At 33.0% G+C, this 72,089-nt stretch overlaps 6 protein-coding genes across 6 annotated transcripts; 2 read left to right on the forward strand and 4 right to left on the reverse strand.

The window, feature by feature from the left end:
• Positions 1–10,667: 10,667 nt before the first annotated feature.
• On the reverse strand, positions 10,668–11,903 carry LOC115885493. Its single transcript, XM_030904436.1, has one exon. It carries the CDS (start codon positions 11,901–11,903, stop codon positions 10,668–10,670), a length of 1,236 nt encoding a protein of 411 aa, XP_030760296.1.
• Positions 11,903–26,900, reverse strand: LOC115885494. Its single transcript, XM_030904437.1, is given in 8 exon segments — positions 11,903–12,534; positions 12,615–13,067; positions 18,230–19,177; positions 19,180–19,572; positions 19,575–20,627; positions 23,107–23,416; positions 23,464–23,627; positions 26,843–26,900. Coding segments are annotated over 8 exon segments (4,011 nt in total).
• Positions 26,901–34,775: 7,875 nt separating this feature from the next.
• LOC115885495 lies at positions 34,776–35,711 on the reverse strand. The gene has a single exon (XM_030904438.1). The coding sequence runs from the start codon at positions 35,709–35,711 to the stop codon at positions 34,776–34,778; it is 936 nt and encodes a 311-aa protein (XP_030760298.1).
• Positions 35,712–43,864: 8,153 nt separating this feature from the next.
• LOC115885523 (protein FAM200A-like) lies at positions 43,865–46,830 on the forward strand. The gene is made up of 2 exons (XM_030904474.1): positions 43,865–44,302; positions 44,409–46,830. Exon 2 carries the CDS (start codon positions 44,418–44,420, stop codon positions 46,518–46,520), a length of 2,103 nt encoding a protein of 700 aa, XP_030760334.1. The 5' UTR covers positions 43,865–44,302; positions 44,409–44,417; the 3' UTR covers positions 46,521–46,830.
• Positions 46,742–50,829, reverse strand: LOC115885496 (zinc finger BED domain-containing protein 4-like). The gene is made up of 2 exons (XM_030904439.1): positions 50,541–50,829; positions 46,742–48,216 (listed from the first exon to the last, which is right to left on the reverse strand). Exons 1-2 carry the CDS (start codon positions 50,827–50,829, stop codon positions 46,742–46,744), a joined length of 1,764 nt encoding a protein of 587 aa, XP_030760299.1.
• A 17,701-nt stretch (positions 50,830–68,530) lies between these two features.
• On the forward strand, positions 68,531–68,989 carry LOC115885497. The gene has a single exon (XM_030904440.1). It carries the CDS (start codon positions 68,531–68,533, stop codon positions 68,987–68,989), a length of 459 nt encoding a protein of 152 aa, XP_030760300.1.
• The last annotated feature ends 3,100 nt before the right edge of the window (positions 68,990–72,089 follow it).

The raw sequence follows: 72,089 nt of genomic DNA on the forward strand, positions 1-72,089 counted from the left end.
CGGCTTCGACCTTGAACGATAGTAAATTGATCGGAAAAGTATGGATTTTCTTTGAACCTTTGAAATAATTGAAAACTTCACCAGCTATCCGGCTCGAAGGACCAATATGTTGAAGATTGAACTTTTCTTTGTTGATAGTATTACAGTTGAGGGTTGGAACCTTTGGTGTTAAACAGCAAAATAAAAACACTAAATCACCACAATACACCAAAACACTTTTACTTTTACACTGGACGCGCGTTTCGCTAACCATGTTAGCATCATCAGCAGATGATTATAAACTAAAGTACAATCTACAAGTTGAGCGTTTATATCCAATTTCTGTTGAAGATAGCACAGAAAGATGAGACAGAGATCAATTTTAGCCAGGTTCAAACAGAAGATCACAGAATTGAAGCAGAAAAATTATCACACTTGGAGCTGTTATCTGATGAATCTTCACACCCACCATCAATTTCGCAGATGCAGTCTACCCCATCAACCTCCCGATTAATTTCAAGTGAACGTCAGTCAAAATTCAAATCAAAGAGGCAATTGGATGATATAGAGCGTGAAATTCTCTCAGAGCTAAAAAAGGAAAACAAGCAGTTGAAACCTGTTCAGGAAATATTAGTTATGTCCTTTATTCCATATATACGCGATATGACTGAAACAGAAATAATGGAGATTCAAATGAAAGTTTTAGATGCTATTAAATGTATCAAACGACAACGAAATGTTAGTAAATCACAGTCTTTTCAACAGCAGCGTATTAATTCGTCACAACAGCAGCACAAATTAACTACAACAGATGCGAAAGAAAGCGACTGCATCGGAAACCACTCGGCAAACTCGACACGCCTATTGAGTGGTGTAAATACACCAGTCATTTAGTCCGGAAACCTATGCTGTGTCGTATTCGCTTGCTGGAATGACATAGTGCGTGGTTATATGTTTCTTTTTAAAAACGCGTGTAGGATTTTTGTTGAACTTTTGAACTGTTATTTCTAAGTTTTGGTAATTTGTATATCTTATTTAAAATGGGATGCAAATATGTTTATTTATAAGGAAAAAAAAATATTTATAGTATAAAAAAATAATTTATTTAACAAAATTTAATTAAAAATGTGACAAAATAGTTACCCTTTCTATTGGTTCTATCGGACTTTTTTGGACTATATAAATCTTTATTTGTAAACTTTAATACATCAAATATTTTCAATCTAATAAATCATTTAATGATGTAAATAAGAGGAAATTTCTCACATGGGTGATCAAATTTTATAGTTTTCATTATATCAAACAGCCTCTGAGAAATGTTTTCAACTCAAAATGCCTTTAATTATGTTTGACTATATCATTAAAAAGGGTCTTCAAATACATCAATGTGATATTTGTCTAAAATTTGCAAAAGAATCCGAATCTCTGGATAACTCGAAATTATTTACCCATTTAAAAGCCTTTGATCATGAAAGTGGAAAAATTTGTTCAATTTATTTACAGGCTGGAAAAATTATTTATAATAAATTTTGATGAGTTTTGCACTGAAGAAAACATTCAGAGGCTGTTTGATATAATGAAAACTATAGAATTTGACCACCCATGTGAGAAATTTCCTCTTATTTACATCATTAAATTATTTATTAGATTGAAAATATTTTATGCATTAAAGTTTACAAAAAATAAAGATTTATATAGTCGAAAAAAGTCCGATAGAACCAATAGAAATGTAACTATTTTGTCACATCTTTAATTAAATTTTGTTAAATAAATTAATTTTTTTGTACTATAAATATCTTTTTTTTCCTAATCTCCTACGAGCTGATATAACATGACGAGCAATCTATTAAATTACTGTGAGATTATACAGAAAAGTCCATAGACTTCGAGACATAGGAAAATCAAGTCTATTTAGCGTGTGTCCAAATTTTGACAAGTTTTCAAAAATGACAGTTTTGTTTAGACTGACGTTTAATTTCACCTGACTTCTCGGTGAATGATTTCTTTTTATGAGGGTACATAAAATCTAAAATTTACGGCCATGAAGAAATTCAAAACTTGGAGCAGTTAAGGCAGAAAATATTTAATGCCTTTGACACTGTCACCCCTGATATGTTATCCAATGTGAGGAGGGGATTTTATGATCGTTTCGTTTAATGCAAGAGGGAGGCACTTTTGAACAATTTTTGTAATTGTTTTAATTTCATTATCCTGTGTTTTACCGTTTACCCATTACCTACCTTGACGAACATGGGAAAACGAAGGACCTTTTCAGGACCACAAATATTTTGATTGAGAAAATTGGTAACTTTTTTTTGGATTAAAAAACAAAAGTTGTTAATATAATACCAATTTAAAAGTGTTTTAGTAGTTTTAATACACACTATGATATAAAATTTATTAATATTATATATGTACATTATTAATACTATTGTTCATTCGAAATGGCATTAAGGCCCAATTGCAACAATGATTTAAATTTTTCTTAAAGATAAGTAGAGCTTAGAATGAGCTGTATTTATATTTACTTTAATATTCACCTTAAATGAGGGAATTTGACTGTTACAATTTTTGAATTTGAATTGTTTTTAATGATACTAACAATTTTAGTTCAATTTTTAATAAAATTTATTTAATATTAATAGAAATCCAAGAGATTTGAAACCTCTTTTAGCGATTTATAACATTCTCAAATAAATTACAGGTACCCTTATTTTCTATGAAAATCACACAGCTTTTTTCATAGTCGCTGCAGTTGCTATAGCTATAAAAACTAATTTTTTAAGGTGTGAAAATTGCGACACACGCTAAATGGACTTGATTTTTCGTATGTCTCGAAGTCTGTGGACCTTTTTGTATGCCCCGATAACATATTGGTGCAGATTATTTTCACCCAAACAAATAATAACCCAAACTATACATTGATGCGGATTGTCTATGAACTCTTTCTGAAGGTCACAGAAACCTGAACGCGTAATTCGGTGTTCTTTCGCATCTGTTATAGGTAATTTGTGACAGCAGCATATTGATCTTCCAGAGACCTCGCCTGCTATGAGCCACTCAGATTCCTACCAAAGTTCCCTTCACCACTTTTAATTACCATTCGCCTCCTTCTTCGAATGTGGAACAGCAACAAAAAGTACAAGAACAACCCTCTGAAATATTTATTAGGAGAAACTACGAGTCAAACAAGTTTCAGCAACTATTTGATAATACTGCTTATGACACTACGAAATAGTTTTTATCTTTTTGTTTGTATAGAGTTAGTTTGTTAATTTCTTATCAGAAAGTGTTCCTTTTGTATAAATACTTACATTGAGTTACAAATAAAAATTAAAACACATTAATATAAATCTCACCTTATTGTCACTGCCAGCATTTCTTCGGGTGGTATGCTCAGTCTAAGTTTAGTATCTTGCTTTTTAATCGAACTAATTATGTTTCAAATATGTAGTCAAATGTACTATATATATGTAGTCAAATGTACTTTTGGCGATTCGAAAACAATTGAAAAATTTATTGGGGTCACAAACCAACCTCTCAAACAAATTATAGTATGTACCCTCTAAATATCTAACTTTAATAATTGGGTGTATCCATAAATACCTTTGCTTTGATCGTTTTTTGCGCCTTAAATATAATAAATATAGTAAATACAACTTGTTAAGCGCTATGATGAACGATACACAACTGCATGTGCCGTGTCGTTGAAATGTAAAACACCTAGCCGTTATCGTGTCGGCATCGTTGTCGTGTCGTTATCGTGTAGCGTTTTTATTTCTCATCTAATAAAATTAAATTTAAATATTTAGATTTTCAATATTTATTCTAACGCCATCTATTCGCTACATGTCGAACTTGCCAAACTTCATATTATATTACAGTTCACTTTTCTCGATCTTTTGACATGGTGATGTCGCTTGTCATTCTATCTTCCATTTCCGTTTTTACAAGATGAAAAACAAGAAGTAGGCTTTTCTTTCCTTTTGCTGAGAGATCGGATCTGTTAGAGACGCGTTGTTCGGCGTCCATACGATTCTTTCAGTAAAAAGCACTCTGAATCCGCTTTTTAACTGTAATTGCATGGGTATCCGTTCTGGAGATTAGAAGACCTTTTAAAGTACGCAGTTCAGAGTATAGTTCGTATTTGTTTGGGTTTTTCTTGAAATATATCATAGTAAGTGTATCCGCCATTTTGCATAGCCATAACTAACTAAATTTTATTTCAGTTATTCCCGTTTTTTATTTGTTCTGAAGGTTTTGATTAATATTTAATTACTGGTTTGGATCAGCATATAGTTTGAATATATTTTGGTTTATGTAAAGCTGTATTTCAGACCGTAAGTTGTTTTTTTTTGGTTAAGTATCTGTTCTGAGAGTAATGTTTTATTTATAGAGTAATTATGTAACAGTCAAATTTTCTCGTAACGACCTCTGTGTGCTAGCTCATAAATTATCGCAAATAACTATTATTTTTGCATCATGTTTACTATAATTTTATTGTTAAATATTATTTTATTTAAATTTTACAATTATGCAACCCGATATACACCGCGCTATAGATACACAATATTGTCACTGGACCAGGCACACCAGCAGTAGTAGGCTTTTGTCCATCTCTATATCTTTGATCATCACCTCCGTCACTTGTCACTGTCAGATCAAATCAGATGTTTTTGGATTTATTTATCCTTTGTTTTGGTTATTGAAATTTTATAATTATCAGATAGAATTTCGTAGTTAAATTGGTTAGTTTTGATGTGGATCGCAGTGTGGAATTCGTTCTTTTAATTGTGGAATTTCTGAGTTTAGTTCGTTCATTGACCGGATATGGAATATGGCTGAGGAGAAAACATCATTTTTTTATTTATGCCTTTTTGTGAGTTGGACTAGTCAAGATATATAGTTCTCTATCTATATCCTGGAGGGAGATTTCCGGTTGAAATCTGATTTTGTGAAGGAAATCGAATCCTTGCATCACTTCTTGTGTACTCCCCGGCTGCAGAGTGTCGTCGTGAAGAACTGGCTGCCGTTCCGTGAAGCATTCCCTGTTGGTGATTAGCAGGTCTTCCTAGTGAAGGATTAAGTCTTCCGGAACACATTTGGTCAGAGACGTGGTTGTATTTTGTGGGATTTACATGGACCACCGACCAGTTTCCATAATGGGATTAAAATAGCCTTTTTCCGACCGATATTCCGATTCCACGTGCCCAAGAAGTCCTCGAACAGTTCCAAGCTTTGCTATAATTCTTCTGCCTATTCTAAGTCAATGCTCAACTGATTTTTGTTCATATTGTTGTCTGGTTTTCGACTTTTCCACGCCCACGTGGTGTAGAAAGATTAGTTGAGTGTTATCTTTCTTAAGTCTTATTTGGTTGTTCGTAATTGTAGAGCAAGAAGACCGATCCAGACCGTACAGCACAGAACAGTCCAAAATTCCATCCATTCCTGTTGCCCGTGTGTAGAGTTACCCGTTGGACATCATAAACCCTCGTTGAGGTAAAGTTCAGATTTGATTAGTCCTTCTTTATTACCTTTATTAACTCCTACACGTTGTGCTAGTCCTTGTTCTATAATTGAGGCTCTTTTCTAAGACAACCAATATTATTTAGGGTTTTTTATGTTCACCATTTGAAACTCAACAACTTGCCTTTCATCTGTACGTCTGCTAACATCCGTGGGCTCCAGTGACAGTACACCGAGCTGTACCCAGCTGTAGCCACCCCATAGCTATACACCGTAGCTCACCCGGAGGAAGTTTCAAGTAATTTCAAGACTGTAGAGTAAGATCGTTAAGATATTAGTATAATTTTAGATTTGATTTATGGGTATAAACCGCCCTGATTGTATCTAGTATTAAGTTAGATAAGGGGGTTTGACGTCATAGGTTTAGTTATTTCATTTAATTTAAAATTCTATTTTCTCTTCCAACCTTTCGTTTTAAACTTCTTAACATATTACATTTTACATTTCGTTATTTTTTTTATATATATATATAGTATATATATATATATATATATATATATATATATATATATATATATATATATATATATATATATATATATATATTTAACTTTTAATATTTTAATAAATTGCTTAAATATTTTTAGTAGTATTATTTTACAGTTTAGTCTCATAGTTAAGTTAGAGTCACTCAAGTTCAAATAATTATAGTAATATTTGAAGTTCATGGTAGTTGCACTCAACAGTTCGAGGTTAGTGTTGAAGTCTACTTAATAGTTACATCTTTATTGCCGAGTTCATAGAGTATAATCTCGTGGCGTCCTTTTATTAATATCATTGAACCCCGACCACCCGGCTGTTAAAATTAAAAAGCTAGTGGCCTCTATGCAACTCATTCAGATTAAGTAAACTTTGTGTTTTATTGAACTTCAAATTAGAAAGGGCGTGGCAATTATACGGACATAAGTAATTATTAGGACCTTAGTAATTGCATGGATATAAGTAATTACACGATCACAATAATCCTATGGTCACAGTAATTGTATGCCGCTTAAATTTCACCCACTTTCATTTTGTATGGACCTACGTAGACCTTAAGACAGCATTCATGACCTTACGTTTGTTCTTCTACTGATATCGAAGATTTCTGCTGCCATAGTCATCTGCTTCCACTTCTGTTAGCCTGGAAACTACCTATCTACCTGTTTACAACATCATAAGAAACTAAACAGATAAGTCCTAAGTTCGATACACAAAGTACTCTTTTATTTTACAATTTTTTGAGACAACAGTTTAAGCTCTGTAAGTTATTACTATTTATCCCAGATATTATAGTCAAAATTACCTTTCAGTTAACGTTATAAGTTATAACTTGATTCAAACAGTATACTCTCTTTTACTTTGTTATGATATTTTATATGAAAATTATTAACACATATTCATTCTTGAAGGCTTTTGTACATGACATGTTTCGAAACATCATCGTATTGATATATACATAAATTTCACTTGTTTTTTTATATTAAATAGCATAGTTCGAAGAATACTGTTACTAAAGTCGAATTTATTTAAAATAACTTTACATTTTTACTGGGATCATTGAAACTAACTGGTACTTGTGTTCGTTTTTAAATAAAATGTAGTATAGTTATTTCTGACTTTTATTCTTGATAAAGACCCTTATTGCTGTTGATTACTTTAGTCTAGCTATTTTGTGATAAAATATTCTTCATTTTGGTTTCTTACTTTACCTCTTTCATAAACAAAGTAAGTGACGCCCTTTTTACTGTCTTTGGACATATCTATATAAATACTTAACATCAATATTAAAATCTTTGCAGCCTAAATATTATCATTTTTAATTTTAATATTTAACAACATTAGAAAGTCACCGCAGGCCAGAAGCCTTACCTACGAACCCAGCTCTCTTCTAACCCTGAGCAACGGATACTTTTTCTTTCTGTTTGGGTAATGACAGAAAAGTCGGCACAATCGTGTCGGTGTAGTGTCGGCTGGTGTGAAAACGCCCAATATTTCAAGGAGACAGTGCACCGTAAAATATTATGTTGAAAACGTCAAAGTTTGTCAAAAAAGTGTTTGTGAAATTTTTGGAGTGACCCCCAGGAGAATACAGTACCTTGTGGAAAAAAATAAAGAATGGCACGGAAATAAGGGATCTTCGAGGTAGGCATGAAAATCGTCCGAAAAAGTTGCAACAAACAGAAAAAAACATAATTTCTGAACATATATCTTCTTTTCCTTTACAAGAAAATCATTATAGCAGGAACGAGTCCTCAAAAAGTGTCTTTTACCTGACTTAAATTTGGTTAAAATGCATAAGCTGTTCCTGGAAAAGTTCCACAATTCAAAAATATCATTAAGGGCATACACAGATGTTTTTAAGACCAAATTTAACGTAAGATTTGGAGCTCTCCGTACAGACACCTGTTCATATTGTGACAAACTGTATATTAAACTATGCGCCGCTGATACTGAGGATGAAAAGAAATCGATTATGAAGGAAAGTAAAATACATCACATGAGGGCAGACGCAGGTTATAAGACACTGAAAGCTGACACAGAAATGACCATTAATAACCCTAACTTGATAGTGTTGTGTACAGATTTACAACAGGTTTTATACTGTCCAACATTAATCCATTCATCAATATTTTACCAGCGGCAGCTCGCTACTTATAACTACGCAGTACACGATGCTGCAGAAAACAATGCTACCATGATGCTCTGGCATGAAGCCCTGGCACACAGAGGACCTACCGAAATCGCATCCGCATTGTTGTTTTATACCTGGCAAAGATTTGAGTCCTTGCAATTAGGGGAAGAAAGGAAACTTATTGTCTGGTCTGACCGCTGTGTTGGCGAGTCAACAATAACTGGAAAATGATTGCAATATACCACTTCCTAATAATATCAAAATATTTTACAAAAGTAGACCAAACATTTTTGACCACACACCACAGCTTTCTTCCCTATGACAGAGACTTTTCGTATATCTAAAAAGCAAAAAAAAACATCCATGGTTTATGAACAATTTCAGTAGACTAATGTTATTGCTAAAGCCAAAGTTAAGAAACCTTTTAAAGTAGTTTGGATGCATCAGAGCTTTTTTAAGGATTTCACCAGTTTGGAAAGAGGTATATGGAAAGACCCGAAATATAAAATAATTAAAGGACTATGGATTCAACTGTGATTTGTGTGCTGATACTCCTACTACTTTAAGAATAAGAAAAACTCATGACATCCTCCAGCCCTGGAATAGTTTTCCTGTAAGCAATCGCAAAAGAAAAGAAACAATAACTGCTGCCACACAGAATATATCTTACACTGACTTGCAATCGATTTATCAAAATCTGCTTTAATATTTTGGGCACCATGCCAAATACTTCGTCAGAAACAGCCGAACCTCTCCATCATGAATTAGCAACCAGATGGACAGCGTATTTACAGAATGGAATACTTAGAGATCAGAAGGAAAAAATAGTGGAAACATATCCGATTCCTAGAAATTGTCTTTTACTTAATCCTCCTATCTTAGGACAAGAAGTAACTTCGTGTCTGGATTCGAAAACTTTGAGACAAGACAAATTTATGGCCCTACTACAGAAAGAAACGGGGCATGCGCTAGTGTCCTCGGGGAAGCAAATAAATAAGTTACTCCAAGCCAACCGAGATAACGAAAGCCGTGAAGCCTTAAAAAATCTAGCAGTTTCTTCACAGCTCATGTGTAACGTACATCATGCCTTAACAACACATAGGAAATACTGAATAGGTCCTTTTCTCAAACCGTCGTCGTCTCGCAAACTAATAACAACACGCAAGACAGATGAGTTTTTATAGGGGAAACCATTTTTCCAAAACATCAAAGATAATGAAACCGCCAGAAGAACGGGCTGGGCTATCAAATCAACCCACAGGCCATCTACATCTATAGAAATGCCCCACCTAACTACCAACATACTAAAACCAGTTTTCCAGCTACCCAAACCAAACATTTAAACTACAAACGTCAATGCTACCACAACAGGAAAAAATCAATACCAACGCAATCGAAGCGTTTTCCGAGAGAAGAACAAACGAAGACATTTCACCGCCTGAAATCACGCAATTTTTAAGTAACACACAGGTAATTAAAAGTATTGCTGGCTTACACACAGGTAATTAAAAGTATAACTGAAAATACCACAATTTTGCAATAGGTTAAAAAATATCACATTTAAGGTTAGACCATTTGAAAAGAAAATTAGGGATATTTATATTACTGATTTCGAGAAAGGCATTTATGAAGAACAAATAAATGGATGAAGGGTAAATTCATATCTCCTTATTTTTTAAGAGAAAAGGCCAATGGAAAACACCGTTTCATTTTAAATCTTAAAGAACTAAATACATTTATCGATGCTCCACGTTTCAAAAATTGAAGATTACAGGGGCGCTGATTTGTTTGAATATGATTGTGTAGTGGACTGTTGATTTTTGTGTGTATGTTGTGGATTGAAAGAAGTTGTAACTTCTATGAAACTTTATTTTTTATGTGTGATTTACAAGAATGTGTGTACAGTTGTTTTCTTGAACATGACTGCTATCATTCTCTACGTCACCAATATGGCGCGCTTTAGGCGCTAAATTCAAATTCTCTATTAAGTAACAAACATGGCGCCGGCCTTGAAATACTTAACTATTTCAATAAAATAAAATATCAACTTGAATTAAAAACATTAACTTATACAATATCAAATGGTAAATATTACTAACATATCATAACTTATATTAGCATATCTTAGCTTAATAATACATAACATATCTAGTCTGCCTGAGGCAGCGGACAAATTTTATGTATAGCTCTTCTAACAATACCGCCACGGACACGCACCAGCACTACCCGAACCTTATTGTCTTTGCCGGGAATCACCTCCATGATTCTACCTAGTTGCCAACTCATGGGGGGAAGATTTTCGTCCTTGAGGAGAACCAGCGAGCCGATGATAATGTTGCCGTTGTCCTCCTTCCATTTGAAACGTTGTTGTAGGGTATGTAGTATACTCATTTGACCAGCGGTTCCAAAAACTCTGCACCATTTGTTGAAGTTTCTTGTAGTGGGACAATCGGTTCAATGGTATATCAACTACTGGTTGTTGAGGAACTGAGACCAGTGCATCGCCAATTAAGAAATGTCCTGGGATTAATGGGTAAAGGTCTAAAGGTCATTGAAAGAGGGGGATAAAGGTCTGGATGATTTTGAAATGCGCCTCTATTTGAGTCAAGACCGTGTAAAATTCCTCAAACTTGATTAAACTAGCATCTGTAACAACTCGTTTTAAATGATGTTTAAACGATTTTACTGCCGCTTCCCACATGCCTCCAAAATGAGGAGATCTTGCAGGTATGAAATGCCATTCGATAATATGATCTTTAAAATAGTTATAATACTTTTCATTATCGTTTAAGTTTTTTAATATCTTATAAACGTCTTGCATGTTGTTATGAGCACCAACAAAGTTAGTACCGTTGTCAGTATAAATATGTCGACATAGACCTCTCCGAGATACGAATCTCTTAAACGCGTTCATAAATGTTTCAGTAGTAAGATCGGAAACTAACTCAACATGTACGGCCTTAGTAGCTAGACAAACGAATATACATAAATAACATTTAACTAAAGTCCGTGTTCTTGATTTTCCGTCTTTTAAATTGTAAAATCCAGTGTAATCAATGCCACAATGATAAAACGCCCTAGAAGGTGTGATTCGCGATTCAGGTAGATCACCCATTTTTTGAACCGCTGTTTTTGGATTGGTTTTAAAGCACGTGAGGCAATTCTTTAATACACTGCGAACAGCATTACGACCATTAATTGGCCAAAATTTAGTACGCAATCGTGCAAGAATTAATTGACTACCGGCGTGTAAACATTTATGATGCTCGTGTTTTATTAAAAGCTTTGTTAATATGTGTTTTCCGGGCAACAAAATAGGATGTTTTTGTTCGAATGTTAGAGATGAATGTTTAAGTCGCCCTCCTACTCTAATAAGACCATCCTTATCTATAAAAGGATCTAATGATAAAATATTACTATTTTTATGAATCGACTTGCTCTGACATAAAAGAGCTAGTTCTACTGGAAACTCCAGTGCCTGAACCATTTTACACAATACCAGAGTAGCTCTTTCCAACTCGTTATGGGAAAGACCCTTATCTAGTTTATCCTTATTTCTAGAATTATGATTAAATCTTAAAATATAAGCTACTACGCGCTGTAGTTTAGAAAAACTAGAATATCGAGAAAATATTGAACTGTCAGTAATTGTATGATACGTTAAAATAATCTTTTCCTTGCGCATTTCGGGAATTGTATCTATTTTAATTTCATCTTTTGATGGCCAATGATCTATAGATTGAGTAAGCCACTCAGGGCCATGCCACCACAATTTAGAATGCATTAATTTTGAAGGTCGTAAGCCACGAGATCCGCAGGATTATCTGTGGAAGGTACATGATACCAATCGGAATGTTCACTCATGCACTGAATCTCTGACACTCTGTTGGCTACAAATGTTTTCCATCTGTTAGGTTGATCATTTAACCACGCCAACACGATTTTAGAGTCTGTCCAAAAGTAAAAAGTAACATCAAGTTTCAATGCTTGGCGAACCGTGTTCATTAATTGAGCTAACAATAACGCTGTACATAGTTCTAATCTCGGTAAAGATATGGTTTTAATCGGTGAAACACGTGATTTAGAACATATTAAATTTGATAAACTATAACCACTGTCATCGGTCGACACAATGTAAATGCAAGCACCGTACGCTACTTCTGATCCATCAGAAAATCCATGTAAATATAACCTTGACGGTTTGGTCAGTATAACATGTCTCGGAATCTGTATTTTATTTATGTCTGTCAGGGTATCGATAAAATCTCTCCAAATATCTTGAAAATCGCCAGGAATTTTTTCATTCCAGTCTATTTTTAATTGCCAGAGCCGTTGTAGGAATAATTTGCCTCTTATAATGCATGGACATATGAGACCAGTGGGTCGAAAATAGTGGCTATTGTAGATAGTATAACCTTTTTTGTAATTGGTTTCTTTAAGTCTTTATATGTTATAAGATACTGAAATATATCAGTTTTTGTATCCCTATATATACCTAATGTTTTTCCTTTCATATCTGATGATATCACGTACTGAGATTGGCTTTCATTTTCTGACTCTTTATATAAACTTGTATTAAGAATTTCTTGTTTATTTGATCGCCATTTCCTCAGCGTTAACCTTGAATTCGACAAAACTTTTTCGAGCCCTAATTTTAGCTCTATAGCTTCTTCAATGGTGGATGCTCCGCAAATTAAATCGTCCATATAAAAATTATTTAAAATTGTATCACTAACTATAGGCTCAGTATCCTTGCAATTAAGCCCAATTTGATGTAGAGTACGTGTGGCTAGAAAGGAAGCGCTAGCTGTTCCATAAGTAATTGTATTCAACTGATAATGTTTAACTTCTTGCGATGGTTCTTTGCGCCATACAATTCTTTGTAAATTGCGCTGCGATTCATGGACAAATATTTGTCGGTACATTTTTGCAACGTCCGCTGTAATGACTACATTAAATATGCGTAAGTGTACTAAAATATCAAATAAGTTCCTCTGAACAGGACCTATCATCATCACATCATTCAAAGACAACCCTGATGCCGTTTTAGATGATGCATCAAAAACTACTCTTACACGTGTAGTACTACTATCTTCTTTTACTACCGCGTGATGTGGTAAATAATTATGTATTTCATTGGATTTATCCAATTCGATATTAACTCTTGACTAAGTCTTCATATTCTTGCAGAAATTCATGATATTGTTTACGTAAGTCATCATTGCGTGCTAACTTACTATCCAGGTGCTTTAAACGCTGGATTGCTGTACTTACTGATTCACCTAATTCAGTATGATTGCTCTTCAACGGAAGTTGTACTGTGTAACGACCGGTAGTGTCCTGTTCAAAATGTTTTCAAAAATGTATTTCACAATCAAGTTCTTCATTTGACAACTTAGTATTATCAGATGACTAGTAAGCAAAGTGGAGTCGACGTTCGAAACAAGAGAAGTGCTTTTAGGGGCATTCCTCGACATAGAAGGGGCGTTTGATAACACCTCATTTCAGTCACTGACGAGAGCTACAAGGAACCTCGGATTAGAGGAGACCTGCTGCAGGTGGATAGACTGCATGCTCAAAAGTCGAGTGGCATATACCACCCTACTAAATGAGACTGTTGCAGTCCGGGTGGCGGGAGGATGCCCGCAGGGTGGAGTTCTCTCCCCTCTGCTGTGGAATCTCGTTATGGACGGACTGCTTGATAGTATCAACTGGGCTGGTTTGGGATACGCAGACGATTTGGTCGTGTTAGTCAGAGGCAAGTTTAACACAACAGTAAGGGAGCAAATGCAAAGGGCCCTGAAGATTGTGGAATCATGGGTGACACGGGAGGGACTAAATATCAGTCCTACAAAGACCGTAATAATCCCCTTCACCAAACGAAGAATTTTGGAGGGACAAGGACTTCTAAGACTCTGCGGTGATGAGATTCCTCTCTCGGGGGAGGTCAAGTATCTAGGAATCATGCTGGATACCAAACTGACTTGTAACCGACATTTGGAAAATGTCACAAGGAGGGCGGTGACTACACTAGCGGTAGTCAGACCACTTCATGGAAAAATCTGGGGCCTCAGACCACAGATGGTGCACTGGCTGTACACTGGAATGGTGAGGCCTTCAGTAACATATGCATCCTTGGTATGGTGGCCTAAGGTAATGCAACAAACAACAATGCTCAGTCTTAGTAAGGTGCAAAGACTTGCTTGTCTGAGCATAAAGGGGCAATGAAATCAACGCCCACTGCATCAATGGAGGCGCTTCTGGACCTTCCGCCTCTTCACATAGTGATCCAGGCGGAGGCAAGAATGGGACTCTATCGACAACAAAGTGTCTTGTCTCTGGGAAATAGGACAGAAACAGGACACTCAAAGATGGGAAATCCTATCGGAGGACCTCTACTCCAAATAAGATCGGACCAAATGACCCCTCTTTATCACTATCACAAACCATTCGAGGTGAACAAAATGGATCGAGGAATGTGGACAGATATAACATTCCTTCAGGATGGACTAACCTGGTATACAGACGGGTCAAAGACCGCTGAAGGAACAGGAGCTGGAGTATTTCGGGAAAGACCAAGGGTAAGTTTATCGTTTTCCTTGGGTAAAGACTCAACCGTATTCCAGACAGAAATCTTCGCCATTCTACGATGTGCGAAAGAAAACAATAGAAGAGCTTATTCAGATAAGCTCATCAATATATGCTCAAACAGACAGGCGGCACTTGGGGCGCTTATGAGCCCAAAGGTATCGTCGAGACTCGTCTGGGAATGCCTAGGTGAACTGGAAGCTATGGCTCGACGGAACAGAATTAAATTATTCTAGGTGCCGGGCCACAGCGGCATCCAAGGCAACGAAAAAGCCGATGAGCTAGCTAGGCAAGGATCATCGGCATCTTATCTTGGTCCAGAGCCAGTACTGGGAATACCCAAATGTATGGCCCGTAGTGCACTAAAACTCTGGATCAGGAAAAAGCAGAATGTCCACTGGAGAAACCGACACGGGCACAGGCACAGCAAGGCTTTTATCCAAGGACCTAGCTCCAAAACCGCAAAAGAACTGCTAATGCTTAGCAGGAATAAATTGCGGATTACAACAGTCCTCTTGACAGGACATATGGCTGTCAAGTGTTACCTGAACAAGCTCAATCTGTATCAAGGAAGTCTTTGCTGCAGACTTTGCGCTAAAGATCCTGAAACAGCGGAGCACATAATATGTCACTGCGAGGCTCTGGATCGCAAGCGACACTTTTTATTTGAGAAAGCTAGGCTAGAACCGGAGGAACTATCATATCAAGGACCTGCATAAGTTAGTGCAGGGCACAGGGATAGGAGAATGGGTGCAGATATAGAAAGGGGACAAACACAATAGACCTCACAGGTCGCAGTGTTTCCGGCAGAGGACGGCCTATTGTGGAAAAAAAAATTATCAGATGACAGATCTTCAATTTGCCAAAAACGCTCGAGTTGATCGTTTAGAAATTTATCATTTTGCGTAAAAAGACAATTGGAAGCTACATTAGAACAAGAGACTATTTCAGAAGAGTTTGACTCGGGAATTTGTAATGAGTTAAATGAGAAACTCGAGACAAGTTGTTTTTAAAAAATGTTTTATTTAATAAAAACCGAAGTTAACAGCTCTAAGATCTACATTGGACTCAAACGAATTGTACAGTTTGAGTCGTATTTATAAGATTACATTGATTACAAAGCAAGTACATTTTTATGTGTACTAAACCTAATGTACAGGATGTAACTCCTCCACCCTAAGATGGACATATAAACTTTTTAAAGTTTTTATGGCCTTATATAGTAATTTCATTATTTAAATGAATATTTCGATTTTTCTTATTTTTAATAAAATAATTACTTATTTTTGGCCATAAATACCTTTTACAAATATATAAAAATATAATAATAAGGATTATATATAGTAAAATTGTCCAAATACTTATAGTATTAAAATGTATTGGTTTAAGAAATAAATCATTATTTTCTTTTTGAATATTGATTTGTTTTTGCAAATCATCGATTTTATTTAAATGGATATTATTTAAATTGAACAATTTTACATTGTCATAAATAGATTTAACATAAACCGTTTCGTTACATTTTAAGACAATATTAGGTAAATTCATTAGTTTCAAAATGACGTCATAAAATTTGTATATAACTTTAAAACAGTATATTTATTTTTTAATTCATTAAATTCATTTATTACAATATTTAATTCACTTGAATGTTTATTATTAGTAAAAGTTCATTATATAATAATTTATATAAAAATCAATATTATATTATGACAATATTAATATTATATAACAATAATTATACAATTTATTATTAAAACATATTTATTTTTATCAATATATTGAATGTCAAAATCAATATTAAGAAATGTTAATTTATAATAAAATTACAAAAAAAATGAGAAACAATATTATTATACATATATATTTTTTACAGTTATAAAAGTAACAAAGATAGTCATTAATTAATTAAAGTAGATGTCGTTATTTGATATTTATTATCTTTTAAAGCAGATAAATAAAACAATACATTCAGTTAATATGGAATGTGAATTACGAGGGGTAACTCAATAGTAAAATACATGTTGGTTTTTCATATAGTTCTTAATTTCTAAACAAATTTTAATATTTAACATATTTTCTTTTGTATGTTTAAAGGGTAGTTTTTTCTTTATATAAATGTTTGTTTTTTAATTGCATTCAGACAATAAATGATCATGTAATAAGTCATCATTGGTTTGATTATTTAAAAATTTGATGTTTATGTATTTATTAAATATCGATTAAGTAAAATTCATACATATTTTTTATTAATCTTTAGATCATTTTTTCAGCATTAAATTAATCAAGGTTTTCAAGATTTATGCTCGAATGTTAGTGTGTTGTGTGTAATATTGTAGTAATAACCCTATTCCGAGGAATCTGTAATAAGGGGCTTTTTTAGTTCTTTAATATGTATAACCTCAGTTTTTGAAGGTTTATTTGCGTTAGCAATTTTTACTTTATTATGTTCAAGTAATTCCTTAATTATGTAAGGACCACTAAATTTAGATTTTGATTTACTTCTTTCTGATAGTTTTTTGTAAACTTTCTGATTAATTTTAAATTCTAAATTTTCGTTACCTTTAATATTAGTTTTTGAGATAACTTTTTCTTTTTGTTCGTCAGTTTTTTGTACAACTTGTTATACATATCATTAATTTTTGTTTTATGTGTATTCATGTATTCAGAGTAAAATGTATTCGAGATTAAATCTAAAGGATCTCTCGAATTTGTGTGTCCAAAAACAAGTTCAAAGGGTGTAAACTTTGTAACTGTGTGTGTAGTACTGTTATATGCAATTATAGCAAAAGTCATTAGTTCATTTAAACTTTTATCTTTATCTTTTGATTTTAAACTATTAAACGTTCAATTAAAGTTGAATGAAATCTTTCAATTGGTGAATTAGATTCATGATGTCCACTAGTTCCAAAATGAACATTAATTTTATGAGCTTTTAAAAATTCTTTTACTAAATCATTATTAAATTCAGAACCATTATTAAATTGAGAACCATTATCAGTAACAATATTTTCTGGACAACCAAAAAATGAAAAATAGTTAATCAATTTATCACAAACTGATTTTGCATTTTTATCATAAATATAAGCTTGACCAAATTTAGAAAATTTGTCAAATATAGTTAAAAAGTTTTGTTTTTCAAATATAAAAGTGTCTAGGTGTATAACTTGAAATGGCTTACAGGGTGTGTCAGTCTTGACTAAAGGAATGTAAGATTTTAATCGACTATATTTTTGTGTTTGACAAGTAATGCAATCATTTATATATTCTTCAACAGAATTCTTTAATTTAGGCCAATAATAATTGGTTTTTAATCGATCATAGGTTTCATTAATACCTCTATGATTATTTTACTTTCATGTTGGTGTTTAATTAATAAATTTTGTTCTTCTTTTTCAATAATATTATTGACAAGTTTCGTACATTGTATTAATTTTGGTTTATTAAAATGAGCTAAGTAAACTTTAGAAAAAGTATTGACAAGTTCTTTATCAACAAAATAAATATAAGAAGTTTTATCACCTATTAAATATTCTTTAAGAAATTGTTTTATTATTTGTTCATTGTTAGGCACAGTGACGTAATTAACGTTATTTTTAAATATCATTTCGAACTTAACTTTTATTGTGTGGTGAGGTGACTTTGACACAATGTATTGAATAGACTTATTGTTTATAATTTCATCAATAATAGTCATTGTTGTATTGTCATTATCATTTGCATTAGAGTGTGCAGTTGCATCAGAATCTGGAGGTTTAACTTGTATGTCAGAGATAACATTTATTTTTGAACTAGAACCTTGTTCATCTAGCGATAAATTGTCAGCTAAATTTTTCATATAATCTACGACGTTGAAATCTGAGTCGCCAGGATTATTTATCATTGATTCATTTTCATACATATTAAGTTGTATTCTAGACAGTGCGTCAGCATTTGAATTTTTTGTTCCTTTTTTATAAATTATCTGATAATCAAATTCTTCTAAACGTAATCGCCATCGAACTAATTTAGAATTAGGTTCTTTTAAATTGAAAAGCCAAGTTAATGGTCTATGATCTGTATAAATATAAAATTTTCTTCCAAAAAGATAAGGACGAAAATATTTACATGCCCAAACAATAGCTAAAAGTTCTTTTTCTATTGTTGAATATTTAGTTTCAGATTCGTTTAAAGTTCTCGAAGCAAAAGCTATCGGTTTATCGTTAGAAACAGTTCCTTGAGAAAGAATTGCGCCTAAAGCATAATTGCTTGCGTCAGTAGTTAAAAAAATAAAAGGTTTATTAAAATCAGGATATTGTAAAATTGGAGAATTTATTAATAAAGATTTACAGTGTTCAAAAGAATCAACAAATTCTTTAGAATGAATTATTTTAGCATTTTTCTTTAAACATTTAGTTAAAGGTTTTGTAATTTTTGCAAAATCTTTAATAAATCTGCGATAATAGCCTACCAAACCAAGAAATGATTTATTTCTTTTTGGCTTCTAGGTATTGGAAAATTTTTTACAGCATTTATTTTATTAGGGTTAGGTTTAATACCTTCTTGAGAAACTATGTGTCCTAAATATTGAACTTCTTTTCTTAAGAATTCAGATTTATCTAATTGTATTTTAAAACGATAAGTTCTTAATCTTGAAAATATTTTTCTTAACTTTTCGATATGCTCTTGTAAACTAGTACTGAAAATAATTATATCATCTAAGTAAACAAAACAAATTTCATTTTGTAAACCTCTTAAAATATTATTCATTACTCTTTGAAATGTTGCTGGAGCATTTTTTAAACCAAAGGGCATTCTTAAAAATTCAAAATGTCCTGTATCTGTGCTAAAGGCAGTTTTAGAAATATCATTAGAATTTATTTCATTTGGTGAAAACCATTAGCAAGATCTAATGTTGTAAAATAGTTAGCTTTGCCTAATTTATCTAGAATTTCAGTTATATTTGGTAAAGGAAATTTATCGTCGATAGTTTGTTCATTTAATTTTCGATAATCAATGACCATACGCCATTTTTGTTTATTTGATGCGTCTAGTTTTTTAGGTACTATCCAAATTGGTGAAGACCAAGGTGAATTTGAAGGTCTTATAATATTTTGAGAAAGTAATTTATTAATTTGACTTTTTACTTCATTTTTATGTACTTCTGGATATCTATAACTTTTAGTATAAAGAGGTGTTTCATTTTTTAATTTTATGTCATGTTTAATGGCATTAGTAAAAGATAAAGGTATATCTTCATGATGAAAAATATCTCGAAATTCTAAACATAATTTTCTGATAGCTTGTTTTTCTTCAGAATTACAATGATCAAGTCTTAAATTTTTTAAATTAGATTTTAATAAATTATCTTGATTTTTATTTACTTGTTCAATATTATTGTCAGAATTAATAAAATTTAATTCATTTATATTTACTGGTTCAATGTCAAAAGGTTCAATAAATGATACATTTACAGAATTTGAAGAATTATTTAAAATAGTAGTAAATGCAAAGTTATTTTCTATTTTTACTAGACATTCAGGTATTTCAATTTCATTTGCTTTTTGATATTTTAAAATTCCATATCCATTATTTAATTTTACAGGTATTTTAATTTTTTGTATACTTCTAGGAGAAATTACATGAGTACAACTCTGTATATTATTATTTATAATAGGTTTATTCATTTTAGTCTGATATTCAATTGGAATTTGCGTGTTAGGCGTTTTTAAAGAGAGAGAATTAAAATCTAAGTTAGCATTTAATTGCATTAAGAGGTCTAGTCCTATGAGACCGTCAAATTTATTTGAAAAATTAAATAAATAAAATTTATGTATACCAGGTGAATTAAAACTTGGAAATATAGGTAAAATAGCAACTTCATTATGAAATGAAACAGCATGTGTAGTTTGAACTTGAAAAATTTCTTCTTTAATAAAATCTTGAAAATAATTATAAGCAATTTCTGGATTTATGAAACTTTTTGTACTACCTGTGTCAATTAAAAATTTTGCATTCAACTCAGGTAAAATAATAAAAGGTAATTCAATACAATAATTATTTAGATATGCTATATCGATGGTTGTGTAGTCGAAATCATCTGAAAATTTTGATCTTCAGGAGATTCTAAAACTTCTTCTTGATTAAAATTTTCTAAGTCATATTGATTATATTGTTCATCATAAAATTGATCATTAAAATTAGTCATATTTGGATAATTAGAACATTCATTTGTGTTATTATATTCAAAGTCATTATTAGTGTTTTCAAAATCATTATTTGTATTTTGAGTGTTATTTTGTGTGTTAGATTGTTCTATGTCTGAACGTGTTATAATGTTTTGGTGTAAAACAGTGTTTCCTGAACTCGTGTCCATTGGTTCAACTCTATTTAGTCTACTATTAGACGAACTTGGTTTATTTTGTCTAAAAGTGTTTGAATTTGGTCTTTGTCCAAAATTAGGTCTTCCAAATTGTTGATTATTATTTGGCAAATTTCTTTGAAATTGATTAGATGTACTTGGTTGATTACTAAATTGATTTTGCCTTGGCATAAAAGTTCGTGTATCCAGTAATCTATCCCTTATACCATAATTAGAATAATTTTGGTGATTATTATTATTAAATTGACTATACATTGGTTGATAATTAGGTTTAAAAATAGGAATATGTGATTTATAATTATGTTGTGTTTTTGTTTGAGGTGTTGGGTGTCTTAACGATTGTTGTGTATGTGTATTATTATACGAGTGATTTTTAAAATATAGGAAATTTTCTTCTTCTCGAACGAAAGACATGGCTTTTTCTAGACAATCTGGATTTTTTAATCTCACAATTAATTGAAGATTATAAGGCAATCCATTTATAAAAGTTTTTAAAGCAAATTCTTCATAATGTCTAATTTTCATTAATTTTTCAGTTGCAAGTTCATTTGTTGCATTTAATTTTGAAAATAATAAACTGCGTGAATCTTGGATACGCATTCCAAAATTTATAGGAGATTCATTTTTGAATGGTTTTAAATTAATTAAATCTTGTATTAAGCAATCAATTGATCTTTGATCAGCAAAACAATTTATTAATGTATTTTTAATATCAGTCCATGTTTTTAGTTCTGAGCGAGAGACAATAAGATCGGCTGCTCTACCAGTTAGTTTTCCTAAGACAGTGTCTGTGAGACATATGTTAATTTGTGCGTTGGGATTTGCTATATCTTGAAAAGCTTTTATTAAGTTTTCACATGAATTTAAATATCTTTGTAATAATTTTGGGTTCCCGTCAAATTTAGGAATATTATCTGACTGAAAACGTAATAAATTATAATTTGTTTCTGGCATTATTATCTGATTTGCAATATTATCAATAGAAAGATCGGTTAAATTATTGATAATATCGTTTATTATTTCGTCAATCTTGCTTTCTTTCGAAATACACTTAGAAGGGAGAAAAAACGATATGTATCCTTAAAATAAAATAAAAGTGACAAAAATTTAAAGAGAGATTATCTTAAAACTAAATTTACTGTCACAAACTCTCTAACTTGATTAGTTCCGAAAGGCGTATTTTTTAATTTTTTATCAAGCAGCTTCGCGAAAATCACGAAAAGTCACGAAATTTCGTATAGCACAAAACTTCACAAAATCTTCAAAATTCAAAAAAACTTCTAAAACTTCTACTTACAGGGTGATGCTTGTAGACATTCCTGCTGTGGGTTTCTTTTTTTTTCTTTGTTTGTTGTTTCTTCTTATTCTAGTTCTTAACTATGTCTGGGTTGGCGATGTTTGTCCTCACCAGACGTACTGTTGGACGGCGATGTTTGTCCTTCCAGACAGCCAGACAGAAGATCCCCAATATTTTGAAGACCTACTGTTTTGTGGAGCCAACAGAAGTCTTGGCGTCTTCTTCTTTCTTGCCTCTCGTGACCAAGTAACGTTGGAACCTGTAAGAAGATACGCCCAAATCGGTGCTATTTTCTTCCAGGTCCCGGGAAGAAGGCGTATTCCGGATTAACACTTGAAGCGAACGCGCGAATATTCACCTTAAATCGGTACTATTTAACACTCCGCGTTCGGAATATCCTACCGACTGCGCCAGTTAAATGAGAAACTCGAGACAAGTTGTTTTTAACAAAATGTTTTATTTAATAAAAAAAAAAGTTAACAGATCTAAGATCTACATTGGACTCAAACGAATTGTACAGTTTGAGTCGTTTATAAGATTACATTGATTAAAAGCAATTGGAAGCTACATTAGAACAAGAGACTATTTCAGAAGAGTTTGACTCGGGAATTTGTAATGGACCGGCTAATATCCAACCTAATTTAGTTTGTTGTAAGATAAGACCATATTTATTTAGTTCGATTTTGCCTGATGATAGTAAAGAAAAGAAAACTCCGCTGCCTAACAGCATGTCTATCTTACCTGGTTTATTATACTCTGGATCTGATATTTCAATATTGTCTGGAATATTCAACTCGGAAGGACTAAAATAATACTGTGGCAACTCACTTATTATTTTGTTTAAAATTAAAAATGACAGATTTGAACTATACGAGCTATCAGTTGACTTAACTTTGGCAAAAACTTTTTTATTAATATTTAACTTTGTTTGATTAATTCCTGTTACCGGTATTTGAATCAGTAAAGCGTCTAATTTAAGCACTTTGAATAATTCATGAGTCATAAAATTCCATTGAGAACCTGAATCTAATAATGCTCTACATTTGACAGGCTTATTATTTATATCAAAAACATGTATTGCACGGTGGATAACAATACTTGCTCATTTACTGATTTGGAATGTAACAAATTTTGTTCTAGAGAAATCACGTTCACCATGGAATCTTCTGAATTTGACAGAACCTGACGTTCTTGTGATATGTGAACACTGGAATGTGTTGGTTGAACTGTAGATAATTCTGTGCAATTTGATGTAGGGGAATCTGTAACGTTTTTTTCTTTGACAATATAATTATTAAAATGCAGTACAGTGATATGTCGTTTATGACATTGCTTACAAGCACTACTACTTCGACATGTATTTACTGAATGTCCGAATTGTAAACAATTACAGCATATATTTAATTTGTTTAATTCCGTATATCTTGCCTTAGGAGAAAGAGCTAATTGAATATGATTGTGCAGTGGACTGTTGATTTTTGTGTGTATGTTGTGGATTGAAAGAAGTTGCAACTTATATGAAACTTTATTTTTTATGTGTGATTTACAAGAATGTGTGCACAGTTGTTTTCTTGAACATGGCTGCTATCATTCTCTACGTCGCCAATATGGCGCGCTTTAGGCGCTAAATTCAAATTCTCTATTAAGTAACAAACAAACGCCTTAAGGCTCGACTCAAAAAAATCTTTTTTGGCAAGCATTGATTTAAAAGATGCTTACTACCTTATTCCTATATATAAAAGTCATAGAAAATACCTCCGTTTCTCTTTTAATATCAAATTATATCAGTTTAATTGTCTACCTTTCGGCCTCAATATAGCTCCTTACATATTTACAAGACTTCTAAAACTAGTACTACGAAGTCTAAGGGAGGAAAATATCTTGCTAATTGCTTACTTAGATGATTTTCTTCTAATAGACTCGTCCGAGTTAAAATGCCAAAAAATAGTCAATAAAACAATTACATTACTTAGTAAGTTAGGATTTCTCATATCAACTGGGAAAAAAGTGTTACGAAACCAACAAATAAGTTAATATTTTTAGGTTATACCTTTAATACAGTTACAATGCAACTACTCCTTCCAATTGAAAAGAAAAATGCTGTACTCAATAATATTCTTTCTATAAAAAATAGCCCTAAATGCACAATTAAAAACTTTGCCAATCTAATTGGAAAGTTAGTAGCTGCTTATCCAGCGGTGTCTTATGGCTGGAATCATATAAAACCATTTGAAAGAATAAAATATGTAATTCTCAAACATTATAAAAAATATAGATCCACCGTAAAATTACCAAACAGCTTAAATCCCGAATTTGATTGGTGGCTTGAACATATATTAAATTCATATGAGAAAATTGACATTTCAAAAACATTCTTAATTACGATCTTTACAAATGCTTCCAAAACGGGGTGGGGGGCACACCTTGAGGGCAATTCAATTCATGGGTTTTGGTCCCCATGGGAAATTCAAAGACACATAATTTTTTTAGAATTACTTAGTCTTATACGCGCTAAAATCTTTCGGGAAAACCTACAAAAATTGTAACATATATATATACGTATAGACAACAAAACAGCCATTGCCTGCATGAATAAAAAAGGCAGTGTTCAACACGAAAACCTATAAATAAAATATCTAAACAAATTTGGGACTGGTGCAAAAATAAAAATATACACATATTTGCATCATACATAGCTTCCAAAGAAAATAAATTGGCGGACTCAGCAACTCGAACAAAGTCTCTAGAAACAGAATACCAATTAAAACAGGATAAATTTATTTTTATATGCAGAAAATTTGGATCACCGGAAATTGACCTTTTTGCCTCAAAATTAAATACCAAATGGCTAATATTTGTTTCATGGGGCCCGGACGGCAAAAAAATAAAATGGAGTAATTTCTTTTATGCATTTCCACCATTCTCTCTAATTTCAAAAACTTTAAATAAAATTATCGAAGACCAAGCAACGGGTATTGTTGTAGTACCTAACTGGAGTTCGCAAAACTGGTACCCCCTCTTTAACAAATTACTGATAGATAACCCGATTTATATAAAACCAGAACCCGACCTCTTACTTTCACCTTCAAACACCACACCCTCTTCATCCGACCCTTACGTTGGTGGCAGGGAAATTATCAGGATGTCATGCTGAAGAGAGGAATTCCAGAAAGCTGTATTACAACAATTTTATGGTCAATATCCGAAAGCACACAAAAGCAATACGATAGCTGCTATCGCAGATGGTGAAATTACTGTAAAACTAACAATTTCGATGTTTTTCAATTTAAATTATCTATTTTTATTTCCATCTTTGTTTTGTCCGATCAGCGTGCCGGCGGCGGCGTGGGAGTTGTGCAGACGCGTCGTAACGGCGTATTCGATTTTTGACGATTTAATTCATTTATTTATACAAAATGTCTCCTGTTGCAGGTGGTGATCAATGCCAATATTTTTGTGGATCATTAAGGCGAAATGATCATGTAAAAATGTTTAGATTTCCCATAAAAAGGAAAAATGTTTATGAAAATTGGGTCTTAAAATGTGGTAAGTTAAGACTAATATAATTAACTTTAAAAATTTATTATATAGAAGTGAATTGTTAATCCGAATTAATAGGTATTCAAACTTAAATTTATTATTTTTTATTATGCTTAAGAGTATCTACCTATTACTGCAATTTTAGATTTTTAAAGGGAATCCCTAATTTTTTCTTACATTTTTCGATAAAAAATTTAGGTCTAAATATCAAGTGTGTGGTATCAAATTATTCGTAATAAAATGCTTATTCCGAATATTTATGCTAATAATGGCTCATTTTAATCTATTTGAAAAAATTGAGTTTTGGATAAAAATATGATTTTGCAGGAATGAACACAGTTATTTATTATACAAGGGGAAAAAGTATTAGATTTTAGCTCGAGGTTGGTATTGACAAAATACCGAGAGCTAAAGTATATTATTTTTCTCGAGCCAATTCTACAAACTTGCAATCTATTGGGATTTTCGACGGGATTTTTTTATGTTTTATGTTTTTTTATATTTTTTATTTTTATGTTTTTTTTATACAAAAAAATTACCTACAATCCATTATCATTCAACGGATTTAAATTGAATTAGGTACCTAATTAAAAGTTAAAAATCTATTCTAAAATCCTCAATTTGTTCTAGGTCGTTTTATTCTGTAAAAGTATTTAACTTAATAATAAAAAATAATAAAAACGGGTACAAAAAAATACTTTTAGCACTTGTATGGTAACCTAAAGAACACTGATTGTTTTTAGGAAACGCCCAACTAGTTGGTCTGCCAGAAGACTTGTTGAGAAACCGTTATATGTATATGTGAAAACATTTTATTGACAGCAATTACAAGACCCAAAAAAAGTATTATTTAAAGGATGATGCGGTTCCTACTCATTTTGAAAAAAATGTGGATACTGAAGAAAACTTAAGAGTCCTTATACCCAAACGGACGTACTTGGACATGGATAGTGGTCTACTTCTTTGTAGTCCACGCAATAATTCGCCAGGACCATCGCCCTCATGTAAAAAGAACTTAAACTTTAAAATGGAAAATAACTTTTTACAAAAAATTACTAACCTCCCGGACAATATAACCACACCAAGAAAAATAAAACTTAAAAAAACTATCACTTTTCAAAAAAAAAAGAGGATTGACCATTTTAAAAGAAAAATCAACAGATTAAAAGATAAATTAAATAAATCAAAATTAACCATTTTAAAGTTATTACCTTTTTTATAATTTTTATCTATAACTGCAAAAACATTTGTTTTGATGCAAATTCGAGGTAAACGTCGAACACTCTACTCCCAACACGAAAAGGAGTTGGCTATATCATTTTATTACAAATCACGTTCAGCTTACAAGTTTTTAAGGCAAAAGGGGATTATATTACCATCTACATCAACTATTCGAAAATGGATTGGACAGAATAATTTTAAAACTGGTGTGGATGATAATATAAAAAACCTGTCTAAAGCTGAAGTGTACAGGTATGGAGAAAAATGAAAAAAAAATCAAACAATGTCTGAAATACAACAAAAAACTAGATATTATAGAAGGTTTTGAGGACTTAGGCTCCTTAAGACGCAAACCGAAAGAAGCTACGCATGTTTTAGTTTTCTCCATCAGAGGAATTTATTCATTATGGAAATTTTGAAATTTATTCATTATGGAAAATGTTTTAATTGAGTATATCCTAGAAACCCTACATGATATAGGTTTTATCCCGAAAGCCATTGTTTGTGACCAGGGAAGTAGTAATCGATCCGCCTTTAAATTACTCAGTGTTACTAAGGACAACCCTTATTTTTATTTTAACAAGAGCAAAATATTCGCTTTGTTTGATGCTCCGCATCTTTTCAAAAGTATTCGGAGTAATTTGTTGTCCGCTAAGAAGTTCCTTTTGGGAGAGAAAACAATTAATTTCGATGTTATTAGAAAAACATACGAAATTGATGTATCTTCCCCTACAATAAGAACGATCCCAAAAATAACGGAAAATATATAAACCCGAATTCTTTTGAAAAGATGTCGTGTTCCTTAACATTGCAATTATTCTCAAATACTATAGCCGCTGCCATTAAAATGTGTGACTAAGCGATTTATACCAAATGAAATAGGCAGTCATACAGCAGATTTTATTGAGACCATGAACAATCTATTTGATGCTCTTAACAGCAAACGCCCATTTGCAAGAACTCCTTTTAATTGTGGACTGAGTGAACATAGTAGATCAGTAAAAGATGTTTTTCAAAAAGGTAATAGTATATTTAAATCTCTACGAAAGTTAAATTATAAAAAGGGAAAGACAGGATTATTCGAAAGTAGACCTCCATGTTTTGACGGCATTATCCAAACTATTAACGCGATAGAACCACTTTTTGAAAGCGAAAAAAAGGAAAATATCCATTTTATTCTAACGAACAGGCTCAACCAAGGCTTGGATTTTTTGTGGACTTGGAAAATTTGTTTTCAATGGCTAGACAACGTGGTGGTTGGAATTTAAATCCAACCGCCAAAGCATTTCGACTATTCTTTAGAATTAAAACCATAACTTGTCTATTGTCACCATCCAAGATTTCAAATTGTGAAGAGGATACAGACACTCAAATTCTCTTGTCAGGAATTAAAAAGGATGTTCCTAAAAATAATATAATAATTAATACCAAGCAGGCTGATCCACATTATGACGAACACAGCGTGGAATTAATTTCTATATTAGCAGTTCAAGGCAAGAAACTCTTATATAATTTTATTATATACCTAAAAACTGCAAGAAATTTATTTTCCATTATATAATTAATACCATGACCCAAGAGAAGGTGTGTTCTCTAGATTCAGATAGCGACAATGATCTGCAATCTGAATTGGAAGAGAATGCACCTTTATTACCGAAAGGTAAAAAGAGCCTGGAAGAATCTGCCAATTTTTTATTATTCCGGATATTTAGTTAGACGAGTGATTGAAAAGTTTATGTGTTCCAATTGTAAATCAAATTTTCAATCAAATTAAATTTGGCAGATTCTTCACAGGTATTTTTGCTTAATAAAAGTTTTACTGGCCAAGATCCCTTGTAATTGCTGATACAGAAATTGACCGTGTTGTATCCAGATCAATGGCCACTTTCAAAAGATATTTTGATAAGTATAAAAAGATCAAGAATTCTTAGCTACCAAAATTAAAAATAAATTATTTTTAAGAAATATTATTTGCCTGGGAATTAAATCTGATAACTGTTATGTTTATAAATCCTTTTTGTTAAACAAGCTTGTCGAAATAGGTATATTTAAATTTTGCAAATGGTCCAGAAAATTATCAAAAAACAACAAACAAAAAATTTATAATTTACAACATCTGTAGTAGTCAATAATAATTACTTAAATTAACAAGGATTTTCTTTTAAAAAATATAAAAGATAAAATATTAATACACAATAAGTTAAGAAATTCAATTTGGCAAAATTCTAGAGCTAGATCCTCTCATTAAAATAATATATTATAATTTATATATTTATATTATATAATATAAGGTAAGTGTATACAATATCGACATGCTAAGCTTTTAATTTTTTTTTCAATAGGTAATTAATATTTGGTATCAAAATTTATAAGTAAGATGCATTATCTAGGCTATTTACTAATAGTTTTAAATTGTTTGGTAATATTTTAAGCACACAGAGAATATTTGTTAATTTTTTATTTTATTTTGTAAATTGGCGATATTGTCATCACTGGGCGAGCAATACCGCCAACTATTTTATATGTTGAATTTTAAATAAATTCTTAAAAAAGTAAAGAAAAACTTAATTTCTGTAAATAGTATTTATTTAGGCCAGGCAAGTACACAAACTTTTAGTAACTAAGTAAATAATAACAAAAATTAGGAACAGTAAGGGCAGATATATCCCTCTATTTTGACTTCTTTTGTTAATCCTAGACAGTCATCATGCAAATAAGATTGGCACATAACACAGAGGCGCATATCAGAAACTCTATCTTCTCGGCATGCTTTGCAATATCAACTTTCTACTTTTTTTGGTTCAGTCTTCTTTTTGGTACACTTTTTTTTGAAGTTGTGGCCACTGACTTAGTCTTCTTTGTTTCCGGCTGTAAATTCACTAAAAAGATCTTTTGTAACAACTTTGTGCTCTGCTGTTAATTGCTGGTTTTCGGAATTTTCCATCGGATTTTGTGCTAATTCTGGTGTATTAAGCATATCATTAAAAGAAACATCGTGCTCATCAGTGGTTTCGAGGATTTACTAATTTCTGATTACTAGTCTTCCGATGAACTATCAGACATCTCAAAAGTTTCATCCTCAGATTCATCGCTGCTGCTAATTCGTTCTCGGTTTTTTATTTTTTGGAAGGATTGAAAACTCTGTTCTTACTTGTAAGCTTGGCGATATTTGATGATCCTGATATTCGGTTACACTGCTTGGTGCAAATGCCTCAACCGGTAAAATATCTGGATTAAAGGGGAAGATGCCAGTGGCGGAAAACCCAGATTTAATATTAGAGGGGTCATGGACTTATCCCAGACAATCGAAAAGGGCACCAAAACGTTGTTTTGTTAAAGAACGGTCTCTATGATTTGACCAGTACTTGAGAACTTCATCATCCCAATAGTGCTCAAAAGAGCGAAAGACAGCCTTATCCATGGGTTGAAGTTCGTGGGTTGTATTACTTGGTAAGGCAATACAAGGTGATGCCCAGTTCTTCAGCAACGGTGACAATTGTGTAGTCTAAGTGACATTTAGCACCATCAAAAATTAATAGGCATGGTCCAGGAACTTTGTACTTGGAAAAATGTTGAAGCTTATAATTTAAAGGTTTCTGTGGTCATGCTGCCTTTGGGTGTCATCAACGCCAAACTCCATGGTGGTAGAGAATTGGTCCATTCTTGTTTCATTCTGTTTTCCTTAAATAACACTACAGGAGGAACTGCAGAACCCAAAGCATTTCCACAGGAAACTATTGTGACATTTTGTCCATGTTCATGAGCTACAAAATGAACTCGTTTGAAAACTCCCTTCTTTGCCAGAACCGACTGTTGGTGATGGAGAGCCAAACGACACCCTTTCAAATCCATATTGTATATGTGCTGAGGTTTACCCATAACATTAAGGTTAGTCAAAATTTCACGCAGTTTTACAAAGTGGTCATTCACTATAAACCGGTTTAACTTTTTGGGCCCTGGCGGGATTCATACTCTGAGCCTTCCGCTTTCGAATTTGAGGACTGCGGGTAAAAAGCCTTTAAGCCAGAAACGCCCAGCTAACTTCTTTTTTCCTCATTAAATGAGTGGCATATAGAGTTGGCGTCGCAAAAATTAAAGACACATCTGCGCAACACCTTAGAAGTTAGCGGATACCCTACTTCTGCTAATCGAATAATCCTTGAACACAATTCTGTTTCTTGTTCTTTGGTGAGAATACATTTACGACCCATGCTACATTTCAATGTTACATTTTTTGCTAAGTAATCCCTAAGAGTTCCACGAGGTACCGAAAATTGCTTACTCGCCATATTCTTGGACATGCCATTCCGTACTGCTGCAATAGCATTTGCATATTTTCCTCACTCCACTTTTCCCGTATACCTCGATTCCGTTCTGTAGGCATAGTTTACCTAAAAATAAAAAATACATATGCAAAAAACTCAAGGAGAGTATCAAGAAAAGACAGAGTTGTTCTTCTGCTAGGGTAAGCAATATCGCCCCTGGCGATACATGAAAGTGGCGGTATTGCTATCAGGGATATTGGTCAGAGATTTGTTTGTTTACAAAATTACAAAAACCTTTAAAAATTAAAACTGAGGCCTAATCAAATACCTGAAAACATACTGTATAAGATACTTAATTGAAAAAATATTGCAAGTGATTTTGGATGTTAAACATCAACAAAATTTTTAATAACGTTTAGAAGGCGGTTTCACTAAACAATGTTTTGCCGGTAAAATCACAACGAAAAATGAAATTTGAGGTTATAAAGCAACCGTTACTCGTTGTTTGTCGCAAATTTCTTCCCTAAGGCAGAATCGGTGGCGCCAACTATCAAATAGGAATACAAACTACACATGGCATGGCGAAATTGCCAACATGGCGATATTGTATACACCTACCTTAATATATTATTAGTTTTTGTATTATTTGTTTAGGTATATTATATTGTTTATATCTGTTATATTTGTCTATCGTCAATATACGTTAACAAATTGTTCAAATATTATTTAATTAACGTATATTTTGTAGGTTAGATTTGGGTTTGGTAAAAAATATACGTTAATGAAATATTAATAGCTTTATTATAGAGAAATAATTATTAAAATTATTTTTTGATGCACGTCACAATGAAAACACCAGTAAACTCCATAAGATTATGCTTGAAAAAGCATTTAATAGCAGTACACCTGCTTTATGTGCGGTATTTTCTTGCATGAAGAAGAGAAGGACCGAAAGGTAGGTACCACCAATAAATTCAGATTAGGTACGTTTTAATCCGTACGGTAGTCGGGAGGTCGTACCACGGAGCGGCGGTGGCGGTAAAACTGAGAAGGTTGCCGCCGCGCCGGCCGGGCCCCATGATTTACGACGGCGATTGTTCTCTGTGGTCTACGTCGCCGGGATCCCGACTTTCAGAGATCGTTCATTATCCGTTTGTTTACATCTCCAGATCGACGATAGGGTAGGCCTGTTTGTTTAAAGGTAATGGACAATGTTTCACTTGAAACAATAATAATGAAATTGGAATTTTTGGATATTCTATTTTTTCTATTTTCTTCATTAGCCCATTACTCTCTTTCAGTCCATCGCAATTAAGCACACAAACAAATTTTTGGTAAATTAAGACATGTATTCCGGTCTGACATTCAAATCTGTCTGAAGCGGAAGGTGTATAATAAGTGCGTTCTACTGGAACTGACATATGGTTCTGAAACTCTAAACTTAACCAAAAATAGTGCGAACAAAATAAGCAATAGCGCAACGAAGAATAGAACGAGCCATGTTAGACCTATCTCTTGTAGATAAAGTGCCTAATACAACTATACGCAGGATGATTGGGTTGTTAGACGCGGTGGACAGAATCACTCACTTGAAATGGAGTGGGACAGGACACCTGGCAAGAAGATCGGATAATCGGTGGACTAAGAGAATTATCTAGTGGAGGCCCAGGACGCTTATTGTGTAAAAGTCGTCCACCCACACACTGGTCCAAGGATATAAAAAGAATCAATACAAATTGGATGAATGCTGCGAGAGATCGTGAGGAGTGGCAGAGATTATATAGCGGGAAGCTTATGTCCAGCAGTGGACGCGAGTGGCTGTGTGATGAAGTCCATCGCAAACTCGTTTTTTAGTGCGTCTTGTTATTCTACTACCATCACCACTCTGTCGTCTTCCGCCATTTGTTCTATGTATATATGGTTCATTATACTTTCCTTCTTATCCGTTCATTATGATTATATCCAACAAATACTGGACAATGAATGGACTAGAACATGACTGGACTAAAACTGATTTCGCACACCCTAAGCCTACGGCCACACAGAAAGCGTTTTTTGCGTTTTTAGCGTGAAGCGTCTTTAGCGACTAAAACAAAATAATGGGATTATATAGGAGTGACTACACCAAAAGCGAGTAGCGTTCGGTGTGTCTCGCAAAAAACGCAATTGAAAACAAATCAGTTTGTTTTCTGTAGCGTCTTTAGCGTTTTCTAAGATGAGACCCCGTCATAGGCGGACGTTATAAGGTAAGTGTATACAATATCGCCATGCTAAGCTTTTAATTTTTTTTTCAATAGGTAATTAATATTTGGTATCAAAATTTATAAGTAAGATCCATTATCTAGGCTATTTACTAATAGTTTTAAATTGTTTGGTAATATTTTAAACACACAGAGGATATTTGTTAACTTTTTATTTTATTTTGTAAATTGGCGATATTGTCATCACTGGGCTAGCAATACCGCCAACTATTTTATATGTTGAATTTTAAATAAATTCTTAAAAAAGTAAAGAAAAACTTAATTTCTGTAAATAGTATTTATTTAGGCCAGGCAAGTACACAAATAATAACAAAAATTAGGAACAGTAAGGGCAGATATATCCCTCTATTTTGACTTCTTTTGTTAATCCTAGACAGTCATCATGCAAATAAGATTGGCACATAACACAGAGGCGCATATCAGAAACTCTATCTTCTCGGCATGCTTTGCAATATCAACTTTCTACTTTTTTTGGTTCAGTCTTCTTTTTTGGTACACTTTTTTTTGAAGTTGTGGCCACTGACTTAGTCTTCTTGTTTCCGGCTGTAAATTCAGTAAAAAGATCTTTTGTAACAACTTGTGCTCTGCTGTTAATTGCTGGTTTTCGGAATTTTCCATCGGATTTTTGTGCTAATTCTGGTGTATTAAGCATATCATTAAAAGAAACATCGTGCTCATCAGTGGTTTCGGAGGATTTACTAATTTCTGATTACTAGTCTTCCGATGAACTATCAGACATCTCAAAAGTTTCATCCTCAGATTCATCGCTGCTGCTAATTCGTTCTCGGTTTTTTATTTTTTTGGAAGGATTGAAAACTCTGTTCTTACTTGTAAGCTTGGCGATATTTGATGATCCTGATATTCGGTTACACTGCTTGGTGCAAATGCCTCAACCGGTAAAATATCTGGATTAAAGGGGAAGATGCCAGTGGCGGAAAACCCAGATTTAATATTAGAGGGGGTCATGGACTTATCCCAGACAATCGAAAAAAGGGCACCAAAACGTTGTTTTGTTAAAGAACGGTCTCTATGATTTGACCAGTACTTGAGAACTTCATCATCCCAATAGTGCTCAAAAGAGCGAAAGACAGCCTTATCCATGGGTTGAAGTTCGTGGGTTGTATTACTTGGTAAGGCAATACAAGGTGATGCCCAGTTCTTCAGCAACGGTGACAATTGTGTAGTCTAAGTGACATTTGGCACTATCAAAAATTAATAGGCATGGTCCAGGAACTTTGTACTTGGAAAAATGTTGAAGCCATAATTTAAAGGTTTCTGTGGTCATGCTGCCTTTGGGTGTCATCAACGCCAAACTCCCTGGTGGTAGAGAATTGGTCCATTCTTGTTTCATTCGTTTTCCCTTAAATAACACTACAGGAGGAACTGCAGAACCCAAAGCATTTCCACAGGAAACTATTGTGACATTTTGTCCATGTTCATGAGCTACAAAATGAACTCGTTTGGCTCCCTTCTTTGCCAGAACCGACTGTTGGTGATGGAGAGCCAAACGACACCCTTTCAAATCCATATTGTATATGTGCTGAGGTTTACCCATAACATTAAGGTTAGTCAAAATTTCACGCAGTTTTACAAAGTGGTCATTCACTATAAACCGGTTTAACTTTTGGGCCCTGGCGGGATTCATACTCTGAGCCTTCCGCTTTCGAATTTGAGGACTGCGGGTAAAAAAGCCTTTAAGCCAGAAACGCCTAGCTAACTTCTTTTCCTCATTAAATGAGTGGCATATAGAGTTGGCGTCGCAAAAATTAAAGACACATCTGCGCAACACCTTAGAAGTTAGCGGATACCCTACTTCTGCTAATCGAATAATCCTTGAACACAATTCTGTTTCTTGTTCTTTGGTGAGAATACATTTACGACCCATGCTACATTTCAATGTTACATTTTTTGCTAAGTAATCCCTAAGAGTTCCACGAGGTACCGAAAATTGCTTACTCGCCATATTCTTGGACATGCCATTCCGTACTGCTGCAATAGCATTTTGCATATTTTCCTCACTCCACTTTTCCCGTATACCTCGATTCCGTTCTGTAGGCATAGTTTACCTAAAAATAAAAAATACATATGCAAAAACTCAAGGAGAGTATCAAGAAAAAGACAGAGTTGTTCTTCTGCTAGGTGTAAGCAATATCGCCACTGGCGATACATGAAAGTGGCGGTATTGCTATCAGGGATATTGGTCAGAGATTTGTTTGTTTACAAAAATTACAAAAACCTTTAAAATTAAAACTGAGGCCTAATCAAATACCTGAAAACATACTGTATAAGATACTTAATTGAAAAAAATACTTACCAAGTGATTTTGGATGTTAAACATCAACAAAATTTTAATAACGTTTAGAAGGCGGTTTCACTAAACAATGTTTTGCCGGTAAAATCACAACGAAAATGAAATTTGAGGTTATAAAGCAACCGTTACTCGTTGTTTGTCGCAAATTTCTTCCCTAAGGCAGAATCGGTGGCGCCAACTATCAAATAGGAATACAAACTACACATGGCGAAATTGCCAACATGGCGATATTGTATACACCTACCTTAATATATTATTAGTTTTTGTATTATTTGTTTAGGTATATTATATTGTTTATATCTGTTATATTTGTCTATCGTCAATATACGTTAACAAATTGTTCAAATAATATTTAATTAACGTATATTTTGTAGGTTAGATTTGGTTTGGTAAAAAATATACGTTAATGAAATATTAATAGCTTTATTATAGAGAAATAATTATTAAAATTATTTTTGATGCACGTCACAATGAAAACACCAGTAAACTCCATAAGATTATGCTTGAAAAAGCATTTAATAGCAGTACACCTGCTTTATGTGCGAATTTTCTGCTTAAAGCTTGTCAGGCCAAGGAGACTACCCATTCGTCGACCGGTTTCGATGACTTTGATAGTCTACCTCGACCTGGCAAGCACTAGAAGCTAGAGAGCCGCACTCCACTTTTGCTCCCTTGCTTCCCGCATGCGTTGAAATTGATAACTGCCGTCAAATTCTTATAACCTAATTTGAACGGTTTATTTTTGTTGTGGAGAGTTTGTTTAATTTCAAATATTTTATGTGCGGACTATATTAGACAGTTAAAGCAAGGCACAATACGTATACGTATCTCTCGACACGTAACGCAGAAACTTACGTTACGTCTGCCGTTACGTTGTCGTGTAAACAAGAGTTAAAGCAAGTATTTTGACGTACGTAACGCAAATGGTACAATTGTAATTCTAAATTATTTTGTGAAACAATTTATTTAATTTTAAAATTGAAAATGGATATCTATTATTCCATTGATTCTACATTAAATTTATAACAGTAATATGGAAAAATGAAGAAAATTATAAATGGAAATTATTTTATTACAGAAAGTAGTCCTTACAACTTAAAATGCTCTTCGTAATAAAAAATATCGGAAAACAGACACAGCTTTATGATTATTTATTAGATTCCATCTTTTAGAATCCTCATATGGATTTTAGCTATAAGAACTAGCATTTAATTAAATATATTCCAAAATGATTTTTTTTATGATGCTTAATATTTTCTTACTAATTTATTGCAATAAAATAGGCCCAGTTCTGTGACACTGGCCCCATATTTTAACTCAATAATATCTGCTAACTCCCAGTGATCTAAAATAGTCACCGAAATGCTGCTATCTCCGTAATTTCCGTTACGATCACGCTAAGCAAACACACGGATTCTTACTAGTATGTTTCTTTAGTACAGTACGCGTCGGTCCAGGGTCGCACTAGGCCAAAGGGGCCCGTGTGGCAATGTAAGGAGTGTCGATTTTTTTTGGCGTATTTTTTCGCCTTACGTTTTGGTCAATTTTTCCCTATTATATACAGGGTGAGTCTTAAATAAGTGCAAATATTTTTAGGGATAGTATATTTCGACCCAAGAAACACGATTATGAGGTATTTTGCGCGAATTTTTTTTTAAATTTGGAATTTTTTAAAAAAAAATTGGATTCTTTTTTAATTTTTAGTTTAAAAACATACTTTGTTTGTAATATGGAAACATAGGTAGATTAAATTTACAAGAAAGAAAATCCAGTGATTCTCAAAATTTTAACAAAAAGAAATTTTAAAAGTGAAATAACTCGGTTGTTTTGGATTTATTTGAAAAAACGGTAAATAATAATATGGCCAGTCCGACCCTGCGTCGATCCGTTCTGTTAATACGGTGTATCCGTAAAGGGTAAGGGGAAAACGAAATTCTCTATATACGAGCAATTCATCGGCGTGCTATAAATAGTTTAAATAACCATTACTTGTACAAGAATTTCCATAATACCTAATCAGTTTTATTTTTTAACGTTTTTCAACGTATATGATACATAATCTTTATAAAAATTAAAAAAATAAAGAGAAAAGTAATAAAAATTTAATAAAATCACGATGTTTTCATCCTATAATGACCGCACTGTTTTCCAAGCTCGGTTTACTACCGTTGTAAAAAAATAGGATAAGCATTATCCTATTTTTTTACAATTATTATTGATAAGGATTCTACCATATCTTCTAAGAATTATAAGTTTAATTTTTAAATTTTTTTCATATTCATTAAGTCCAAAATGCTGCTACTTCAGTTCTTTAAAAATGCATTAAAAATTTATTAGTTTTTGGACCTGTATGTTTTGCTTCTAGACCGAGGATATTATAAATATATGGTTATGAATATCATATTTTTTAAATTTAATTGATTATCTTTCTAAATCTGTTTGGGCAATATTCAATTCCATTTTCAAAATTTCAAAAAATAAAGGTTGTTATCTCCAGAAACATAATTTTATTTCTTATTTCTGCAAGACGAATATCTGCTATCTCCCTATTGTGTCTGAAAAAATTAAGTAACACGAAATATTATGTTTTATTGTTCCCCAGCAAATAAAATTCTTATCTCTTTATCATATTAACACATTAAAATACTTCCGACATGTGTACATATTTTTTTGTACCGTTTTTATGCTTTCCTGTAAAATTAGGAATAATGGAGTTAGCAGTTTATCACATTTCACCGATGATATGATTATTAATAATTGGTATAATGTAGATATTTATTTGTAGATAGGAAAAATATGCTCCTTGCTGAAAAGGTCTTCAAATATACCTGTCCGATTTGTAAAAAAAAACATTTTTCTAATTTACGCCATTTTCAAAGCCATAAAAAAGCTCAACATGGCATAAACAACAGAAAACTTTTTAAGGAAAAATGTCTTTTATGTCACTATAAAGATTTTACTAGATCCCAACTGACAAGTCACTTTCAGTCTATACATGACATTAGTATTAGGTCAGAAACAGCATCCTTTTTAACTTTTGGAGAATTTATTGAGTGGAAAACTAATCTAGAGGAAACAACAAACTCTCTGTATATAAGTAAACTTGCTAAAAAATAAATTTTAATTTAAGGCAGCAAATCATTTACAGATGTCATAGGTCTAGATATTTTCACTCAAAGGGCAAAGGTATTCGCCTTTAAAGAGCCAAAGCTCTAGCAAAATTAATGGCTACTGTCCTGCAGAAATATGTTTGAAAATTTCAGAACAAAAAAAATATAGAGTATTGTGGATGAAAACTCATGACATGAAGGCGATTTGGGCCATCTGAGATTGACAGTTTCAGAAAAAAAAAATTGCCTCAAAAATTGCAGCTAAATTACCTTTTACTGCAATTTTAGATGAAATAAAAGATTCGGTCAGTAATTGTAAACTGGAAAGACTCCATTGTTAACAAGGAAAGATCTATACAACATAGAAAATAATTTTAACTTAAACAATACCTCAGTCAGACATAAAAATGACGCCATAAGTGTCGAATAATGGATCATGGAAATGAAAGGTAATAATTCTATTTTATATTATAAAGCTCAAGATATTATATGTGAGGAGTATACATTTCTTAGAAAAGAAGATTTTGTACTTGTAATAATGACAGATGGTCCAAGATATTCTACAAAAGTATGGCCATGATTGTATTTGTATTGACAGTACACATGGGATAAATGCCTATGAATTTGAGTTAACTACGCTGCTGGTATTAGATGACATTAGAGAGGGCTTTCCATGCAGTTTTTTAATTTCGAATCCTGCTGACGAACAAGTCATATCCATATTTTTTCTGAAAATTAAAGAAAAACTAGGAAAAGCCCTAGAGTCCAAAGTTTTTATGTCAGACATGGCCTCATCTTTCTATAATGCTTGGATTAATATTATGATGCCTGCTACATACAGGTAAAATTTATCTCATATCATTGTTATTTATTAAAATAATGGGTTTTGTTTTACTAGATTGTTTTGTGATGGCATGTTGATCGTGCTTGGAGGAACAACCTTAGCAAGATCAGTTCAAAAGAAGATAGGGTTTGTCAGCTTACTGATGCATATACATAGTTTTATAACTTATTTCAACTTAATTTTAAGGTAGTTGTTTACAAACAATTAAGGACAATACTCCAGGAAACAGACCCATGTGCAGTCACAACAATGATTGAACATTTTGTTCAATCATTACTATCAAAAGAGAGTACCGTACAGTTTGGAAAATATTTTAAAACATACTACCTCAATAACATCAAGTCTTGGGCTTACTGCTTTCGTATTAATGCTGGACTAAATACGAATATGCATTTGGAAAGAATGCATCGGACTATTAAATATTTATACTTGGGAGGAAAACATGTAAGACGTCTTGATAATTTTTTTTTATCAAGTTGTATCATGTTTGGTCGTCCAAACCAAAGCAAACCATCGCAGCTATAATGAAGTTCATAATAGATAAGCTTTTCGAACGCTTAATAATACTTAACAAAGGTAAAATATCAATTAAGATGAAAGAACTTCGTGCAAGATACAAAACTAGTGAGAGCTTAGATGTTGATCTTGTTATACCAACCGAAAACTCATGACATGTTCCATCAGCATCAACAAATAATATTTATATTATTGAGGAAAGAAATCTAGCATGCCAGTGTAAAATAGTATGCCAAGAATGTGGTGTATGCTTACATGGATATTCTTGTACGTGCATAGATTCCAGCATTAAGTGGAATATGTGTAAACATATTCACTTAATATGCAAATATAGAAAGTTTGTAACTGAAGCACAGAAGGGAATACAACAAAGCGTAACAGTAGGCGTAGGTAAGTGATTTTATCATGGAATGAAAAGTTGCTAGTAACCATTTTGAAAATATTAATTGTTTTATTCATATCAAATTTAACTAACATGCAGTGATCGTACCGTATGATCGAATAAAAACCGCGCCAGCGATGGCTATGAAATAAAGATAGCAATCATTTTATATGTAAAATTATATGGGGAATATCAGCGATCGTCATTTCCAAGCCAACTAGACGCCGTTTTTTTTCGATTATACCGGTACCATACGATAAAAAAAACGGCGTCAGCGATGGCTATGAAATGAAGATCTCTGTCATTTCATATGTAAAATTATATAACCCAACCCAAGCCAACTGGACGCCGTTTTTCTTCGATCATACGGTAATTAAAACGAAATATTTTCTTAATTTAAATTTCATAAATTTATCAAGTGGTTAATAATTGTCATTGTGATTATTGTTCATACAGTTATTGTTTATATAATTGGTTATATAGGTCACAGACAAAAATAAGAATAAAATTAAGATTGCCAAGCCAATCAGTTTAGTTGCTCATCTTAATATATTTATTTTAGGTAGATAGTACCTACATGAAATGAGAGCTAACTTTCTGTGTTGTAGATGTTAATGGAAATGATTTAGTGATTGACGAATCAAAAAATTACAATATGGAGGAACAACATTCATTAATAAAGGCTGTCAGCAATAACAAGGACATGCTTGGACCTGAAGAGATGTTGCAAAGTGGGAAGACACAGTTAAAGGCTTATTTTATAAATCTGGTTGAGAATGTTCAATCTCTAGAGGAACTTGAAGTTGCTAAAAAAATTATTACTCCAATTGAGCCCACTATACTGGCAATTAGAAATAAATATAATGAGAAAACATTCCATTCCGATTTTATAACCACTGCTAGTACCTCAACAAATAAGAAAATTGAACCCCAAAGAAGATTATATAAAACAGAAGCAAGCAAAAGAAAAAATGAAAATAAATCCCAACAGAGTATGCTTAATGAAAATGAAAAAGAGGAAATCGCGTTAAAATTGTTATATCCTGAATAATAGCTATTTATTTACAGGTATAATTACACATAATAATATCGAAAGAAAAATATAATAAGTAATTTTCTCTCGCGTGGAATATAAGTAGTATATTTTCTCAAAAGTTCGGATTTAATTTTCAACATTTTTTTAAATTTTTTTTCATTAACGAAAATATTAAAAACACTTGTTAATTTTATTATTTTGAAATCCGCCCGTTTTTTTGCCAATAAAGTGATTTTTTTTGAAAGATATCATTGTTCCCTTCAACTCTTTGATTCTACTCCTTATCCGCAATCCACCCCAACTTTTACGTAGCCAGGTTGTACCTGCTCGTACACCATTAAAAAAGTTAGAGCCTTCTGAAAAAAAAAACTTCTGACGGCTTGTTGGAAAGTTCATAAAAATGAAATTCGCTCATATTATTAGAAAACCCAAATATCATACCAAAAAACATTTTTATTTTTGTTACCTACATAAAATATTTTGTTTCCTTTTTGTATTTTTGTTTTTTAAGGACACAACTATTGTTTTGTATCTTTTAAACGATGTAAAATTTCTTTTTTCTAAATTAATTATTCGCTCTAGTATTATCAAAAAATATCAACAATTTCACGCAATCCCCAAACAGTAAAATAATATATAGTAATAAAAACATTATATAGGTGAGCCATCATCCATTGCCTGGAAACTTATATGGTGAAATTTTGATAAAATAATTTAGTACATACTAAAAAACACGGTATGTCGCTAGTGGTAGGAAAAATAATTTTTAGAGGTTACTAGTTTATTTGGTTGCCTGTGATATGCATATACAGGGTGTTTTCTAATTAATCTAAAAAATAAAAAGAATCGTTAGAAAACGGATTAAGGCGGACTCTTAATAAGTATGTTTATGTTTTTTTCTTGACAACCGTTTGATGAACAAGAAAAACTCAAAAGATCAATTTTGTTGAAAAAGGATGGCCAGTCAAGAAAAAAAATATATTTTCTTTAAAACAGCAGTGGTATACCATTTATGTTAAACAAAAAACTCGTTTTTTTTAATTTGTAACACCCTGTGTGTCAGAAAGGAAGTACTTTAGACGCAATGGTTATATAAAAATTATTTTAAGAACACCTGAGGAATCACACCACAATTTTTTTAGACTAATTAGAAAATACCTTGTATATTGTCAACTTGATAATGATTGCTGATAAATCAAAAAATATCTTTTCAGTGAAAAAAGCCCGATTTTCGCAGGAAAAATTTTCATTTTTATTGAATTTGGGCATGCGTCGGCAAATACCGGTTTGTTTTTTAATTTTCTATCTATCTAAATTTTAAATATCATAGTCAGAAATAGTTTTATTATTTATTAACTGTAAAAATGGTGTTTTCCTGTTGTGTTGCATCTTGTAAAGAAACTAACAAAACTGCAAAAATGCACGTGTTTCCAAAAGACGATAAGGTATCTATCTTAGATAAAAGAAAAATATATGGAATGTATTCGTTGTTTGATTTTTTTTTCGTTCGCTTTAAAATCTATAAATCGCGGTCTATTCATTAGACAGCCGAGAAGAAATTAAGAGAAACAAGCTTTAAGCAGAAAATTCGCACATAAAGCAGGTGTACGGCTATTAAATGCTTTTTCAAACTATAGCCCTGCTAAAAAATGCGTACGCATTTATGTACCAGTGAGCCGCTGGAGTTTTTCTTGGCGCGCCGTTTCGTTGCCGATTTAGTTGCACGATGGCCGCTAGATGGCGACTTCGTTAAGAACTCACCATAGACAAGTACTGAAACGTACTTGACGTGCATGATTATTTTTCCTTGAAATGAGATCATCATCCATATATCTCTGAACTTCTTGAATGGCCAGTGATGTTGAAGTTCCCTTAGGTTTTACTGTATTAATAATATTATCGTAATTATACCAAATTGATATTTTCTTCTTTTCGGGATTAGATTCAAGATTGGGTAAAGAGCCCGAAGTGTCTGCTTCGTTAATTGTTACATCGTTCATGACACCAGTGTTGCCAACCGTAGCGGAATTCCGCTACGCATAGCGGAATTTACCGTCAAGAGCGGTGTAGCGGCGGCGGAACCAAATGACAGTAAGACGTAGCGGAATATTTTAATTCTCTTAGACGCGTGTAATGACGTCAACATTCTAAAACAGATTATTTATCATAAGTATTATGAGCAGTAAGAAGTTATGTGTTTTATTATATATTAATCTTATTTATTATTAACTAAAACTCAAATCAACAAGGCAGCGACATCTATCAATCAATCAATCAACCGGCACTGTGGCGTGCCAGGTAAAATGTGTTAGAGAGCGCCGGGAGCGGTAGAGGGCTCTAGGCTCTAGTGCGCTGATCGCTATTTACTAGTTCTCGGTGGTTCCCAAAATCTTTTAAAGTAAACAAAACAAAAGCAATGTAGGTTGTACGTGTATTTAGTATTATAAAAAGGTATGCTAATATGATTTATACATATATACATGCATTCAAGCAGAATACATATCTAAATATGCATAAATACCACAATAAAAAATTACATAATTTGCACTCATTTCAGGGGCGCAATATGTCTGAGTTATCTGATTCTGATATAGGAAAAAGCGGATCATCTACTCCGAAAAAGAAAAGGGCAATGAGGCACGAACTGGCCAGAGATGAAAAGAAAAGCCGAAAACAACTTTTTTCCAGAAAGTGGATGGAAGAAGATATTTTTAAGCGATGGCTACTACCAACTGAAGATCCAGCTAAAGCTAAGTGTAAAGTATGCCAGTTGAATTTAGGGACCAAAAGAAGTGATTTGTTAAGCCATGGGAAAAGTCAGAAACATTTAAAAAATATGAACTTAACGCAAATAACTAGACCAATTACTGAAATATTTCAGTCTTCTAAACAAGATAAAAATCTAATAATAGCAGATATCAGATTTACTTTGTTAGCTGCATCTCATAATTTTAGTTTTAGTTCTATTGACCATGTAACCGACACTTGTAAATTAAGTTTTAGTGATTCGAAAATCGCAAAAAATATGCAATTAAGGCGTACAAAATGCACAAGCATTTTAAAAAACGTACTTGCATCTACAATTAAAGAGGCATTGTGTGGTGAACTGAAGAATAACAGTTTTTCTATTCTTGTAGATGAAAGTACAGACATCAGCAATTATCGGTACCTGTGTATTTTAGTTAGATATATTTATGAAAACAAAATCAAAACCGAATTATTAGACTTAATTCCCATCAAGGCTGATGAGGGGTCAGCAAAAGGTCTCTATTCCCTGTTTAAAAAATGTCTGACTGATTTTAATTTAAGCGTGAATAATATTGTGGGTTATTGCTCTGATAACGCCAGTGTCATGATGGGGAACAAAGAATCATTTAAGACTTATCTCTTAAACGAAAATCACCATATTGTTGTAAATGGATGTGTGTGTCACTCGGCTCATTTAATTGCTGCTGCCGCTAGCCAAGAATTGCCAAGTAATATAGAAGCATTATTGCAAAATATCTCCAATTATTTTTCTAGAAGTCCAAAGAGACAGTCAGTTTTAGAAGAATTTCAACAATTTATGCGGGCAGCTCAACTTAAAATTATAAGCCCCAGCAAAACCAGATGGTTGGCACTATCAAATTGTGTTGAAAGGCTAATTGATCAGTGGGATGTTCTTTTAGAAGTCTTCCGAGTAGCTGCCTTTGAAGATAAAAATCAAGTAGGCAATATGATATTTAATGAAATGCAAAATCCCTATGTCAAAGCTTATCTTCTATTTTTAAAACACGTTCTTCCGATCTTTAATTCATTTAATGCTATGTTTCAGTCTTCCAAAGTCCTTGTAGATAAAATGTATGTAGAGAGTAGAAGATTTGTGAAGATACTATGTGTAAACTTTGTCAAACCCTCCTGTTATACGAGTGAGGTTGAACTTGATCTATTAAATGTATTTGATCCAAATGTGTTGCTTCCGGTGGAAGAAATTAATGTGGGTTTGAATACCATGAATTTACTCAAAGATTGTATCAAAGCTGATAACGAACAATTTAAACTTAAGTGTTTGAAATTTTATCAAGTAGCCGTTGCCCAAGCATTTAAAAGATTGCCTACTAAAGATAAATTTTATAAAAATATTACATTTGTACAACCGCAAAATGCTCTGAATGTAAATCTAAAACATGATATTGATGAAATTTGTAACACATTTAAAAATAAAATAGACCCCGTAAAAGCTATAACTGAATATAATAATATAAAAATATATTTTTCTGAAGAAGAAAAAGAAAGTCTAACATGCGATGATGTAATTACGTTCTGGACAACTTTGTTGGACATGAAAAATTTTAACGATGAGCATTTATTTAGAAATATCAGCATAGTTGCTCTGATCATCCTTACTTTAACTCACGGCAACGCGGACGTGGAAAGAGTGTTTTCAATAATGACTGATGTTAAGTCAAAAAAAAGAAATCGCCTTTCACCTGATACTCTGAGTGATATTCTCAGAGTAAAAATTGATTTAGCAACCAAAAATAAATGCTGCACGAGTTATGCAATTAGCGAAAGCCATTTTCAAAAATTTAATCAGTTCATGTACCAATTTAAAACCAAAAATGAGGCAACTAGGTCCACCGCCCCCAAAGAAAATGTTTGTGACACTGACACGTCTGATTCAGATTAGAGCACGATTAGAGTTAGTTAATTTAAGTGTATGTTTATCTTTTAAAGAGAAAATATATTTTTGATTTATTTTCCATTTTTCCAGATAAGGATTTATTTGTGATTTATTGTTTATATTTATATGTTTACAAAATAAAAGTGCTTATTTTGCTGTAATTTTTTTTATATTGAAAAAAATCAATTGCCAAATGGTATCTATATAAATCATAATTCCAAAATAGACTAGATTTGTAGTGAAATTAGAAATGACACGACCGTAGCGGGGAGTAGCGGAATTTGTGTAGTGACGTAGCGATATTCGTAGTTTTCTGGTTGGCAACACTGCATGACACTTTCCTTGCTAATTATTCCTGCAACCAACTGAATAGTGCTTTTCTTTATCCAGTCTGTAGTTTTTTCATCCTCAAACAAATGATGTTTGTATCTTGGGTCAAGAAAGGTACACAACACTAGAGATTTACTTTTTTCTAGGTTTGAATACCTAGTAGCAATGCCATCCAATAATGCTTGTACTACTAATTTTATTGAATTGATCTTTACATGATTCGAGAGCTTGGTAAGAAACTTTAGCCCGCGTGTTAGCCCGCGAATTATTTTGCTAGCAGTAATATAATTTTCACTGCTGATCTCTGTAGTAACTTCCGCGCATGGCTCTAAAACCATGCACAATTCTCTACATGTATTCCATTCGTGTTCTGTTAGAAGCGGCAAATCAGTGTTTGAAAGGGCCAGAGAGTGTTTGACAGCTTCTTCCAGAAGTGTAATACGTTGTAACATAAAATAGGTTGAATTCCATCGTGTGACGACATCCTGCAACAGTTTCTTAGGCTGTTTAATACCTATTTGTTCTTGATAAGTTACTAGTTTCCTGGTTGCTGCGTTACTTCTTTTAAAGTAAGTTACAATTGCCTTCACTTTCATAAGGACATCTTTGACATGTCGAAGAGCGTCTTGTACAACCAAATTTAATTTATGTGCGTAGCACCCATAATGTTTCCATTTCAAAATGTTAGTAACGGCACTTGTAATATTAGAAGCATTATCTGACTCACTAATTAACCACTCACTAACCATTTTAGTGATATATTCTGCTAAGTTCTCCGCAGTATGGGAGTCTTTAAATACCGAACAATCCAACAATACAGTTTTCATTTCAAAATGTTCATTTATATAATGAGCGGTTAACGCACAATAACTGTCATTTACAGACGAGGTCCAAGCATCTGTTGTAATACATACACTTAATGCTTGTTCGCTTAGAGTATTTTTTACATCTTGACATATTTCTTCAAATTTTGCTGGTATCAGAGAATTTGAAAAATATTTTCTCGAAGGTATTTTATACTCAGGAGCACAAATGCTCATTAAATTTTTAAATCCTTTATCTTCCACCATGGTAAACGGTTGGAAGTCCCAGGTAAAAAGCTTCATTATGGCCAAATCAACTTTAGATTTATCAGTAGATGACATTTTCTTTGGTATAAAATGAGACATCGCAGTTTGCCATTTGGTTCCACGAGATGTCGCTTTTATAGAAGACAATTCTGTTGTAATAACACTGCAAGCGGATGAAATTTGCGATTGTTTATCAGAAGTGGAAGCCGCATTGTTATCTGGGTTTGTTGCAGATGTAGTTGAGGGAGCAGATTCTATTATAATAACTGGGGTATTCTCTGTGATTTCTGCAGGCTGTATAACTTCCGTAGAAAAAAAAATTTGTAGGTGGAATCACTGTAGGATGTTTTCGTGACAAATGTTTTTTTAAATTAGATACAGACCCCTTATATGATAAATTAGCGGAGCATAACTTACATTTTGCAAGTTGGTGATTTAATGGGTCAAACATATTCCATAAATCACTAGTTTTTCTCCTCTTCTGATCTATGGTTCTCAATAATTATACATATGTTTTAAAATATTTTCTTAAACACTATTGCACAACTAAGATCAATAAAATAAATCACGTAACGTATCAAAACATTACCACGCGATCAAGAGTAAAACGAAACAACAAACTGCCATAAGATAATTTGAATTATTAGGGAATTCTGGGAATTACAGAAAGTAAAACGTATGGGTTCCATCGTGACAGCGCTCCAAGGTCATCAGTTTTAAAATTAGTGATGGGATATTTCAAATTATAAATAATCGATAATCCGATTTTTCAATTAAGCATTTTATGCCCGTCGTTATTTTTTATTAATTTCTAAATGATACGAGTAGCATTAAAATGGGTGTCATATTGTTAAATACACAAATTTCCAACAAAGATAAAATCATTGGCCTACAATAGGTTATCGTTAACCGGGTTGCCGATCTTTCAACAAATATTCATACTTTATATAGACAGAAATCGTATTGCTGGTTGCCGCCACTTCATTAAATATCCATGCAGAGTTAACACAATCAGAAACGTCTATTGAGTCTATTGAACAGTATTTTACTTAACACCTACCTGTGCACCTACCTACGAAATATTTGTGACAGAGGGCTATTCATAGTATTTTCTGCTAAATGGTATTGATTCACTATTCAAAACAGATACATTGACAATTATCACTTTACCCAATAAAATAACAAATATCTGTAATAAGTATTTTTGAATGTCAGTAACGATTACAGTTACGTCAGTCGAGTATCTGTTACAAAGTACTGATTACTGAAATCCCGACACACCTCTATACTTGGCTACAGGTACGAACTATGAAAGAGCGGGAGATTTAAATTATTATTATAGTTATTCTTATTTTTCAGGCAATTAAAACTAAAAGTGCCCTTAACCAAAAATAGTGAAATAAATGGAGGTAGTCAAATTTTATATTATCATGATATTAAAGGATATAAATACAGTATTTATAATCATTTTACCACGCAAATATAAAATTTGACTATCTCAATTTATTTCACTATTTTTGGTTAAGGGCACTCTTAATTTTAATTTTCCTTTTTTTATGGGAAAACGATTAAAGGGGAAGAATCGAATGGGAATGGAAAGAAGGACCAATTATTGTATTTTGTATTAATTTATAACAAAATACAGACTTATATATAGTTTGCGATTTTATGTTTTTCGTTTTAGGATATATGTATATGTAAGTAGGTTAATTTGGACAAACAGACAAAAATTTTTAATAATCGGTAAAATGACGAATTATATGTAAATAGATAGTCATTTTGTCGTCATTTTTGACGTCAACGTCATTTTTGACATTTTTGGGAGGAAAATAGGTGGAGGTGGGGGAGAAAGACTTTTCGCTAATATTATGTACACAAATTGCCTTTAATCAGAAAATATTTTTTATTAATCAACAAAATAAATAACATAAAATAAACTCTTCAAAACAAAAACTAAATAAATCATCTTCTTTTGCCTACATAAATAATGTTGACACTCATACCTAGTTGAGATCATAGGAATTGAAAAAAAAACATTTGACGAACTCTTCCGTATTAGATATGAAACATTACGGTCTCTTATACCTACTAAACTAATAAATTTTAACATTACTAAATTTACTTTTCTTTTTGGTTCTTTCTTGAGTCCTAAAAATATCATCACAAAATTTTTTAATCACTAAATCTACAGAGTATTGAATTATATCATTTTTTATCGATTCTGCGTGATGTTCACAAGTTAACCATTTGAAATCTATATAATTTTTGGCAAAAATACTTATTTTTTTTGAAATATGACACACATGACCATAGACTGGTAGTAAAAAATAAATAATTTCATGTATTTTGGCGAGTGCATCTGCTACACTCTTTGTAACATAAATCAGTCTTTGCTTATTGTCGGTATATTCCTTAAACTGGGTATACATGTGATAAGGTTCGATGGTGTCACTAACTAACTTAGAACTACATTCATAACATTGAACTAGTTTTAGTTTTTTAACAATAAAACCAGCAACATACGCAGTAATTTGGTTTTCGTATGCATCATCTAACTTAGTTGTGCTTGGAGGCAAAACGACATTTTTAAATTCGTAATCATTTAAGTTAGAAATGGGTGACTTACCTGTGTCTAAGCTTGGGGTCTCATCCAGGAATGTCTGCAGATTTTCCAATACCGAACCAGAGTCATCTTCACAATTTTTATTTTTTGAATTTGATGATATTAAATTATTCACAATCCAGGTTTTAAAACTACTAACAAATTGAGTACAATTTGGATTTGTGTTTGAACCATTGAGATTTCGTATGGAGAAAAATGAATTCTCTAAAGGGTCTTGATTTAATGATCTGGTTCTTAAAAACCGAAATCCAAGTTTTTGACATTCTTGAAAGAGTTCCTTAGTTGCCTTCATGGTTGTTACCCAGCCTGACTTACAAGGTATTATTTTTTTTGACAAAATCATTATCACCCAAAAATTCCCAATCATTGAACTGCACTATTAACCTTTTCCATAATTCACGATGCGGTGATTTTTGTGACATACAGCGACGATAAAATTTCCCAGATTCAGGATAGGGAGTCCGTCCATTAAATGAATCAAAAAGTATGTCCATATTGTGAATAAACTCAGCCGTATACATTGCCTGGGCAGGTAGATGTTTGCTTGTAATCATACCCTCTAGGGCAGCTGCCATGGTATTACTAAGTAATCGAGCAGCAACACAAACTTTCATTTTTAAATAGCTTTTCTTATTCAGATCCATATATGATTCCCTTATCTTCCTGAGACCTTGAAATCTTTTCTTTTTGTCAATTGAAAAACACTGTTTGACATGGTCAAATCTAGCTATCATTTTTTTATCAAACTTAATGTTATATTTTAAAAATATATTGCTTACTGATTTTAGGAGATGGGGAGGATCATATAATGTACAAATCTTTTGTCCACGTACATAAAAATATGGACCTGGGTGATTAATATTGGGGTCTTCTGAAAGTTGTCTAATTGCTGCTCGATTAGTGCTACCCTGATCACACACTGTCGCCATGACAACAAGTCCTAACTTTTGTAGTGCGACAATGACATCTACTAAAATAGTTTTTAAGTCTACAGTCGATATTGTTCCCTGAGTAAAATAATAAGCTATGGGTTGTTTCCATACCTTATGGAGGCCATTAACCATGAACACTAATGCATGATCTGCATATGCATTTCTTCGACCCAGTTGTCCGAGATCCACATAGCCTATTATTTTATCTTGGTATTTATTGTATATTAATTGTTGCGACAGAGCAATCTCGTCAAACATTAATATACATGCTTTGTCAGTAGGCTTCAATTTTTTTACTCTTTTAGATAATTTTTCCAAAAACACCTTATCTAACCCTGGCTCAAAAGGTATATTTTTTAGGAGCTTTTGTAAGGTGCTTTTAGACGGCAGTGGAATAAACTTTTTCAACAATCTATAACATTTCGGCCCCTTTTTATAGATAGCTAGTGCAAAGACTTTGTCTTGCACTGTCCATGATGGCTTTTTATATTGAGAATTCTTAATTGTTGTTTTAATGAATGATATTCCTGCAGGATCTAGCTTTTTCTCGAGGTTTTTAAAAGTTCTGGTCATTGAATATTCATAAGCTTTTTTAATTTTTTCTTTAGATAAAGTTAAGGATTTTTTTAGTTTGTCAATTGCCTCTGATTAGTAGTAATTTTGTACAATTTTTTTTCTCTTGGGGTTAGGTTTATATTCTTATTTTCATTTATTAAGGATAAAATCGGGTTGTATTTTCTTTTTTTAATGGGTGGAGGATTAGGGGGAACATCACTCAAATCTGGACCATCAAAATTCCAAGGAAATAATCTTTTTTGTGAATTCATTGGGCTATGGACTGTTGTGGATTGTGTTTTATTATTTTGCAGATTTAGCCTAGGATTCGAGCTAGGATTTAATAAGATATTACTATGTATTATTATTGTGTTAAAGGGAATAGCATGATTATATAGTCTATGTTTGCCACAAAAATATTTTTTTTCAAAATGCTCTTTACAAAGATATAGTCGTGATTCTTTAAATGGTAAATTCATTATCGAAAACCATTTTCTTCGTCTTTCGTGATCTTTGTCAGGAAAGCGAAAAAATGATTTGTTGTTATAATTCTGATCAATTATTTCCCTGTAATAGGAATTTGGACACCCCAGTGCAGCGCATTTATATGTGAGGTACCCTATTTTATCCATTACTCTTACCGGTATACCCTCTTACCTATTTAGTACTCTAATAGTAGCATCTACGAGAATGTTTTATCTATTTAAACCTTATCACATGTATACCAGCTACCCGGCGGCTACCCCTATCTATCCGATTTTCACCAAAATTGGTATACACCCTATTTTAAGGTCGTAGATTACGAACCTGAACTTTTTTCCTGGCGGTCTCTTACCGTTTTTTAGAAAAACGGAAAATAATTTCAACATTGAATTTTTCTTTATTTCAGCCCTATAAAGTAATAATTTCACTATATTTTCATTATATTATAGTTTATCTAAAAGCCACACTTGATTGAGGACATAGATTGAGGATCGAAAAATGTCCAAAATTTTACTGAAAAACACTTTTCTTAACAAAATAACCAAGAAAATTGAGACCATGATCAGATGGAAGTTTGACATTTCATTATTTGATATATCTTTCTTTCTCTCTCCTATGTAATGAGAGGGACAAATATATTCTAGATCTAATTTTGAAATTAGAAAATTTTCAACCTTGCCATATCTTGTATTTTTTCGGAGGATTAGGGATTTTAAATAAATTATATACCTTGACAATAGTTAAATATTAATATATATCTTGCCTATATCCACAAAGTTGCGCCAAAGAGTTTTGATTGCATTGGTTTTAACTATGCGGAGGGGGTTAATTTTTTTTTTGTTATATTGTATTAAAAAAGATTAACCCCCTCCGCATAGAAGTTGTAACCAATGCAATGAAAACTCTTTGCGGAGGAGCTTAATCTTTTTTTGATATAACAAAAAAAAAGAGTAACCCCCTTCGCTTAGAAGTTGTAACCAATGCAATGAAAACTCTTTGCGGAGGAGTTTAATCTTTTTTTGATATAACAAAAAAAAAAGATTAACCCCCTTCGCTTAGAAGTTGTAACCAATGCAATCAAAACTCTTTCGTGCAACTTCATGGTTATAAATAGTTAGATCGCGTTGGTAAAATAGCAGATATTCAGGAAGGAGCAGTTCCTTTGGCAACCGCCTTTCGTAATCCCAGAATGAGTGAAAAAACGCGCTAAATTTAGGTTTAGCATTGGCAACGTTGCTTTAAATGCCAGAAACACATAACCCAGCATTTTCAGATTGTTTACAAATTTATTTTAGCAAATTTTCCTCTATTATGCATAGAATTGGTTAAAAAAGTAACAGAAAATAGCAAAAACCTCATTGTTTATTGAATACCTAACAAAATATGCGCTAGAAAACCTTAAAAATATCAGAAATTAAGAAAAATTCGATGTTGAAATAATAGCCTGTGAAATAAAAACTTCTGCATGGACATTACCTTTCTTACCTTTGTCTGCTACTTTTTAATAAAAAAACAACTGTTTATTTGCACAAAAATAAAATTAACAATCAAAAAGTTTCTTAAAAAATGATCAAGCCGTGTATCACGTCGTGTGCCGTTTTTTGAACAAAAGAATGAGAATGAGCTGAATCAGCTATCAGCTCAGCTGATGAATCTTTCTGAATACGCTAAGACTAACGGACTAGTGATAGAGAAAACTAGTGTCGAAACACAGATAGCTAGATGGGCGTATTTCGCCACTTGCGTCGATGCGCTACAGGAACATTTGCCTGCGCGTCGTATGTCTTCTGGCAGTCTTTTAATTTTTCTGTTTGTCTATGGCTTGCCAGGTCGAGGTAGGCTATCAAAGTCGTCCTGATGATGGAGTATAACTCCGAAACCGGTCGACGAATGGGTAGTCTCCTTGGCCTGACAAGCTTTAAGCAGAAAATTCGCACATAAAGCAGGTGTACGGCTATTAAATGCTTTTTCAAACTATAGCCCTGCTAAAAAATGCGTACGCAAGATTATGCTTGGTGTCAATGTGACGTGCATCCAAAATTATATTTTGATATTATTAACCAAGATAAATTATAACCACCATCAAAAGGCGTTCAAAATGACCAGTTCCTAGATAATATTCAGGAACAGATTGGAGCCAGCCTGTCAGCGTTAGGATCTGTTCTCTCTGAGAAGCTGAAGGGACCTAAATAAAGAAATGACAGTTTCAAGCGAAATAATAGAAAAGATCGTGGACGCCTGTCAATTAATGGCAACAATTTATTTTTATTTATTTTTTTATTTTTATTTTTTTATTACACAATAACATTAAAAAGAAAATTCGAGATATCTCCCCATTTAAATGATGAAGGGAAATTAGCAGCGAATAAAAATGAAAGCGACAAATGGCTAATCGGAAAGGACTTTTTTTCAAAAGTCAGATCTTCGAAGGAGGTGAAAAAAGCAGCTGAAGAACTTCTAAATGTTAAAAAGCCGAAAGCAGCAGTAGCAGGTTCTTCTGGGTTAAACAACCCTTTAAACTACCAGCGCAGATTCCCCAAACCGAAATTCAAAGGAGGAGTGCGAGCAGAAGGCGCAGCGAGATCTACCGAGACAGCGTTTTCGGCAGAAAGACAGGAGCCCAAAGAGATATCAGCCGTATAAAAAAGAGCAGCGGAGGAACAATCTTCATCACCGATAACTTTAGAGGTACAAAGCCTTTTCCAATTAGCTGGTAGAATTAAACATTTTTTGGCGAATGGCAAAAAATATCGATAAATCAAAAAATTTTGGAATGGGTAAGCGGAATAAAGTTAAAATTTCACTCGATCTCAAAACAACATATCCTACCACATCAAAATATTTCTACTCAGAAGACACTTTTATATTTAACGGAAATAGAAAAGCTATTTAAAAAGGGCGTTATATCAAAATGTAAATACGCCAAAGGACAGTTTTTATCATCACATTTTCTAATCAAAAAACAAAACAGTAAAAATAGATTTATTTTAAATCTAAAACAACTAAATTACTTTATTGAAAACCATCATTTCAAGATAGAAGACTACCGCAGTGCGCTAAAGTTAATGTCCCCAAATATTTTTATGGCAAAAATAGATTTGAAAGAAGCCTGCTTCTTCTATCTATTGATAATAAGTAGAAACGGTATATACGGTATATATATATACAGTATAAATAAAATTTAAGGTTTTCTTTTAAAGATGAGGTTTATGAATTTAATTGTCTTCCTTTTGGCCGGAATATAGCGCCACTCATCTTTACGAAAATTCTAAAACCTGTTGCAAGAAGCTTACGACAACAGGGCACAATTAATTGGCAACAGCTAATTATAACACAAATATAGAAAATACATGTAAGCGCCAGGAATAAACAAATGTGGTTTAAAAATGCCTGGGTATCCACGGTCTCTGCGACAAATTTTGACAAGCTGGCTGGCATAAGTCTATCTGGTTGGATGGACTGGATCATGAGCTTCAAAATATGTGACACTAGTACATGTTTACGCCATTTGGTAACAGTCTAGCTCGGAAAATATCATGTAGGGTAAATGCACCAGTAAATGAACAAAAGACCGAATTAATCTAATATTTAAGTTTTGACATTCGTTTACCCATGATTTTAACTGATTAAAAGTATATTTAGAACGTACTTTTTAGCTTGTGCCTCAAATAACATCCCTACTATCCAGTAAATGAAATTGACAGCTGCATAAAGTTTCCCGTTTTTAGTGTGTTGTTATAACAGTGCAAGTCTAGTAACACCTTAGGTAAGTAACTCTTTATAAAAATAAAGATGTATACCGCATAAGGACAGCAGTATGATTAAATATTTAAAAAAAATATGTATATATACACTTCTTTAGACACTAAACATACCCTCAACAAGCACCACTTTTTCGCGGAAATGAAAAATGTAGTCGTTCATTCACCGTTGCCAACCGTACGACAATTATCGTACTTGTACGATTTTTGAACCCTTCGTACGATGTACGATTGTAAACTTATTATCGTACGTTTTTGTACGATAATTTCATCCGTGTACGATTTCGTTCCATACCTGATCCCGTGCACGTTCTCGACGTCGCGTCGTCGGGTAATGTTTTGTCCTTATCTAATGCCATATGCCATGACAAGTATGAGACTGAGACAGAGAATGACGGTATTGACGGTTGACGGACCAATAAGAAATTTTATAGTTACCGTAACGGTAGACGCTTCCTATTTCGTAATCCTATCCTAACCTATGGTTTTTTATTGTTTTTAATTATTTTGTTTTCGGTTATTTCGGTATCGGATCGTGTTTTGTTGTGTTAAGAAAACGATTTTTTTTTATTGTGTGCGAGTAGAAAAGTATTTTTTGAATTTTGTGAAGAAAAAGGACCGTATATTGATTGATTAAGGTATCTATCTACTACACACTCTTTGCTTTTTCTTTTGGGGTTTTGATGGTGGCAGGTGCAAGCTATAGTAAGTTTTAGAAACAGAATAAAAAAAAATGAATTCTCATACTGCTCTCGATGTGAGTTCCATCATTTCTGATTCTGATGATGATTCAAACAGTTCGTATCAGACTCCCATAAAACGTACTAGACCCCTTACTTCCGCTAGTTTGGAACTATCCAAAACAAAGCATAGAAATCAGAAGTTTAGGGAAGAATGGTTAAAACTTCCAAATTTTAAGTACTGGTTGTAATACGTACAAGGTAAAAATTTCATTGTTATTAATTGGCTACAAATTTTTTTTTTCATATTATTATAGGTGACCAAAGAAAAGCAAAATGTACTGTCTGCAATAAACAAGTGGTCTCAGTCACATCATTCAATCACATGAAAACTAAAAATCATATGGTCAATATTAAAACTGTTAAATCTACTTCAAGGTCAACTTTACAAAAGTTTGTTCAAACTCGAAGTGTTTCATCCAAGGTGGATATTCAAGAAGGAAGCAGAAATCAAAATTTGTAGTTATTTTGCAAAACATAACATACCATTTCATACTATGGATCATCTAGAGCAAGTTCTGAAAAGTGCTTTTCCGGACTCAGAAATTGCAAAACAGATGTCACTAAAGAGAACAAAGTGTTCTACTATAATCTGTAATGTTATAGGTGCCTATGAAAAGCAAGAACTTGTTATAAACATCCATAGTACTACTAAAACAAACATTTAATATCATGATAAACATTAATATACTATTTAAATAATATTTTATATACTTATTTTATGTTATTTTGTGGTGTACGATAATTTCATCTTGAATAAGATAATTTCAGAATGTCGGTACGATAAATTCGGTTATGGCGGTTGGCAACACTGCGTTCATTCATTAGTGCCTATGCTAAACCCAGTGAATGAACAAGTCGTTTATTTACTTGGTTTTCGATATGCAAGCTAAATTCACCCTTGCTACTGAATATCGTAAGAACCTTATATTTGTGCTTTTGATCTGTAATAGTAAAAACCTAATTCTACGTCCAGATCCAGTAAATGAACGCGCTTTTAAATGGTGTTTATTTACTAGATTCTAAGCTAAATTTAATACCCAGTAAATGGACGTTAAGATTTTTTTGTTTAGGTACTTGGGTGCGGAAAAACGTCTATAACGCACGCATTTACGTTTCTTTTACTTTAGATATGGAAGTTCCTACAAAAAAAGCATACAAAAGATTTCGATATGATGACCAGACGCTTCAGAAAGCTCTAGAACTAATTAGAAAATCAGAAATGAATATTTCCCAAGCAAGTCGAAAATATTTAATTCCAAAAAGTACTTTGTCCAATAAATTTAAGGGCAAAGTGCCTGAAGTGCGAAGAATGGGGCCGCCGACAATTCTTACCACGGAGGAGGAGGAGGAACGTTTAGAAAAATGGATTTTATCCAAAGCAGTATTAGGTTTCCCTATGCACCCAGATGAAGTTAAAGATTCAGTTCAACAAGTTTTGAAAATTGTGAAAAGACCAAATGTTTTTAAAGACGATAGACCCGGCAAAAAATGGTTAACGCTATTCCTTCAAAGGCACCTCAACGTTACGCAGCGAAACACTGAAATAATTTCAAAGGACATCAGTCACAGAAGAAGGCATTAGAACTTGTTTCCGTGAAATGGAGGACTATCTAATTAGCGAAAACGCTGCTGATATTTTGTTATGTCCGGAGAGAATTTTCAATGCAGATGAGACCGGGTTGCAGACGTGTCCAAAATCTGGAAAATTATTGGGACCAAAGAATTACAAAAAAAATTATGAGATCGCAAGTGGATCAGAGAAAGAGTGCATAACTGTTCTTTGTACCTTTTCGGCTGCAGGTGCCTGTGTACCTCCAATGTTGGTTTATCCTTATAAAAGGATACCCAGAGACATTGCTAGCTCTATTCCAGAGAGTTAGGGAATAGGTCGCTCAGATTCAGGTTCGATGGTGAGTGCCACCTTTTATGAATTCGTTGCTAATATTTTTTATCAATAGTTGGAAGAAAATCGTATACAACTGCCAGTTTTGTTTCTGTTAGATGGACATAAGTCCCACATAAGCATGGACCTTTCCAACTTTTGTACAGAAAAGAAAATAATATTATATTGTTTGTTGCCTAACGCAACTCGCATACTTCAATCATGTGATGTAGCTGTGTTTAAGGCTTTGAAAGTTGCTTGGAAAGAAGTGGTTTTAAAACACAAACAGGATTCACAAAAAGCTATCACGAAAACAAATTTTGCTCCGCTATTCAAATATGCTTTTGATAGATCCACCAAGGCAGAGACAATAATAGCTGGATTTCGAGTAACGGGTTTATTCTTAATCGACCCAAGTACAGTGAATTACTCAAAATGTATTTCTAATAGAAGAAAGGAAATGCAGAAGACTCATGTTGATGAGACCAATGTAAATAATGGTCTAAATACTACAAATTATAAAAGTGCTCTTAAAGTTCTTGAAAACCATTAGAACAATTTACCCATTTGAAAAACACAGGAGATGCGTTACAAGTACAATGTTTCACATATGGAGTTTGTGTAAGGAATTTAGTGACGAAGATCAAATACCTACCGAGGAAAATAATACAGGTTTTGAAATATCTGACTATCCTGACGATTATCCTAATTTTGATATAAATAGTATGCCAATTGAAATTGACGGGATAGTATACACTATAATGATAAGGAAAACATCTTCCATCCAAGTGCTGAAAACCATCGCGTCGAATAGTACAGAGAGTGCACATGCAAGTTCTGGAAGTTCCGAAAAAATATTGTACACAGTGTTGTTACTTTAAATTACGACGCACAAAGACATGAAGGCGAAGACCAACTTTTAATTCCAGGTGTTCATTTAATAAATAAAACTAAAATTAATTTAGATAACAACGGTGTGATAAAATCTGGTGAACTACCGGATTCGTTTTTGACCACAGATAATGATTTATTTAATGATGGAACTGAAAGTAATTTAGAGAAGAATGGTGTGCCAAAAAGTAAGGACGAACTTTTTATGGCAGATGCTACTGATTTAATAAATAATTTGGGAATAAATTTGAATAACAACAACAGAACCAAAACTGACGAGCTACATAAGTTTAAAACTGACCTTAAAGACTTAACAATGAACAAAAACTCATTTCAAAGGGTTGTTGCAGTGTAACAGAGCGAATTGCCAAAAAAGGTAGTGGTAGTTGATAAAAAACACCAGTGAGCACGGATCCGCAGGTAAAGGATATAAAAGAGGTATGGTTATAGCATTTGCATTGACCTAGTGAGACCCCGAAGACTACAAAACGGAAATGTAATGATAATTCTCGAATGCCGTACGCTATTACCTCGGCATATAAATCAACCGGCAGGCCTAGATCCCATTGTTTAAAATTTCTATAAAATTTGACCTTGACGACGCCACTATGGGTGCCGAGTCAGGGCCAGATTAAAACGTATCAAAAAATTTCCCAGAAAATAAACTATTGATAGACAGGGTCGTATTAAAAAAAATACTCTAATTGGTTGAAACTGAATTTTATTTACACAATACTTTTGTCTAAACAAATGATTCATTAACCGCGCATACTCATCGAAATGTAAAAAATTAAAAAATCAATTAAACATTTAACTGTAGAGAATAGACAATTAAAATAAAGAAAACATGCCAGGAGTTACAAACAAGAATTAAAGAACTACCCAATAAAATATCTATTGAACAATATAAAGAGGCTACGTACAAATTATGTCCATCAATGGACGTAGCAAATTTTGTTAATATTCATATTTCACAAATTAACATATCAGCTAAAGAAAGAAGAGTAACTGAAGAATTTAAATATAAATGTCTAGCGATATACTTTTCCCGGCCAAAAATATACAAGACGCTCTTGACAAATCTATTTTGCCTACTACGTCCAGAGACACTAAGAAAATGAATATATGACATCGGTATCAAACCTGACTTAGAAAATCTTAGTGTATTTGAGACTCTAAAAAGAAAAGTTGAAAGTTTCGATGAACCGGATGAACTTAATCGATATTGTGTTCTATGTATTGATGATATGAATATCAAGTGCAAGTTATTTTATGATAGTGGTCGTGATAATATTGTAGGTTTTGAGGACCACGAGAAGGGGAACAGAGAGTTTAAACCAACTCGGGTAGCTAATATTGTTATGGTAAGCGGTATCTTACTTTACTTCTAAGAAATTTAAAGAATATATGGATAAGAAAGAAGCAGAAAAGAGGGAGAAGGAAGAGCTCAAAGTACAACGAAAGTTAAAGGTAAATCTTAAGACCAAGAAGACAAATTCGAAAACTAAAAGAAAAAAAATAAACAAGGGTTCAGTAGAATCTTTAGTAAAAGAAACAAGCGAAAGTGCGATATGATTCTCTTGATACTGATACTAAAGATATGGATTCAGTAGAATATTTAGTAAAAGGAACAAGCGAAAATGCGAAACGTGATTTTCTTGATACTGATACAAACGATACGGACGACGGCGAAGAAAAAAAGTTAAGCACATCTGGACAATCCGAACCGATCATTGGGCGTTACGTGATTGTCCTTTATGATAAGGTGGCGTTTCCCGGTATCATTAAGATGTGTTTGCAAGTATTATTTTCTTATCTATAACAGAACCCTTATAAAATTTTAGTAAAGGTTATCTCATCATATAGTTCCTACACTTGGCGAGTAACTTAAAAAAATCCTAAAGCCTTCATTCACTGGTGCATTTACCCTACCCAATATTTACGGTGCTTAATTAATTATTAGTGCTAAAACAAATGCTTCATCTGATGAAGAACTGTCAGAACAGCTCATAATAAACATTTCAATTCAGGTCGTCTTCGTAGCCACACTGGTTTCACGTGAACTGACGCTCCGTCGCTCTGGTTTTGAAGCTTATATGTAAATTCATCTCGGTAAATTGACGCTTTGTCGCGAAGCCAAGCCAAGCACAGTCAAAGTTTACAGAATAAAATATAAGTTACTTGTGCCGGCGGCAGGCATCAAAGCCGCTTCAGGCACGTGTCTCCCAGTATATTACTGGTATGTGGACTTTGGACCCAGCATACACGGCGGCTCACGTTTGGTGTATTACTTTTATTTCGGCGTTATTACAGAGGTCTTGCATGCATATGCAATTATTTTTCGAGTGATTATGCAAAAAAGGCAAATAGGAAACTATATAGTTATACTATGTTTATTAAAATCAAAAAAGCGATAGCCACTAACACAGATACCACAGATACTCTACAGGTACCTGAGCAATGTATTTATTTATATTAGATTGAATTAAAAAATCCTCTTTTATTTGTACTTTATGTTTCTAAGTTGTTATACTCGTACTTGATTCATGATTCATTAAATCACTTTCCCGCCGTATTTTGTTTAGTCTATAAGAACAAATAAGTCTTTGTGTTAGGCCCTTACAAGGGCAACCTAATTAATAACCTAACCCTTTCTACAATAAAAATAAATATGTCGGCAAATTATTGTTCGGTAGATGGATGTTTAAGTAAAATTGGTGGTGGATTATCGTTTTTTAGATGTCCCAAGTATGAAAAAAGGTACGTTTTGCCATTTTTGTTTAACTTTTACTTGTTATGAATTATTTTTGGTATGTTAAACTTTTTTGTTATCATTGCCTATTGAATAATTGTATTTTTTAAAGTTAAAGAAAAATAGTTTTTAAAGAAATACAAATACCTACCATTGTGTTTTAGGTACTTGATTGGAAGAATTCGTTAGGCTTTATTGGAGAACATAGATATGCTAATTCATCAGCAGACAATTGTAACAACAAGATTAGAGTTTGTAGCTTACATTTTAACGAAGACTGTTTTGCCAGTGTTGCACTCAGTCGCATCCACAAATATGCTGTACCTTCTTTAGGGATACAAACTTTGACATGTATTTATCAGTAATTATTAAAATATTAACTCACCTTTTGAAATATAGATCAAAATGTGTATTGTTTATTAGTATGTACCAGGGCAATGCAAATTTTAAATATTTTACTATATTTTAGATAGAAATAATGAAGGTTCTAACACCGTAATTTTATCAAACGAGATGGTAGAGGCTTCTATGCAAACAGATTTGGTCTATGAAAACTTTAAATGCCAGAAGTGCTGTGAACTAGGCAAACACAGGTATGTTTATCATTCATCAATAATTTTTCTTCATCTTTCACTTGTTTTGAGACATATTTTAAACTCCTATTATTCAATTGTTATTTATTTAATTAAATTACTTACTAAATCACGACTAAATTATCTGGAAAAAGTAGGTAGGATTAGATCTCGGATTAGATTTATCTAGACAAGTAGACATATAATGAAAGTGGTATACAAAAATTTCGCCTTTACGACAATTTTAAGTACATATACTCCAATTCAAATGCTGTGAATTTCTAATTTGCCCTTTTTCAGACGAATATACTGAAACTACAACACATCTGTCGGCGCAAACACCTAGAAAGCTTACGCTAAAGAGGAGGTTGCATTTTTTAGAAAAAGAACTTGACATATCAAAAAATTCATTAGAAAAAAAAAATATCTTTAGAAGATGTAATCTTCTGCGAGAGGAATTATCCTGCTCAGTCCCTTAAACTTTTAAAAAACGACTTAATTTATTAAGCAAATCACCAAAAAGAAGTCGATACACTGCTGAGTTTAAGCAATTTGCATTAAGTATTTATTTTCTAGGGCCAATAGCCTACAAAAAATTGTCAATTTCATTGGATTGCCTTCAAAATCCACATTGAACCGATTTACAAAACTATGGACTGTTGATTCTGGATTTAATGAATTTGTTTTTCGTGTTATTGAACAACGGGTTTGTTTATTAAAAGATAAAGAAAAGGTTTGTCTTTTGTTGTTGATGAAATATCTTTGAAATCGCATCTATTTTATAATGTTTTTAAAGACAAAATAATTGGTTCTGAAGCCACCCCCAAGAAATATACCACGGAAATTGCCACTTATGCTTTAGTTGTCATGGTTAGATGAATAGGGAGTAACTAGAAACAGCCATCCGCTCCATCATCAGACCTTAAAACTATAATTTTTGAATGGATGAGAAAGTTAACTGAAATAAACTTAAACATGGTTGGAATCACTTCAGATCAAGGCTCGAATTTTTTTAAATTGGTAAAACATGATTTAAACCTAACAGAAGAAAGCCCATTTTTTTTTCGTTGACCATGTCAAACTTGTATATATATATATTTGATGTGCCACATTTGATCAAGTCAACAAGAAACAATTTCTTTTCTTAAATCTTTAAACTTGCTGACTCTGAAACAAAAAAATGTTATCTAGAGGTAATGTACAAGACGGATAAAATTAAACAATTTAAACTCGCTCCAAGACTAACCAACGATATGTACCCAAATAATTTTCAGAAAATGAAAGTTAAATTGGCAACGCAAGTTTTTAGTCATTCAGTAGCAGTGGCCATGCACATATATATTAATTTTCAAGTACTACCAAAGGAAGCTATAGGAACTGCAAATTTCATTCTGAAAATGAATGCCTTTTTTAATTTTTTAAATTCAAATAGTTTAGAACGATTTCAAGCATTTATGGCAACAGAGACTCAAGTTAATCTTTTGAGAGAAATGGACAATTTTTTTAAAAATTTACGTGTTTTAACTACGACAGGAAAAGATGTAACAAAACAGATGAAATTTATCTTCGGATGGACATTAAGTATAAATTCTATTTTCGTTTTATGGGACATGCTAAAGGAAAAGGGGTATAAATATCTTTTCATCCGTAATTTAAATCAAGACTGTATTGAAAATGTTTTTGGTCAAGTTAGAAACTCTTGCGGGAATATTAAAAATCCCACTCCAATCCAGTTTTGTAGGGCGTTTAAAAAAATATTTGCGCTTAGACATATTGTTCAAACTGAAGCGGCCAACTGCATTGTTGGTATCAGTGAAGTACTTGTACATTTACTATTCAGAGTGTTATTTTCTATCAAATAACGTAAAAAAATACCGGGGTTGCCATTTAAAAATCAAAAGTCGTACTCATTTCTGGTGAAACAGGAAGTGACCGAAAACAATTAAATACGTCAATCAATCCAAATTAATGTCATATACTAACATACCAAATCTCGTTTTTTTTATCTAAAAAAAAATTAAAAAGTTATAGTTAGGGGTGAATCACTTTTGAGACGCACCCGGTAGGTAAGTAGAACAATAAAAATATAACTATTAGAATATTAAAATTAAATAATGGCTAAAATGAAAAGCACACATTTTACCAAAATATTTTAGCTAAGCTAAAATAAATATAATAAACGTGGATGAAATCTCATTTGGTTTATTTCCTTGTGCTCATAATAGGGTTCGCGACGAAGAATCCGAGTTATCCGTTAGTAAACTTGAGCGGATATCTTTTTATACCGGAGTTAGCGTATCGGCTATAAAAAGATTCACACAGAGGAAAAAAAAAGGCTGGAAAGGCCAAACCAAACCCTGATAAAATGTTATCCAGCCCTAGAAAGAAAGGACCACGTGCGACTGCCGTTGAAAAGCTCGATGACTTTGATTTCCAAGTGGTCAGGAATTTGATAAATAGATTTTATCTCGAATTCAAAGTCGTCCCCACAATTAGAAAGCTTTTTTTTGCAAAAATTGCAGGAAAAATCGAATTTTCCTTTTGGCGGAGAAACGCTTAAGGGGTTATTAAAATAACTACACTAACAAAGCTAACTATATTTAGCAAATCACTAGTCAAAATGTAAATCCATAGCATAAAGTTTTTTGAAAAAAATATTAATCTGAATATTATATTCATGATACACATTATTTTTATAAAACACCGTACGCCCATGACAATTTTATGAATAAAATTGGGCGTGTTTTGGTTACAACTGCGTTCCCCTGCCGATAGCCCGCAGTTTCAGATCCGTTGGTTACACTATAGGACAGGACCTCAGTGATATTCAAAATACAAGAAACGTATTAATATCTTCATCTCCTCCCAAAAAAAGTATTAATATTCTCATCTCCCCCCTCAAAGTATTTACGACCGATTACGCAAATCTAAAAAGCCCTGAGGGAAATAGTTTATTGTATGTTGCCGGTTATATTTAAAAAAAATGTTTGTTACAGCATTCCTGTCATACGTGTACTAATTTTCAAGATTCAAATAGTTTAATTAATGACGAAACAATATTTTGTAGGCTTAAGGCATACAACACCAACGATACCCCGTTTGGTGGTTTAACTATGCCTAATAAAGATATTGTCGATGCTATTTTGAATATGGAGCATATTTTTTATAAACCCTAGAGCAGTCGCGCCACGGTTTATGTGACCGGGTGGCGCGAAATAGTAAATATTTTTGACCATAGAGGGCAGCCGCATCTGTGCTTACGCAAGTCTGCTTGACTTGGGACAAATATTTGTTAGTATCATTCGCGTCGTCATATAATAGAATGGGATCTTGGCTAAGGGAACGTAACACCGTCTCTCACACCAGGGCGATTAAACTGATGCACGGTCTGTGATTCCAGTGCGACTAACGGTGGTAGATTTTTATTAAAACTGAGGGTAAGTATTTAGCTATTACATGCAAAAAATACATATGTGCATTGTATTAAATAAAAATTAAGTATCTAAATATAGTTTAACTTTGAAAAATTGTAATAGAAACTATTTAAAACTTATATCATATCGCGTAATTATACATTACTCTGGGTAAAACAAAAAATATTATGTTTAGTTTTATTCACTTTAGACATGGATTCTTATGAAAAACAGCAGGAAAGGTTGCAAAAATTAATGCAGGAAGTATTGGATGAGCAACCTTTACTAGTAAATTACCAAGACCCAGATCTTGCTGAGGATGAATCCTATCAAGGGGAGATAAATTATGAGATGAGTGAAGAACACCACATCGACCTTGTAATGTGATGAGGATGTGAGTGATTCAGAGGAGTCTTATTAGCTCAGCACAAATTTATCATCTATTGGTAAGGCTGCGTACGCTGCGTATATATTACTATATGAATTCCTTTATTTTAAATTGTTTTGTTTTTTAGGTAAGGACAGAAAAACATATTGGCGAAAACATAATTATGAATATTCGGGTAGGAAGACTCGAAAAGAGAATATAGTAAAGCGGCTTCCTGGATCTACTGGCGCTACGCCTTCTCTAACATCTTCTGTTGGAATATGGAATTATTTTATAAATGACGAAATAATTAGTATTATTGTTAACTCTACAAATGCATATATTGAGTCAAAGACAGCTTTTCACGCCCAAGGGATGCGAATATCACGACAACTACAGAAATAAAAGCATTAATTGGATTGCTTTATTTAGCAGGTGTTTATAAAGCAAATCGCATGAATGCTGAAGACTTGTGGCAGACAGATGGGTCTGGGGTAGAAATATTTCGGTTGACAATGTCGTTGCAGAAGTTCAGATTCTTATTACGATGCCTAAGATTCGATGATCAGGAAAAAAGGCAGGAACGAAGATTAACAGCTAACTGACAAATTAGCTGCAATTCGCAACGTCATTAAACTATTCACAAAACAATGTGAAACTGCATGCCACATATCATCCTATGCAACCATAGATGAAATGCTTCCATGATTTAGGGGCAAGGGCACGTTTCGAATTTATATTCCTTCTAAGCCTAATAAATACGACATTAAATAAAATATTTGCTTTGTGTGATGCAAAATTATATTATGTTTCAAAAATTGAGGTTTATGCTGGCCAACAACCAGAAGGTCTGTACAAGTTATCAAATTCGCCGACTGATGTAGTATTGCGACTTTGTGAGCACATAAAAGGTCAGTGGCGACTCGTGGGTATAAAATTAGGTGAAGAGTTAATTTTTTAAATTGCGCATTAAAATTTTTTGGCGCATTCACCATTATTTCAACATTTTTTTTGTTATTATTTATACACTAATATCTATAATATTTTCGTTTTAGTTTGGGCTAAAACACATAAGTAAAAAGAGATACAACCAGTTTTCGATAAACACATTATTTTGCATTCCAGTTAAAATATAATTAAATATAATAAACATTATATACCTGCCAGGGTAGTCGCCCTGGGGCAAAGTGGGGAACATTTATTTGGTGCCCCACTATGCCCCATATTTACTTTATTGAGTTTGTTTATCGGCAGGCTTTCTTTATTTATAGCACGATGGTTCGGACATTCAAGCGAAAAACAGAACAGCATTTTTGGTCATTAGATTCGATGAAGAAAGCCGTCCAGGCTTATGTCTCCGGAGAAATGGGATACAAAAGGCAGCGCAAGAATACAATGTGCCACAAACTACACTCGAACGGTATGTTTTAAAGGACAGGGGCAATTCCGACGAAACGATAACAAAAAAATTAGGCCATTACGTAACTGTGTTTACCGCAGAGCAAGGAACTGAATTACTTGAATACATATTAAATTAATGGATGCATGATTTTACGACCTAATATCTACGAAACTTCGAACAACTGCTTTTGAGCTAGCGGAGAGAAATAAAATTAGTCATGCTTTTAACAAAACGCATAGAATGGCGGGGGCAGACTGGCTAAAGGGTTTTTTAAAAAGGCATCCGGATATAACCTATAGAAAGCCGGAAGCAACGTCTGCGACTAGGGCCATGGGGTTTAACAGAGTTGCAGTTGGTAATTTTTTTAATCTACTAGAAGCAGCTATTGATGAGTATAAAATTACGCCACAGTGCACTTACAACGTTGACGAAACCGGCGTATCGACAGTTTCCAAAAGTCATTCAAAAATTTTAGCCCTAACTGGTAAACGGCAGGTCGGAACTCTAACATCTGCGAAAAGAGGCAAATTAATGACGACGATTGTCTTCTTCAGTGCTGCCGGAAATTATATGCCGTCTATGTTTATATTTCTCCGGAAGCAGATGAAACCCGAATTAATGGATGGAGCACCGGTGGGTTCTTGGGGGAATGTCATGAATCTGGATGGATACAAGGTCATTTGTTCGTATTGTGGTTAAAAGGATTTATAGAATGGCCACACGTAACAAAAAAAGACCCGGTACTTTTATTGCTTGATGGGCATGCTAAGCATTTTAAAAGTATCGAAGTTATTGAATTAGCCCACGAAAATGGTGTGGTTCTGTTATGTTTCCCCCCACGCTGCACAAGCCTTTGAGCACCTACTATAGCAATGAAGTCAAGAAATGGTTGCGAGCCCATCCAGGGCGAGTGGTGACCCAGTTTCAGACTGCTGGATTATTTGGACAAGCATTTATTGCTGCTGCCACAATGACAACTGCTCTAAATTCCTTTAGATCTACAGGAATTTGGCCTCTGGAACCAAACATCTTCACGGATGCAGATTTCGCCCCGGCTGAAACGACCAATAATCCAGAAAATCCAATGGATGCGGTTCAGTCAAACCAAAAGACTCCTGAACCGGCTACGGCTCTTCGACCAAACTCTCTGCAACCTGGATGCTCAAACATAAATAACAGTAAGCTAAGAGAAAAGCAGAAATGCACTAATATGATAACTCCATTAGTTTTAGTCACTCAAAATAGCAAGATTCTTGACTAGTTTACGAACTAAAATCCTTGCAATTTAAGAGTGAGATTATGCCTATATATTCTTGATGTTGAAAGCCTTACTTATGTTGCTATGTTTGTACGCGTATTTATGTGATTTTGTCAACTTAAGGTAGTAGTCGACATAAAACATTAGTTTTCAATTTAGTAGTTGTTTATAATAATTTTAGTATTTCCAATGCACTTATTTATTCAACGGCAATGTACTTGTCTATTCATATTGAAATTATGCAATAAAATAAATCCAAATCCTAAAAGTATTTATAGGTTAAAAACTCTTATTATTATACTCTCTCACTTATTTTATTTTGTCTGTATAAACGCAACTACAATGTTCGATATAACCAACTTAATCTTATATTATTTTCTACTATTCTCATTTTATCTTATTTTATTCCTTTGACTGTTTTGAACCTACCTTTTCAGTAATTATGTCTGTGGTTATGTATTATGCGGCTTTACGCTATATATTTCGTTATGTACTATACAGTTTGTGTTTAAAATATGTTAAAAGTTATTTTTTATAAATAGATTTTTTAAATGAAAATTAAATTTATGATTTTATCATATTTTCCTATCCTGCAACCAAATCAAACACTGTACATTAACAAACAAAAACAATTAAAATAAATTTTTAAACTATCTGATAAGTATGTAAACTAGCAGCTATTTTAGTAAACTGAGGTAATATTCCAATCCTAACCAGATTTTGTAAATAGGTTGCATACTAACCAGTTAAAATATAAACTAGCTGCGGTTGTCTGCTATTTTGCAAGAATAGGCGGACTTTTTCAAAATAACAGCGCTTTTAGTTAGTTTGCAAAAAAGCTGGCTAGTTTTAAAACTAGCCAAGTATCCATTTTAGCTGTAACATATACAATAAATATGTATTGGTTTTGTATAAATTTGTCATTGTTCCGTTAATATATTTTTTTAGAAAACATAGTCGATATTTCTCTAATAAACAACAAAAATGTATTCAAGGAATGTTAGGTAAGAGCATATTATTATACAAAATATACAAAAAAAAATAAAAAAAAATACAAAAATAGTAGATAGTAAAACATCTAGTAGTAGTAGCTTGTAAAGTATTTATTGTGAATATATTTTTTCTTGTTTTTGTTAAGTATTCGGTTAAGCAATAGTTAAAAAAATCTTGAAATTTTTTTGCAGTAGGTACCTACTTCACAATATAAAGGTGCCATTACACGGCGCGTGGAGCGCCGTGCCTGAACCCAGGATTGCCAGATTGGACGACTTATCGCAAATTGGGTACTTTAAAAATAATTTTGGGACACATTTTATCTTTCTGCGACTAGTCGCAGATTGGGCGATTCTCAAAATTTTTCTGAGATTTTTTGGGCTAAAAAGGAAATATACTTTAGGTTGGCTTCTCCTTCGAAAGTTGAAATGGCCCATTGTTGCTTGTGGCAACGGCATAATTGGCCAAACATGCCGACAAAGTACAAACTTCAACACCGAGACCTGCCGAGATGTATGTCGATGAATGACGCGGAAATTTCACGCCGGCGCCGGCGCCGGTTCGATGTTCGAGGCCGGATGAGATCGCATATCTCGTGAATAAGAGTCACCGAGGCCCGCAGTTCGGATTCCGCGTAAACAAAGTAGGCCGTAGGACCCGTCCAGATTAGCCCTGGTAGCAAAAAGGAGACGTTAATTTGAATTTGAAACCTTAACTTACAACTTACTTAAGATGAGAGCAGAGACAACAGTTACTTTTAGTTTTGAAAATAATAAAATAAATAATACAGAATAATCGAATTTGTTTTTCGTGATTGTGTTTGTATTGTAGAATGGGGAAATGGGCAGCATATGAAAAAAAGTATAAGAGCTCGGGAAAACGTTTTCTCACTAACAACCTCATACAAATTATTCTAATAGGTTATTATTCTAATGTTTGCCTATAACGAACCTACTTTTTGCGAACTGTGTCATAACGAACCATTTTTGTCAATCCCTTGTGGTTCATTATTAGCGGATATTAGGTACTATACATTTATGTAGGTAATATATGTATCATGATAATATGGATTTATTTAATGAAATAATTATTCTACTTTTTATGTTTTTTAGTTGTCCACACTCAGCTTTCAAAAGAGGAGAAAAATAGGGACCTAAGATTAGCAGCCTACGTAGCTGTTCATAGTTCAATACAAACTGTTGATTATCTAGGGGAATTGTTATCAGACTTTGCCAAAGGGAGCCCATTGGAGAATTTGAAATTACACAGGACTAAGTGTTCAAAACTCATCCTTAAAGTTATTTCTCCTGCAATTCTTGAAGAAATAATAAATGATATTGGATACAGTGGCTATTCCATCATTCTTGATGAGTCAACTGACGTTTCAGTTGTCAAATACATGGCTTTTTGTGTTAGATATCATAGTAAAAATAAAAAAAAGGGATAACAGATTTTTTGGGGATTGCTGAGGTGACTAGAACCACTGCCCAAGACTTATATAAATGTACAAAGGAATTTTTAATGGAAGTTGGCTTAAAAGTTAATAAA

This window comes from Sitophilus oryzae, unplaced genomic scaffold (assembly GCF_002938485.1).
Source record: "Sitophilus oryzae breed Bouriz unplaced genomic scaffold, Soryzae_2.0 scaffold_395_pilon_pilon, whole genome shotgun sequence".
Lineage (NCBI taxonomy): Eukaryota > Metazoa > Arthropoda > Insecta > Coleoptera > Curculionidae > Sitophilus > Sitophilus oryzae.

Coding starts and splice junctions, on each gene's coding strand:
- LOC115885493 (XM_030904436.1), bottom strand. CDS start 11,903: ATGCATTCTAAATTGTGGTGGCATGGCCCTGAGTGGCTTACTCAATCT.
- LOC115885495 (XM_030904438.1), bottom strand. CDS start 35,711: ATGCCTACAGAACGGAATCGAGGTATACGGGAAAAGTGGAGTGAGGAA.
- LOC115885523 (XM_030904474.1), top strand. CDS start 44,418: ATGTCTGAGTTATCTGATTCTGATATAGGAAAAAGCGGATCATCTACT.
- LOC115885496 (XM_030904439.1), bottom strand. CDS start 50,829: ATGAAGGCAACTAAGGAACTCTTTCAAGAATGTCAAAAACTTGGATTT. Junction 48,217..50,540: donor GACCCCAAGCTTAGACACAG/GTAAGTCACCCA, acceptor TTTCTACGGAAG/TTATACAGCCTGCAGAAATC.
- LOC115885497 (XM_030904440.1), top strand. CDS start 68,531: ATGGCGGGGGCAGACTGGCTAAAGGGTTTTTTAAAAAGGCATCCGGAT.